Genomic DNA, 72089 nt, shown 5'->3' on the forward strand with positions numbered 1-72089 from the left:
CGCCCGCAGTGGGAAATTGAGGCAGCCAAGGCAGAGAGGCGGTGGTACGAGGCCAAGTACGCGCTGAAGGAGAAGCACGAGAGGCACCCCCAAGAAAATTTTGGGGGGGGGGCACACGGGTAGTTTGACTAGGCGTAAGAAGAGCCGGAAGCCAGCTACTCGTGGTTATATGGAGGAGCGTATGGGGTGGAGAGCGCTATGTTTCGCTGAGGAGCGCACTATCTCACCCATACGCACGCACAGTCCGGTGCGCGTTATTCCAGCCCCTCGCAGGTGCCGTGCTAGAGCGGGCATCCAGCCTGGTAGGAGGATGCCTGCGCAGCGCATCTGGTCGCCGGTACGCCTCCGAGGACCAGGCTACCCAACTCCCGCTCTACGCACGGCTACCATCAGGCCCCTGCACAGCCCAGTCTGCCCTGTACGAGCACCCCGCTCGTACAGGGCTACTAGTTCCATCCAGCCAAGGCGGGATGTGCAGGAGGTAAGATCTAGACCGGCTGTGCGCCTCCATAGCCCTGGGTTTCCAGCTCCTGTCTCTCGTGCGGACCCGGAAGTGCGTCAACCCAGTCCGACTCGTCCTGTTCCCGCTCCCCGCACTAGCCTGGAGGTGCGTGTACATAATCTGGTAAGCCCAGTACCAGCACCACGCACCAGGCTACAAGTGCGTCAACCCAGCCTCGCCAGTCAACAGTCATCATCAGAGCTGCCCGCCAGTCAACAGTCATCATCAGAGCTGCCCGCCAGTCAACAGTCATCATCAGAGCTGCCCGCCAGTCAACAGTCATCATCAGATCTGCCCGCCAGTCAACAGTCATCGTCAGAGCTGCCCGCCAGTCAACAGTCATCGTCAGAGCTGCCCGCCAGTCAACAGTCATCGTCAGAGCTGCCCGCCAGTCAACAGTCATCGTCAGAGCTGCCCGCCAGTCAACAGTCATCGTCAGAGCTGCCCGCCAGTCAACAGTCATCGTCAGAGCTGCCCGCCAGTCAACAGTCATCGTCAGAGCTGCCCGCCAGTCAACAGTTGTCAGAGCTGCCCGCCAGTCAACAGTCGTCAGAGCTGCCCGCCAGTCAACAGTCGCCAGACTGCGCTGAACTGCCGGAGTGGCCAGACTGCGCTGAACTGCCGGAGTGGCCAGACTGCGCTGAACTGCCGGAGTGGCCAGACTGCCCTGAACTGCCGGAGTGGCCAGACTGCCCTGAACTGCCGGAGTGGCCAGACTGCCCTGAACTGCCGGAGTGGCCAGACTGCCCTGAACTGCCGGAGTGGCCAGACTGCCCTGAACTGCCGGAGTGGCCAGACTGCCCTGAACTGCCGGAGTGGCCAGACTGCCCTGAACTGCCGGAGTGGCCAGACTGCCCTGAACTGCCGGAGTGGCCAGACTGGCCAGACTGCCCAGACTGTCCCGAATTGCCAGACTGCCCAGACTGTCCCGAATTGCCAGACTGCCCAGACTGTCCCGAATTGCCAGACTGCCCAGACTGTCCCGAATTGCCAGACTGCCCCGACTGCCCCCCGGCGATGCCAGACTGGTCCGACTGCCCCTCGGCGATGCCAGAGTGGCCCGACAGCCTGGAACGGCCGGAGCCAGAGCCACCTCCAGAAATAGGTGGGTTGGGGAGGGGGGGTGTAGCACAGTGCCGTCGTTGACGGCAGCCACCCTCCCTTCCCTCCCTTTAGAAAAGGGGATTTTTTTTTTTGGTGTTGCTTGGGGTTATTTTTTAAGGTGCTTCTGGGGTAGCACCTTTAAGGGGGGGGTACTGTCACGTCCTGGCCAGTATATAAGGTTAATTGTTTTGTAGTTTGGTCAGGGCGTGGCAGGGGGTATTTGTTTTATGTGGTTCGGGGTGGTGTGTTTGTGTAAAGGGTGTTTGATTTAGTAATTCCGGGTTTTGGTTTATGTTTAGTTTATTCTATGGTTAGTCTAGGTTGTGTGTTTCTATGTTTGGTTGATTGGGGTTGGGACTCTCAGTTGAAGGCAGGTGTTGTCTATCTGCCTTTGATTGAGAGTCCCATATATTAGGGTGTGTTTGTATGTGTGATTTGTGGGTGATTATTCTGTGTATAGCCTTGTGCCTTACCAGACTGTTTATTTGTCGAGTGTTCGTTTTTTGTGTTTTGCTATTTTGGATGTTCATTTTTGAGATTAATTAAAAATCAAGATGAGCATTCACGTACCTGCTGCGTTTTGGTCCACATTTTCTGATGACGATTTCGCATTATCGTCAGAAGACGAAGACAATTGTGACACCTACACTTTGACATTTAGGCTTTTTTATTTCTGACCATGAAAAACAGATTTGAATATTATTCCAATGTTGGCTTCTCTGATCCAATTCTGATTGGAGTAATTGTTTGATATTGTGATTTTTGTATGATTCTTTTACTTAAAACTATATTGTTCTTGTCCAACAATTTGTTTTACTTGTCCCGGACAAGACAAGTGTTAATGTCAAGGATTCAAACCTGCGACCTTTCAGTTACTGGACCAACGCTCTTAACCTCTAGGTCAGGGATCATCAACTAGATTCAGCCACCGGCCGATTTCTTCTTGAGGATGGTTGTTGGGCCGGAACATTTTAATTTGTAGATTTCTTACATTTGTATAAGATCACGTGTCTCTCTATTATGCATGGGAATACTTGGGAACAGATTTCTTAAATAAAAATAACTTGAAGCTGATTTCCTGGTGTTTTACAGTCTTGTGTCCAACAATGTACATTTTAAAAAGATTTAAAAAAACATCGTTTTTTTTTTGTCTCTGAAAACTTGGGGTGCCAAATAAAACCACCCATGGGCCGCCAGTTGGAGAACCCTGCTTTAGGCTACCTGCCACTGCCTCCCTCCCTGGCCTGCGTTCTTAGTTCCACTCATTTTCCACCCCTGGTATGTATAGGTAGAGAGAGACTGTAACACTGTACATTGACATATAACATTTGGAATGTAATGTGTCTATTCCTTTAAAACTTGTGAGTGTAATGTTTATTGTTCATTTTTTTATAGTTTATTTCACTTTTGTTTATTATCTACTTCACTCGCTTTGGCAATGTAAACACGTTTCCCATGCCAATAAAGCATGGGAAACGATAAAGCGAGAGAGCGAGAGAGAGCGAGAGAGAGCGAGAGAGAGAGAGAGCGAGAGAGCGAGCGAGAGAGAGAGAGAAACAGAGACACAGAGAGAAAGAAACAGAGACACAGAGAGAAAGAAACAGAGACACAGAGAGAAAGAAACAGAGACACAGAGAGAAAGAAACAGACACAGAGAGAAAGAAACAGAGACACACAGAGAGAAAGAAACAGAGACACACAGAGAGAAAGAAACAGAGACACACAGAGAGAAAGAAACAGAGACACACAGAGAGAAAGAAACAGAGACACACAGAGAGAGAAAGAAACAAAGACAGTGCGAGAAAGAAACAGACAGAGGGAGAGAGAAATAAAGAAAACGAGACACACAGAGAGAGAGAGAGAGAGAAGGGGCAGAGAGGATATTATTGTCTTGATCATAGTCTTCATACTCTTCTGATACTGTAAGTATGAGTCTCAAATCAAACATTTTATAGAACAAAAATAGCTTTAATGCATATTCAATTACTACAGTCATTTCAACGTTGTTTACTGTGCTCCTTTGCTCCCAGCGTTAATGTATAATAATAAATAATTTTATAAAAATAAATCATAATATATAATATTAATCAATCATATTAATATAAATATATAATAATCATAAATAATAATACTAGTAATAATAATAATCATGTAATTACATAAAGGCCTACTACCATCAATAAACAGTGCATCTGGCAGAGTTAAAAGGTTCATCCTTACACAATGGTATCATTTTCACTATTTGGAAAATATTGAATTCATTATGGTGGCAGATGAAACATTGAGTTTTGCTGAAGCTGTCCACAACATGAAGCAATCCTGTTGTATTTAATCAAACCACAACATTAAATCAGGATTCTCAATGCCTCACCAGACAAAAGCACACATCTGGCGTTTGTAAACAGCAACATTATTGACAACCATTATGTACAAAGCCAATCGACAGCTGATTCATACATTTCAGTTCTCTGGATATAAACCCTACAGGTTTTTGTGTGCATGATACACAACCGGCTATCATTATCTGCCTGATAAAACAGCAAGAATACAAAAACATTTTATTTGGCACTTTGAAAAATGCATAAAAACCTCACAGTAGCACACATTGTTTAAATCAGTCAAAGATTGAGACAAACACATTTTGTTGACAAACATTTCACATACAAAACAGAACAACCAACACCTCCTTTGCAAAAAAGCAACTGCAGCTAGGGGCTCATCATTGTCTGTAAAACAGCTTGGGCACATGATACCACTAATATCTTATTTTTGTCCAGCAATGGAATACTTCTGCATACTGGAGCAAAGTAGGCCTAAATTAGGAGGAGCAATGTAACTCTTTTGCATTTGTATTTATTATGGATCCCCATTAGTTCCTGCCAAGGCAGCAGCTACTCTTCCTGGGGTTTATTATGGATCCCCATTAGTTCCTGCCAAGGCAGCAGCTACTCTTCCTGGGGTTTATTATGGATCCCCATTAGTTCCTGCCAAGGCAGCAGCTACTCTTCCTGGGGTCCAGCAAAATTAAGGCAGTTTACATAATTTTAAAAACATTACAATACATTCACAGATTTCACAACACACTCTGTGTCCTCAGGCCCCTACTCCACCACCACCACCACCACCATATCTACAGTACTAAATCCATGTGTGTTTGTGTGTATGCATGTGTCTGTGCCTATGTGTGTGTTGCATCACAGTCCCCGCTGTTCCATAATATGTTTTTTTTATCTGTTTTTTAAATCAAATTTTACTGCTTGCATCAGTTACTTGATGTGGAATAGAGTTCCATGTAGTCATGGCTCTATGTAGAACTGTGCACCTCCCATAGTCTGTTCTGGACTTGGGGACTGTGAAGAGACCTCTTGTGGCATGTCATGGGTGTCCGAGCTGTGTGCCAGTAGTTTAGATAGGCAGCTTGGTGCATTCAACATGTCAATACCTCTCATAAATACAAGTAGTGATGAAGTCAATCTCTCCTCCACCTTGAGCCAGGAGAGATTGACATGCATATTATTAATATTAGCTCTCTGTGTACATCCAAGGGGCAGCCGTGCTGCCCTGTTCTGAGCCAATTGCAATTTTTTTGTGGCACCTGACCACACGACTGAACAGTAGTCAAGGTGCGACAAAACTAGGGCCTGTAGGACCTGCCTTGTTGATAGCGTTGTTAAGAAGGCAGAGCAGCGCTTTATTATGGACATACTTCTCCCCATCTTCGCTACTATTGTTTCAATATGTTTTGACCATGACAGTTTACAATCCAGGGTTATTCCAAGCAGTTCAACATGCTCAATTTCCACATTATTTATTACAAGATTTAGTTGAGGTTTATGGTTTAGTGAATGTTTTGTCCCAAATACAATGCTTTTAGTTTTAGAAATATTTAGGGCTAACTTATTCCTTGCCACCCACTCTGAAACTAACTGCAACTCTTTGTTAAGTGTCGCTTTCACGTCCTGACCATAGTAAGATGTTATTTTCTATGGTAGAGTAGGTCAGGGCGTAACAGGGTTTTTTTGTGTTTTTCTATGTTTTCTATGTTTAAGTTCAAGTTTTTCTATGTTGTTGTTTTTTTGGGTTGATCTCCAATTGGAGGCAGCTGGTCCTCGTTACCTCTGATTGGAGATCATATTTAAGTAGGGGTTTTTCTTCCTGGGTTTTGTGGGTGATTATCTTTTGAGTAGTGTTTGTTTCTCTCTGCGTCACGGTTTGTTGTTTTTGAAAATTCAGTTATTTATGTTTTGCAAAGTTTCACGGATTTAATAAAATGTGGAACTACAACCACGCTGCATAATGGTCCGATCCTTTCGACAGCCGTGACAGTCGCAGTCATTTCAGACGCTGTGGTAGTGTTGGTCATTACTGAGATGTGGCTAAGGAAGAGTGTTTTGAATACTGATGTTAACCTTTCTGGTTATAACCTTTTTCGGCAAGACAGATATTCCAAAGGTGGGGGAGTGACAATCTTTACCAAGGATCGATCGCCTTCAGTGCTCAGTTGTCTCCACCAAGTCTGTCCCCAAACAATTTGATTTGCTGGTTTAAGTATTAAACTTTCAAATAGTTCTTTGTTGACTGTTGGGTGCTATCGTCCTCCATCAGCACCGGCCTGACCCTACTCTCACTTGGCCCAAGCTCTCTCCTGGCCACTTACACCAAGTCTGAATTTGTCCTGCTAGGTGACCTAAACTGGGACATAGTTAAACCACCTGACCAAGTCCTAAAGCAATGGGACTCCCTAAATCGTTCTCAGATCATTACTAATCCCACAAGGTATGACTCCAAACACCCAGAAAAAGCTACTCTTCTTGATGTTATCCTCACAAATAATCCTAATAAGTATCAGTCTGGCGTTTTCTGTAATGACCTTAGTGATCACTGTTTTACAGCCTGTGTTTGTAATGGCTGCTCAGTGAAACGACCTGTCCTGATTTGGTTTAGAATCAGCTTGATCCCCTCTGTGGAAGACACTTGGACCTTCTTTTTTATATATTTTCAGTGGTATTGTTAACAAACACGCCCCCATAAAGAAAATGAGAGTTAAAAACAGGTTCAGCCCCTGGTTCGACGGTGATCTTGCAGAGTTACTCCACCTCAATAATTGCATTTGGCAAAAGGCTCGGCACACGCATACTCAGGCTGACTGGCTCTCGTTCAGGCAAATGATAAATAATTGCATTCAGGCTATCCGGAAGGCCAAAGTTAGTTACTTTAAGGAGCAGTTCTCTCTCTGTGGGTCTAACCCCAAGAAGTTCTGGAAAACGGTTAAAGACCTGGAGAATAAACCCTCTACCTCACAGCTGCCAATGTCCCTTAAAGTTGGTGATGTGGTTGTTACTGACAAGAAGCACATGGCTGAGCTCTATAATCACCACTTCATTAAGTCAGGATTCCTACTTGACTCAGCCATGCCTCCTTGCCCGTCCAACATTTCCTGATCTCCTACCCCTTTAAATGCGGCTATCCCCGATGCTTCTCCCTCTTTTTCCCCTGCCCTGCTACAAAGTTTCTCCCTGCAGGCAGTCACTGAGTCCGAGGTGCTAAAGAAGCTCCTGAAACCCGAACCCCAAAAAACTGGGTTAGATGGTTTAGACCCTTTCTTCTTTAAGGTTGCTGCCCCTATCATCGCCAAGCCAATCACCAAACTTTTTAACCTGTCTCTTCTTTATGGGGAGGTTCCCATTGCTTGGAAGGCAGCCACGGTTCATCAATTTTTTAAGGGGGAGATCAAGCTGATCCTAACTGTTATAGGCCTATTTCTATTTTGCCCTGTTTATCAAAAGTGTTGGAAAAACTTGTAAATTATCAACTGACTGGCTTTCTTGATGTCAATAGTATTCTCTCTGGTATGCAATTTGGTTTCCACTCAGGTTAAGAATGTGTCACTGCAACCTTAAAGGTCCTCAATGATGTCACCATTGCCCTTGATTCTAAGCAATGTTGTGCTGCTATTTTTGTTGACTTGGCCAAAGCTTTTGATACAGTAGACCATTCCATTCTTGTGGGCCGGCTAAGGAGTATTGGTGTCTCTGAGGGGTTGGCCTGGGGTCTTTGGCCTGGTTTGATAACTCAAGGAGTGCAGTGTATAAAGTCAGACAATCTGCTGTCTCAGCCACTGCCTGTCATCAAGGGAGCACCCCAAGGCTCAATCCTAGGCCCCATGCTCTTCTCAATTTACATCAACAACATAGCTCAGGCAGTAGGAAGCTCTCACATCCATTTATATGCAGATGATACAGTCTTATACTCAGCTGGCCCCTCCCCGGATTTTGTGTTAAATGCTGTACAACAAAGCTTTCTTAGTGTCCAACAAGCTTTCTCTACACTTAACCTTGTTCGGAACACCTCCAAAACAAAGGTAATGTGGTTTGGTAAGAAGAATGTCCCTCTCCTCACAGGTGTGATTACTACCTCTGAGGGTTTAGAGCTTGAGGTAGTCACCTCATACAAGTACTTGGGAGTGTGGATAGAGGGTACACTGTCCTTATCTCAGCACATGTCAAAGCTGCAGGCTAAAGTTAAATCTAGACTTGGTTTCCTCTATCGTAATCGCTCCTCTTTCACCCCAGCTGCCAGTCTAACCCTGATTCAGATTACCATCCTACCCATGCTAGATTATGGAGACATAATTTATCGATCGGCAGGTAAGGGTGCTCTCGAGCGGCTAGATGTTCTTTACCATTCGGCCATCAGATTTGCCACCAATGCTCCTTATAGGACACATCACTGCACTCTATACTCCTCTGTAAACTGGTCATCTCTGTATACCGTCGCAAGACCCACTGGTTGATGCTTATTTATAAAACCCTCTTAGGCTTCACTCCCCCTTATCTGACATATCTACTGCAGCCCTCATCCTCCACATACAACACCCGTTCTGCCAGTCACATTCTGTTAAAGGTCCCCAAAGCACGCACATCCCTGGGTCGCTCGTCTTTTCAGTTCGCTGCAGCTAGCGACTGGAACGAGCTGCAACAAACCCTCAAACTGAACAGTTTTATCTCAATCTCTTCATTCAAAGACTCAATCATGGACACTCTTAATGACAGTTATGGCTGCTTGTGTGATTTATTGTTGTCTCTACCTTCTTGCCCTTGGTGCTGTTTTCTGTGCCCAATAAGGTGTGTACCATGTTTTGTGCTGCTACCATGTTGTGTTGCTACCATGTTGTTGTCATGTTGTGTTGCTACCATGGTGTGTTGTCATGTGTTGCTGCCTTGCTATGTTGTTGTCTTAGGTCTCTCTTTATGTAGTGTTGTCTCTCTTGTCGTGATGTGTGTTTTGTCCTATATTTTTTAATTTTTAATTTTTAATCCCAGCTCCCGTCCTGACAGGAGGCCTTTTGCCTTTTGATAGGCCATCATTGTAAATAAGAATTTGTTCTTAACTGACTTGCCTAGTTAAATAAATGTTAAATAAAATAAAAATAAATAAAAAGTAGCTGACGTGTATAGTGTTGAGTCATCCGCATACATAGACACTCTGGCTTTACTCAGTGGCATGTCGTTAGTAAAAATTGAAAAAAGCAAGGGGCCCTAAACATCTACCCTGGGGAATTTCTGATTCTACCTGGATTATGTTTGAGAGGCTTCCATTAAATAACACCCTCTGTGTTCTGTTAGATAAGTAACTCTTTATCCACATTATAGCAGGGGGTGTAAAGCCATAACACATACGTTTTTCCAGCCGCAGACTATGAGTGTTCTGTTAGATAAGCAATTCTTCATCCACATTATAGCAGGGGGTGTAAAGCCATAACACAAACGTTTTTCTCGCAGCAGACTATGATCGATAATATCAAAAGCTGCATTGAAGTCTAACAAGACAGCTCCCACAATCATTTTATCATCAATTTTTCTCAGCCAATCATCAGTCATTTGTGAAAGTGCTGTGCTTGTTGAGTTTCCATCCTTATAAGCGTGCTGAAAGTCTGTTGTCAATTTGTTTACTGTGAAATAGCATTGTATCTGGTCAAACACCATTTTTTCCAGAAGTTTACTAAGGGTTGGTAAGACGCTGATTGGTCGGATATTTGAGCCAGTAAAGGGGGCTTTACTATTCTTGGGTAGCGGAATATCTTTAGCTTCCCTCCAGGCCTGAGGTCACACACTTTCTAGTAGGCTTAAATTGAAGATATGGCAAATAGGAGTGGCAATATCGTCTGCTATTATCCTCAGTCATTTTTCATCCAGATTGTCAGACCCCAGTGGCTTGTCATTGTTGATAGTCAACAATATTTTTTTTCACCTCTTCCACACTGACTTTACAGAATTCAAAAGTACAATTCTTGTCTTTCATAATTTGGTCCGATATACTTGGATATGTAGTGTCAGCATTTGTTGCTGGCATGTAATCTCTAAGTTTACTTATCTTGCCAATGAAAAAGTAATTTGCAATATCAGTGGGCTTTGTGATGCATGAGCCATCTGATTCAATAAATGATGGAGCCACGTTGGCTTTTTCCCCCAAAATTTAATTTAAGGTGCCCCAAAGCTTTTTACTATCATTCTTTATATAATTTATCTTTGTTTCATAGTATGGTATAGTATTTTTGGGCAGGGGGAATGATTTTTCAATGTGCTTTTCCCTGTGTTTTGTGGATTAAAAATGTTTTACAGGCATGATGTTATGACATTACCACAACGCAAAGTTAGTCATAGCATGTTTGAATTTCAATATGTTTGTGTCAACCCACACAGAGACATATAGGCCCATGAAACAATGATGACTCATATTGCATCATTTAGACAGAACAGTTCATACTCATGATATGCACCAGAAAGCTGTCAAATTAACCAATCTCATGGTCTATAATGAAGTGTCTTGGAGGTACAGTGCTGACTTCTTGGATTATACAAATACAGATTAGATTTTTTAGCTTCCAGGCAAATCAAGTTTCAAATGTCATCATGCGAGGAGATTTGTTTTGATCTAAATCTAATCTAACCTTCCTTTACCCCCCTCCCTTCCTTTATCCTCCCTCCCTTTCATTATCCCCCCCTTCCTTCCTTTACCATCCCCTCCCTTCCCTCCCAACTTTTGCCCTCCCCTCCCATCACCCTCCCCTCCCTTCTTTTACCCACCCCTCACTTCCTTAACCCTCCCCTCCCACCTTTACCCTCCCCTCCCCAACTTTAGCCTCCCTACTCACCTTCACCCTCCCTCCCCTACTCACCTTCACCCTCCCCTACTCACCTTCACCTACTCACCTTCACCCTCCCCTCTCTTCCTTTACCCTCCTCTCTCTTCCTTTACCCTCCCCTCTCTTCCTTTACCCTTCCCCTATAGCTTCACCAGAGCTGCAACAGAACGACAGTAGGACAGCCACAATTTATTACCGACAGAGAGTGGGAGGGAGAGAGTTAAAGGCCCAGTGCAGTCCCTTTTCCTGTATCTTATATATATTTCCACACTTTGAGATTGGAGTAATACTGTGAAATTGTGGAAATTATGATAATGCCCTTTAACTGTAAGAGCTGTTTGAAAAGACCGCCTGAAATGTTTTGGCCTGCCTGGTGACATCACCAGGCGGTAAATTAGTTAACAGCCAATAAGAAAGAGAGTTCCAAACCTCTCTGCCAATGACAGCTAATTTTCAGTGTTCCCCTCTCCACTCAGGCAACTCCTAGACAGTCCTAGCAAATTCTTGCTTGAGAAATTGCTCTTTGCTAAGAAGATATTTTAGCATATTTTGGGCCATTTTAATTGAAAACAGTCACAGTAAGATACTTAATTATTACCCATAAATAATTTGATATTGAGATATAAAAGGCTGCACTGGACCTTTAAAGAGGGGACAAAAAGAGAGAGAAAAAGAGAGAGAAAGAAAGTCCTGGTAGTAGATGCAGTGTCAGTCTGGTTTAATGTTTCTATCTTCTCCTCCTCTTACATAGCCATCCTCCTCTCCTCCCAGTCTATACTTGTTTGAGAGTCCTAGGCCTGTCTATGAGGACCCCTCCACATTGATGGTGGTGACGGTGGCCACGAAGCACTTCTGGAAGAGGCGGTCTGGATCTGGAGGCTGGTTGTCACAGTCCAGTTTACCACTCAGGAAGTGCTTCTTAAACCCTTGGGGACCCGTAGGGGCGCTACTGGGGTGACTCCGACTCGGCCCCTCTCGTGGACTGGGTTCAGCACCTGAAAATACAATGTTTTCACATTAGTTCAATTTTGTATTTTGTGTCTGATGAAGAATCATGCAATACATTACTATGAGATGGAGAGCTTTTCTCTCTATGGGTCCCCGCTCTAAAATGATATAAATATCTACTGACTGATATTGAGTGTTAGTTATTTTCCTTATACTCCAGAACCAGTAGCTTCTTATTCATAAAAAATATGGTTTCTGAGTAGCCATCTGGAAAGCATACAATTGGATAGCTAACTGAAATCCTTACATATATCAAGTGGAAAGGACAAGGAGGAATCCTAAATAGGGACTGTCTAAAAATATATTTGACATGTCATAGGAAAAAAATCTATCTTTCGCTATTCTTATTAGGGACATCTTGTAAAATGAATCCGTCTACTTTCACATTCACATGAACTGATTACACAGAGTGAAAATAATCAACTCCTACAGGCTTGTCCAACATCTAATTCAATTCTAATTCTATGGGCTTTCTTTTCACTATAAAAACCTCAAACTCCATGATCTCTGTAGCCAGTTAGCCAATGGATTCTGTTCACTTTACTAATCAGACAAAGGCAATCACAATGGGAGTTATTGGTTTACGTTGCGCGACTGGTCAAACTGTGCATATTGAGAGTGAGTGTTCGAGAGAGAGAGACTTTCATATGGAAATGACTACCCTGAGTCCTTACTTTGAGAATGCTACAGAATTTAATCTCAAATAACCCTTTTTGATTTTCAGAACTACATTTTCTTTTTGGTTAATGACGCTTTCATTTTGAGAGTAGAGTTGTGTAATTAACGAAAGGCACTCTGTCATGGTTGTCGTAGGAAGGAGCGGACCAAAGTGCAGCATGTGTGTCGTTCCACATTTTATTTTCATTGTGAAACTATGCAATACATACACAATAAACTGAACGAACAAAAACAACAAACTGTGACGCAGAGTAGAAACATACACTAACTCAAAACCAAAACCAATCTCCCACAAACCCAGGTGGAAAAAACACCTACTTAAGTATGATCTCCAATTAGAGACAACGAGGACCAGCTGCCTCTAATTGGAGAGCATCCCAAACAAACCCAACCCAAAATTGAAATACAAAACTAGAACATAACACAGAAAAACTAAACTAGAAAACCCCCCTGTCACGCCCTGACCTACCTACCATAGAAAATAACAGCTTTCTATGGTCAGGACGTGACAGTACCCCCCCCCCCCCTCCCCAAAGGTGCGGACTCCGAACGCACCAACACACAAAAAAAATAAACTAAAACAAAGGGAGAGTTTGGGAGGGTGACAAATGTCTATTTCGGCTCTGGTGCAGTATGCAGAACCTTCTCATCCCGCGGATCCTCCAGCAGAGGAGGCTGCTCCAGTTTGGGGCATAACCCCCGCTCAGCCCGCTGATCCCTCCGCTTTTGTGTCACCGGACCGTGGATCATCACCGGAGGTTCTGGACTGCGGACCGCCGCTGGGGACTCTGGACCGCCGGTGGGGACTCTGGACCGCGGGCCCTCTCAGGAGGTTCCGGACTGCAAAACATCGCCGGAAGCTCTGGACTGGGAACTGTCGCCGGTAGCTCTGGACTGGGAACTGTCGCCGGAAGCTCTGGACTGGGAACTGTCGCCGGAAGCTCTGGACTGGGAACTGTCGCCGGAAGCTCTGGACTGGGAATGTGCACTGGAGGCCTGATGCGTGGGGCTGGCACAGGTGGCGCCAGACTAGTAACACGCACCTCAGGGTGAGTGCGGGAAGCAGGAACAGGACACCCCGGACTGGGCAGGCGCTCTGGAGGCCTGATGCGTGGGGCTGGCACAGGTGGTGGAGACTGGTGACACGCACCTCAGGGCAAGTGCGAGGAGCAGGCACAGGGCGTACCAGGCTGAATAGACTCACTGGAGGCCGGGTAAGTGGGGCAGGCACAGGATATACTGGGCCGTGGAGGCGCACTGGAGGTCTCGAGCGTAGAGCTGGCACATCCCATCCTGGCTGGATGCTTACTTTCGCCCGGAAAACGCGGGGCGTTGGCACAAGACGAGCTGGGCTGTGAATACGCACTGGCGACACAGTGCGCAGCGCCGGCGCAGGATATCCTGGACCGAGAAGGCGAACTGGAGACCAGGAGCGCTGAGCTGGCACCACCCTTCCTGGCTGAATGCTCAACCTAGCTCGGCAAATGCGGGGTGCGGGCACAGATCGCACCGGGCTGTGAATGCGCACTGGCGACACAGTGCGCATCACCGCATAACACAGTGCTTGCTGTCACTCGCTCCCCACGGTAAGCACGGGGAGTTGGCTCAGGTCTCCACCCTGACTCTGCCAATCTCCCCGTGTGCCCCCCTGCCTCTCGTGCTTCCGTCGTTGCCATGCTAGTTCCTCATCTCGTTGCTGCTCTGCTCTTGCTGCCTCCACCTGTTCCCATGGGAGGCGATGCCATCTAGCCTCGGTTTCCTCCCACGTCCAGGATCCCTTGCCATCCAGAGTGTCCTCACAGGTCCATGTCTCCTGACCACGCTGCTTGGTCCTTTTGTGGTGGGAGATTCTGTCACGGTTGTCGTAGGAAGGAGCGGACCAACGTGCAGCGTGTGTGTCGTTCCACATTTTATTTTCACTGTGAAACTATGCAATACATACACAATAAACTGAACGAACAAAAACAACAAACCGTGACGCAGAGTAGAAACATACACTAACTCAAAACCAATCTCCCACAAACCCAGGTGGAAAAAACACCTACTTAAGTAAGATCTCCAATTAAAGACAACGAGGACCAGCTGCCAATAATTTGAGATCATCCCAAACCAACATAGAAATACAAAACTAGAACATAACAACATAGAAAAACTAAACTAGAAAACCACCGTCACGCCCTGATCTACTCTACCATAGAAAATAAAAGCTTTCTATGGTCAGGACGTGACACACTCTGAATGCTGCATGAATCTACATTACAATTACGAGCAGACAGCCGTCCCTTTCAACATCAGCTCAGTTTCATCCCCCACTTTGAAACTGATCGCAGAGGATTAACATCAGTAGTACACTCCACTGTGGATTGGCTGTGTTTTCTTCTGGTTCCCCATCAAATTTCAAGGGCTACGCAGCATTCATTGTTTTTCTCAGCTTGGCAGCAGTGGGTATATTTTGTTATTGCTCTGGCCTGGCTGGAACACAAACAGACACTCACAAATATACACACACACACACACAGTTTGAAAAAGTATTCACCCAGTTCAGTTTATGCATATAAAAAATCGGAGTTTATTTGTCACGTGCACAGGATACAGCAGGTGTAAACAGTACAGTGAAATGCTTACTAGCAAGGTCTTTCCCAACAATGCAGTATATCAAAGGTAAGAATATAAGATAAAATACAAACACGTGAGAAATAAAAACAAATTAGAATGTACGCTTCACACAGGGTCATGTTTCGAATGTGCTGCACAAATTGAAGGCTATAAAATGTCAAAAATGTGCATTTGAATTTTTCAAGGCATGTTCAGGACCAAATATTTTCGAATAAGAGAAGGATTAGAAGGAGCCTCCCCAGGTCTTGCCAGCGTAACATGGGCTTTAGACTCGTTAAGTAACTCAGGCAGAGTGTTGGGAGACCATGTACCTCCAGGGTGAAGGAAGGTACAGGCGTGGGTTGGAGGCAACCACGCACACACGCATGCGCAAGCGCACAGAAACGCACACACAAACAGACAATTATCGCAGCAGGTGTGAGAAGAAATTAACTGTGAACTTTTCTATTAACAGACGCTTTCTGGCTTCCTGCAGGCTTCCTCCATGGCTATCCAGTCAGGGAAATCGAGAGGGGAGGGGTTTACCTCTTCATCAACAACAAATGTTGTGCTTAATCGAGCGCAGTGGAAGTCTAGAACCATTGTTCAACTGATGGTCAAATGCCGACGCTTCTACCTCTCGAGGGAGTTTTCAGCTGTTATTGTGACTGTTGTACACATTCCACCTGGCACTTAAAAAAGTGTACGAGGCTATAAACAAGCAGGTAAATTTGCACCCAGAGGGTGATTTCCTTGTTGCCGGTGATGTTAATTCCACGCCATTAAGACACGTAATGCCCAACTTCCATCAACACGTCTCCTTCGCCAGTAGGGTCGATAAAGTCCTAAACCACTGTTACTCTACCCACAAGCAAGCATACAAGGCCCTCCCGTGTAGGGCTGTTAAGGTGACCGTATTACCGCCACACTGGTGGTTACGAGCAGTGGTGTAAAGTACTTAAGTAAAAATATTTTCAAGAACTACTTAAGTAGTTTTTGGGGGTCTCTCTGCTTTACAATTTATATTTTTGACAACTTTTACTTCTCTCCATTCCTAAAGAAAATAATGTACTTTTTACTCCATAGATTTTCCTTGACACCCAAAGTACTCGTTACATTTTGAATGCTTAGCAGGACAGGAAAATTGTCAAAATCACTCACTTATCAAGAGAAATTCCTGGTCATCCCTACTGCCTTTGATCTTGTGGACTCACTAAACACAAATGCTTAGTTTGTAAAGATGTCTGAGTGTTGGAGTGTGCCTCTGGCTATCCGTAAATAACAAAAACAAGAAAATGGTGCCGTCAGGTTTGCTTAATATAAGGAATTTGAATTTTTTTATACTTTTACTTTTGATACTTAAGTATATTTTAGCAATTACATTTACTTTTGATATGTATATTTAAAACCAAATACTTTTAGACTTTTACTCAAATAGTATTTTACTGGATGACTTTCCCTTTTACTTGAGCCATTTTCTATTTAGGTATCTTTACTTTTAGTCAAGTATGACAATTGGGTTATTTTTCCACCACTGGTTACGAGTCATGACAGCAGTCAAATTCCACATGACCGTTTAGTCATGATAATTAGGCTTCTCCAAGTTCTGATGCTGCTGATGGTCATTAGTAGCCTACCAAACTTGGTACTCAGCACTCTATTGTCCCTCTAATCACGCTGACATTTATATTTGTAATTATTATGGATCCCCATTAGCTGCTGCCAAGGCAGTAGCTACTCTTCCTGAGGTCCAGCAAAGTAAAGGCAGTTATACAATTTTAAAAACATTCACAACACACTAAGTCTGTGCCCTCAGGCCCCTACTCCACTACCACATATCAAATCAAATCACATTTTATTAGTCACATGCGCCAAATACAGTGAAATGCTTACTTACAAGCCCCTAACAAACAATGCAGTTTAAAAAATATGAATACGAATAAGAAATAAAAGGAACAAGTAATTAAAGAGCAGCAGTAAAATAACAAAAGCGAGACTATATACAAGGGGTACCGGTACAGAGTCAATGTGGGGGGGCACCGGTGTCGAGGTAATTGAGGTAATATGTACATTTAAGTAGAGTTATTAAAGTGACTAAGCACAGATAATAACAGAGAGTAGCAGCGGCGTAAAAGAGGGGGTAGGCAATGCAAATAGTCTGGGTAGCCATTTGATTAGATGTTCAGGAGTATTATGGCTTGGGGGTAGAAGCTGTTTAGAAGCCTCTTGGACCTAGACTTGGTGCTCCGGTACCGCTTGCCATGCGGTAGCAGAGAGAACAGTCTATGACTAGGGTGGCTGGAGTCTTTGACCATTTTTAGGGCCTTCCTCTGACACCGCCTGGTATAAAGGTCCTGGATGGCAGGAAGCTTGGCCCCAGTGATGTACTGGGCCGTACACGCTACCTCTGTAGTGCCTTGCGCCCGGAGGCCGAGCAGTTGCCATACCAAGCTGTGATGCAAGCAGTCAGGATGCTCTCGATGGTGCAGCTGTAGAACTCTTGTGGATCTGAGGACTCATGCCAAATCTTTTCAGTCTCCTGAGGGGGGATAGGTTTTGTAGTGCCCTCTTCACGACTGTCTTGGTGTGCTTGGACTAGAGGTTGACCGATTATGATTTTTCAACACCGATACCGTTTATTGGAGGACCAAAAAAAGCCGATACTGATTAATCGGACGATTTTTATATGACAATTACAACAATACTGAATTATAACTTTTATTTTAACTTAATATAATACATAAATAAAATCTATTAAGTCTCAAATAAATAATGAAACATGTTCAATTTGGTTTAAATAATGCAAAAACCCAGTGTTAGAGAAGAAAGTAAAAGTGCAATATGTGCCATGTAAAAAAGCTAACGTTTAAGTTCCTTGCTCAGAACATGAGAACATATGAAAGCTGGTGGTTCAATATTCTCAGTTCTTCGATATTCTCAGTTAAGAAGTTTTAGGTTGTAGTTATTATAGGAATTATGACACGTCGACTATTTCTCTCTATACCATTTGTATTTCATATACCTTTGACTATTGGATGTTCTTATAGGCACTTTAGTATTGCCAGCCTAATCTCGGGAGTTGATAGGCTTGAAGTCATAAACAGCGCTGTGCTTCAAGCATTGCTAAGAGCTGCTGGCAAAATGCAGTAAAGTGCTGTTTGAATGAATACTTACCAGCCGGCTGCTGCCTACCACCGCTAATCATAGACTTAATTATAATATAATAAACACAGAAATACGAGCCTTTGGTCATTAATATGGTCAAATCCGGAAACTATCATTTCGAAAACAAAATGTTTATTCTTTCAGTAAAATACAGAACCGCTCCGTATTTTATCGAACGGGTGGAAACCCTAAGTCTAAATATTGCTGTTACATTGCACAACCTTCAATGTTATGTCATAATTGTGTTCAATTCTGGCAAATTAATTATGGTCTTCACACAGTTCGCAACGAGCCAGACGGCCCAAACTGTTGCATATACCCTGACTCTGCTTGCACTGAACGCAAGCGAAGTGACACAATTTCCCTAGTTAATATTGCTTGCTAACATGAATTTCTTTTAACTAAATATGCAGGTTTAAAAAAATATACATCTGTGTATTGATTTTAAGAAAGGCATTGATGTTTATGGGTCGGTACATTTGTGAAACGATTGTGCTTTTTTCGTGAATGATCTTTTGTTAAATCATCACCCGTTTGGCGAAGTTGAAGTAGGCTGTGATTTGATGATAAATTAACAGGCACCGCATTGATTGTATGCAACGCAGGAAAAGCTAGTTAACCTGTTAGGGCTAGGGGGCAGTATTGACACGGCCGGATAAAAAACGTACCCGATTTAATCTGGTTACTACTCCTGCCCAGTAACTAGAATATGCATATAATTATTGGCTTTGGATAGAAAACACCCTAAAGTTTCTAAAACTGTTTGAATGGTGTCTGTGAGTATAACAGAACTCAAATGGCAGGCCAAAACCTGAGAAGATTCCATGCAGGAAGTGGCCTGTCTGACAAGTTGTGTTTCATCTTGGCTCTTTTTATTGAAGACTGAGGATCTTTGCTCTAACGTGACACTTCCTACGGCTCCCATAGGCTCTCAGAGCCTGGGAAAAAGCTGAACGATATCGAGGCAGCCTCTGGCTGAAACACATTATCGCTTTTGGCAAGTGGCCGATCAGAGTACTATGGGCTTAGGCGCGTGCACGAGTCGACCCCATGCTTTATTTTCTTTCGTCTGTTACCTAAACGCAGATTCCCGGTCAGAATATTATCGCTTTTTTATGAGAAAAATTGCATAAAAAAATGATTTTAAACAGCGGTTGACATGCTTCGAAGTACGGTAATGGAATATTTAGAAATTTTTGGTCACGAATTGCGCCATGCTCGTCACCCTTATTTACCCTTTCGGATAGTGTCTTGAACGCACGAACAAAACGCCGCTGTTTGGATATAACGATGGATTATTTTGAACCAAACCAACATTTGTTATTGAAGTAGAAGTCCTGGGAGTGCATTCTGACGAAGAACACCAAAGGTAATAACATTTTTCTTATAGTAAATCTGACTTTGGTGAGTGCTAAACTTGCTGGGTGTCTAAATAGCTAGCCCTGTGATGCCGGGCTATCTACTCAGAATATTGCAAAATGTGCTTTCACCGAAAAGCTATTTTAAAATCGGACATATCGAGTGCATAGAGGAGTTCTGTATCTATAATTCTTAAAATAATTGTTATGCTTTTTTTCTGTAAATACCTAGGTGTCTGGCTAGACTGTAAACTCTCCTTCCAGACTCACATTAAGCATCTCCAATCCAAAGTTAAATCTAGAATCGGCTTCCTATTTCACAACAAAGCCTCCTTCACTCATGCTGCCAAATTTACCCTCGTAAAACTGACTATCCTACCGACCCTTGACTTCGGCGATGTCATTTACAAATTAGCCTCCAACACTCTACCCAGCAAATTGGATGCAGTCTATCACAGTGCCATCCGTTTTGTCACCACAGCCCCATATATGTTGTAACTTTAATGGGTTACAGAGTTAATGTTTAAGGTAATTCATTGAGCTGTATCTAAAGATATTTTCTTTACAGTTATTTACATATGTAATTGTATTAGAATTTGTGTGTTGGCGATTGAGAGAACTACATACATACTTTGTTGTTTTGGTTAGTATTGAATTACGCTTTTGACTGCAAGTTCCAGAATGCCTTGCGACAGGAGGTAGAGAGAGAACGCGCCAGTTATGTACAAGTGACAAGTGATTATCATGACCTTTCGCTAGCAACTTCATTTTATTGTTTTATAGAATCTAAAGTTGTTAAATGTAACGTGAACAAGTATTATTACTAAAAGAAGCTTTCATCTCAAACCCGACGTCCCAAGTCATTACTTTAAAGATAGTTATTCTATATTTTGGTGCCGAAACCCGGGACAAGTATGAGCTACGACGAATATTGTAGGGATGAAGCGGCTGAAATGGCTGAGGAGGAACGTCGGCATGAAGCAGAAAGAATGAGACAAAAGCGGGGTACCATTCGAGGTGCCACAACACGGATTTTGAATCAGATTGACGTGGAAATAACCCAGTCAAAATCGGATACCGATCACTTGAGTACATTGTTGGAATTGCTATCAGCTAAGGAGGACAGCTTGTTTGAACTTGATCGTGGAATTGAACAGTTAACGCCATTGGACGGATTGGAGGTGGAGATTGCATGCACGGAGGATTACAAAGAGTGCGCTATCATGCTGAAGAGCCGTGCACAACGAGTGATAAAGAAAAAACAGGACCTCAATCCACTACCAGCACGGGTGAGTGACGCTAACTGAAACAGATCACAGAGACAATCAGTAAGGCTACCAAAGTTGATTATTGAGAAATTCTATGGAGATGTCACTATGTGGCAGGAGTTTTGGAGCCAGTATGAGACCGTTATTCACAACAATGATTCACTGTGTAATGAAGAGAAGTTTACCTATCTGAAAACATATCTCACTGGACCAGCTGCAAAGGCAGTAGCAGGACTGATGTTAACAGACAGTAACTATGATGATGCAATCACTCTGCTCAAGAGAAGATTTGGAAGGAAAGATATTGTGATTAGTGCTTACATGTCAAAGCTGCTGAATCTCACTCCTGTGAAAAAATCCTCTGACCTAAATGCATTGAGGCAGCTATATGATGAATGTGAAATTCAGATTAGAAGCTTGGAATCACTGGATGTAGTGTCAGAAACCTATGGAAGCCTACTATGCTCAATCTTACTGCAGATGATTCCAGGGGACATAGTTCTTGACTATAGTCGTCAGAGGGGAGTAGATGATGAATGGAAAGTGGCTGTGATCATCAGTTTCCTACAGACGGAGGTTCAGAACAGGGAGAGAGCGCTACAAATGACAAGATCATGCAACCAACAGAAAGAGAGCAAACCATGGAACAAGTCATGCTCCTCCAATGAAATGAAAACAAAAAGACCCAAAATGCCATCTGCTGCGGCACTGTATACAGCCAGCCAGAAGGAACAAAACTGTCTATTCTGTGACAGTGCAGACCAGAAATCAGAAAACTGCCCTGACCACAATATTGCTACACGCAAAGAGAAACTAAAGAAAATGGGAAGATGCTTTGTATGTTTAGGACAGAAACACATAGCAAAATTCTGTAAAGTCAAAGATGTGTCATGTGCAACATGTGGAAGCAGACATCACATTGCTGTGTGTACTGGTAAGAGGAGTGAGGTGCAACCCCCTGCTGTTTCTGCAGATGCTGTTGTTTCCTCAGTTATTCCCCATTCTGTGAAGATGAAACCAGATGGACAGAACACTGTGTTGCTACAAACGGCAAAGGCATGGGTAGAAGGCCCATCGGGCAGGAAGATAGCTCGTTGCTTACTAGATGGAGGCAGTCAGAGAAGCTTCATACATGAAAACCTTGTGAAGGGCTTGAAGCTACCAGTAATCAGACAAGAGGCACTCACTCTTCACACGTTTGGCTCCTCTGCTCCAGCAACGCCCCAACGCAACACAGTGAAAGTCATCTTGGAGAATGTCTGGGACAAACACCAGAGAATAGAGACAGAGGCAATTGAAACCCCACAAGTGTGCACAGCTGTGATGAAGGTTCCTGGTGAACAGATTCAACATGAGCTCAATAGAAAGGGACTGCAGCTCACAGACCTTCCAGGAGATGACAATGATCCTGAACTCTCTGTCCTGATAGGAGCAGACTACTACTGGCAGATAGTATCAGGCAGAGTGGAGCGACTGACGGAGATGCTGGTTGCTTTAGAGAGCACCTTTGGATGGTCGGTGCAGGGACCCGTGTCCATGTCAAGTGTCGCCGAGGCAACCTGCATGTTCATCCCACTTGATGAAGACACACTAGTCTCCAAACAACTGCATGCATTCTGTGAGCTTGAGTCTCTGGGTATTATAAGCGAGAAAACACAGAACCCAGAGAAAAATGAGGCTCTACAGGGGTTAGAGGAAACAACCACCTTCAAAGATGGGCGATACCACGTGGAGTTGCCATGGAAATGAGAAATGCCAGAACTCCAAGACAACTATAGAATTGCCAAGAAACGGTTTGAAGGTCTGAAGAAAAGACTGAAGAAGGATGTGGCGTTGTACAGCAGATACAATGAAGTAGAGGACTACTTACAACAGGATATGGCAGAGGACGTGCCCAAGGACAACGCATCAAGCGCAGACAACGTAAAATACTACTTACCTCACCGTGTCGTACTCCGAGAGATAAGGTAACGACAAAACTGAGAGTGGTGTTTGATGCCTCGTCCCATGAAGATGGCTGTCCATCCCTCAATGACTGTCTACTCAGGACCGAACCTGAATCCGGATCTGCTCAGCGTTCTGATAAAGTTCAGACTACATGAGATCGCATTCATGGCAGACATCAAGAAGGCTTTCCTGCAGATATCCCTAGCAGAGAGAGACAGAGACGCCATGAGATTTCTATGGCTCACAGGCCCACCAAGGGGAGAAAATGAAGAGGAGCTGCGTGTGCTGAGGATGAAAAGAGTGGTATTTGGAGCTTCCCCAAGTCCATTCTTGCTGGCAGCTACAATCAGGAAGCACCTGAAACAATATGAAACAGAACAACCAGAAGTTGTAGAGATACTGAGAGAGTCACTCTATGTAGATGACTTCATTGCAAGTTCACGCAATGTTGAAGAGGCTTACCTTGTGACAACAACTGCAAAGCGAATGCTGTCAATTGCAGGCATGGAGCTCTGCAAGTGAATGATCAACTCTCCTGAATTGAAAACAAAATGGGAGGAGAGTACGACAACTGACCACCCGTTGACACTAGAAACACAAGGAGTAGTGCTGAAGGTTTTAGGTTTAGTTTGGAGACCGGAAACAGATGACTTTGTGTTTGACCTCAGGCCGCTACTGAGCATTCTAAAGCAAAGGGAAAACACAAAGAGAAGTGTTCTGCAGTCGTCTGCATGCATCTTCGACCCTCTTGGTTTCCTGACCCCCTTCACCATCAGGATCAAGTGCATGTTCCAGGAAATGTGGGAGAGGGGACTCAGCTGGGACGAAGAATTACCACTTGATCTGACACGAGAATGGCAATAGTGGTGTTCAGAACTACCCCAGTTACACCAGCTCACCATACCAAGGTGGTACAGAACAGACATGCGGCCACAGAACAGCCACACCCTGAAACTACACGTGTTCTGTGATGCAAGTGAAAGGGCTTACAGTGCAGTAGCTTACTTGCAAGGTGAATCACAAGACCGGGAAACAACAGGTCTAGTCGCATCCAAGTCCAGGGTAGCCCCATTCAAGAAAATGACGCTGCCACGCCTGGAGCTCATCGGAGCTGTGATTGGAGCGAGACTAGCAAACAACCTGATGAACACACTGAAAATGGAAGAAAAACAGATCAAAATGTGGACAGACCCAATGAGCGTGCTGCATTGGATTTGCAGCTCAGCTCAGAAATGGAAACAGTTTGTCGCAAACAGAGTGACGGAGATCCAGTCCTTGACCAATCCAGGCATGGTCACATTTTGAAGGGAAAACTAATCCAGCCGACCTCCCTACAAGAGGATAAACTGTTCGAAACTTGACACAGAGCGAGCTATGGTGGAATGGACCCAGAATTCTGACATCACCCAATCAGTCCGAGGAGACTGATGATAACAAGGTTCCAGAAGAGGTAAATACAGAACTCAAGTCCAGTTACCAGGTTACTGTACAACTCGCAGCAAACAGCACAGACATCACTGAACCTGTGTTGGAGCTTGAAAGGTACAGCAAACTGAAAAGAGTGTTCAGAGTCACCGCCTGGATAAAGAGATTCATAGCCAATGCTCGTACAAACATAAAGATGCAAGGTGAACTGACTGCTGACGAACTGATCGATGCAGAAAAGTACTGGATTAAGGTAACACAACAACAGAGTTTTGCACAGGAGATCAAACTACTGAAGGCAGGAAAAAGCCTAAACAATGACTGTAAAATCAGAGAACTGAAACCGTTCTTGGACGAACACGAACTACTCAGTGTAGGAGGAAGACTGCAACAGTCCAACTTCACATTCAGAGAGCAGCACCCATGGGTTCTGCCCAACAAGTACAGATACTCAGAAATACTGATACTGTACCACCATGAGAAGGTGATGTACTCATTGGAGAAGATAACACACCCAGACAAACCTGGAAACTAGGAAAGATTGAGAAACAGGCCGAGATGGCCTAGTTTGGTCATGTTCAGTTCGTACTGCTTCAGGGACTTTGTTGAAGAGACCTATTCAGTTGATATACTGCCTAGAGATTTAGATGAACACAGTTGTTCATCGGGGGGAGGATGTTGTAACTTTAATGGGTTACAGAGTTAATGTTTAAGTTAATTCATTGAGCTGTATCTAAAGATATTTTCTTTTCAGTTATTTACATATGTAATTGTATTAGAATTTGTGTGTTAGAGATTGAGAGAACTACATACATACTTTGTTGTATTGGTTAGTATTGAATTACGCTTTTGACTGCAAGTTCCAGAATGCCTTGCGACAGGAGGTAGAGAGAGAACGGGCCAGTTATGTACAAGTGACAAGTGATTATCATGACCTTTCGCTAGCAACTTCATTTTATTGTTTTATAGAATCTAAAGTTGTTAAATGTAACGTGAACAAGTAATATTACTAGAAGAAGCTTTCATCTCAAACCTGACGTCCCGAGTCATTACTTTGAAGACAGTTATTCTATAATATACTACCCACCACTGCGACCTGTATGCTCCCGTTGGCTGGTCCTCGCTACATATTTGTCGCCAAACCCACTGGCTCCAGGTAATCTATAAGTCTTTGCTAGGTATAGCTCCGCCTTATCTCAGCTCACTGGTCACCATAGCAACACCCACCCATAGCACGTGCTCCAGCAGGTATAATTCACTGGTCATCCTCAAAGACAACACCTCTTTTGGCCGCCTTTACTTCCAGTTCTCTGCTGCCAATGACTGGAACGAATTGCAAAAATCCCTGAAGTTGGAGACTTATATCTCCCTCAATAACTTTAAGTGTCAGCTGTCAGAGCAGCTTACCGATCGCTGCAGCTGTACACAGCCCATCTATAAATAGCCCATCCAACCAACTACCTACCTCATCCCCATATTTGTTTTTCTGCTCTTTTGCACATCAGCATTTCTACTTGCACATCCTCATTTGCACATATATCACTCCAGTGTAAATTGCTAAATTGTAATTATTTCGCCACCATTGGCCTATTTATTGCCTTACCTCCTTACTTCATTTGCACACACTGTGTACAGATTATTATTATTTTTTCTATTGTGTTATTGACTGTACGTTTGTTTATCCCATGTGTAACTCTGTGTCATTGTTTTTGTTGCACAGCTTTGCTTTATCTTGGCCAGGTCACAGTTGTAAATGAGAACTTGTTCTCAACTGGCCTACCTGGTTAAATAAAAGGTGAAATAAATAAATACATTTAAAAAATAATAAGTTTAATGCTAGCTAGCAACTTACCTTGGCTCCTTGCAGCCACAAGGTCCTTTTGACACTGCACTCGCATAACAGGTGGTCAGCCTGCCATGCAGTTACCTCGTGGAACGCAATGTATTCGGCCATAATCGGCGTCCAAAAAGGCTGATTACCGATTGTTATGAAAACTTGAAATAGGCCCTAATTAACCATGCCGATTAATCGGCCGACCTGTAGCTTGGACCATGTTAGTTTGTTGGCAATGTGGACACCAAGGAACTTGAAGCTCTCAACCTGCTCCACTACAGCCCCGTCCACGAGAATGGGGGCGTGCTCGGTCTTCCTTTTCCTGTAGTCTACAACACAAAGCACCTGTCTATTGTGCAATTTATTGTGATGGTGTAGGCTATATATTAAATGGATTTATTAGACTTTTTAAAATGTAGATGTTCCAAAGGTCTGAATCAGTGGCTTGTAGGCTATGCATGGAAGCCAGGAGATGTTAAATGTGTTTAAGCTAATTAACGGTAAATTACAGTGAGTCTGGCAGTAATTTGCTTGACAATCACCGGGTGACAAAATTTCATGACCGCCATAGTCCTACTCCTGCGTCCCCCATTCGGCAAATCAGATCATGACTCTGTACTCCTGTTTCCTGTTTTAAAAGCAGAAGCTCAAACAGGAAGTACCAGTGACTTGCTCTGTTGAGAATTGGTCATCAGAATCAGAGATTATGCTGCAGGACTGCTTTGCTAGCGGTGACTGAAATATGTTCCGCGACTCCCCCAATAACATCAACGAGCTAACCACCTCTGTCACCGGCGAAGGTTCGCTGCTTCCCCAATCAAAAGCCCTGGAATAACATAGAGATTGTCGCTAAACTAAAGGACAGGGTTACCGCACACAGGGTATCGCAGACAAGTACAAAAATTCCTGCTACGACCTCCACAGAGTCATCAAACGAGCAAAAGGACAATATAGGAAAGGTGGAATCATATTACATAGGTGCCGACACCTGCCGCATGTGACAGGGGCTACAGTCCATTACAGATTACAGGGGAAGACCCAACCGTGAACTGCCCTATAATGCCTCTCTACCAGACAAAACTTGTTAAAGACTCCAGCCACCCACGCCATTCTCTCTGTTTCCGCAAGGCAAGCGGTACCGGTGCATCAAGTCTGACACCAACAGTCTCCTGAACAGTTTCAATCCCCAAGCCATAAAATTGCTAAATAGCTAACAAAATGGCTACACGGACTATCTGAGTTTACCCTTGTATTTTATATCTCTACGCACACTCACAGGACTCTACACACACACACACTCACTTAATTTGCTCACACACACATTTTATACGGACTCTCTCACTCTCTCTCTCACAATGCACTTTTATTGTAAGAAGGCTACTTATATTAAGTACAACCTTGGTATCTAGGATGATAATGGATTTTAAGGCTTGGAGGTTATTCTGCCTGTGTGGCCTCCAGATAAGTGGAAAGTCATTGAGCCACTGTAGGAGCCCTTTGCTAGAGCATTCATAATCAGCCCCCGTTTTCAATGTTATTTGTTGCTACTGTACTAAGGAATGGGCATCTTACTGCATCCTATACACCAGAAGTCATTCCGATCTGAATCTGAGTGCTACTGGAACCACAGAAGACAGATACCCCAAGCCCTTCTGGCATGTCAAATTAAAATGATTTCCATAGAGATGAGCTTTACTTCTGTTCATACCTTCTGTTTCCATTATATACTGTAGCATTAAAGCACCTTGAGGGTGGGATAAACACACTTCAAATAAAATCATATTTTATAGCGATCAAGTGAACATATGATACTATATTGGATTCTATAGGCTCTTTTGGCATGGGTCCTATTCATTGGGGCACAACGTAGCAAAGCGTTTTTTTATCAGAAAACGAAAACAGGTAGTCCCTCTCTGTTTTAGTTTTCTTCCGTTTGGTGCTTAGCCTCTCTAGGGTAGGGGGCAGTATTTTCACATCCGGATAAAAAACGTACCCGATTTAATTTGGTTATTACTACTGCCCAGAAACTAGAATATGCATATAATTGTTTGATTTGGATAGAAAACACCCTACAGTTTCTAAAACTGTTTGAATGGTGTCTGTGAGTATAGCAGAACTCATATGGCAGGCCAAAACCTGAGAAGATTCTGTACAGGAAGTTGAAAAACAGTAGCGCATTTGGATAGTGGTCAATCTGAGAACAATGAGACGGGTGTGCGCGTGCACGTGAAGAGTCCATTTTACATTTTCAGTCTTTGAACGATAAAGACGTCTCCCGGTCGGAATATTATCGTTATTTTACGAGAAAAATCGCATAAAAATTGATTTAAACAGCGTTTGACATGCTTCGAAGTACGGTAATGGAATATTTTGAATTTTTTTGTCACGACATGCGTCCGCGCGTCACCGTTCGTATAGTGTCTTGAACGCAAGAACAAAACAGAGGATATTTGAACATAACTATGGATTATTTTGAACCAAAACAACATTTGTGGATGAAGTAGAAGTCCTGGGAGTGCATTCTGACGAAGAACAGCAAAGGTAATCCAATTTTTCTTATAGTAATTCTGAGTTTAGTGAACGCCAAACTTGGTGGGTGTCAAATTAGCTAGCCCATGATGGCGAGCTATCTACTCAGAATATTGCAAAATTTGCTTTTGCCGAAAAGCTATTTTAAAATCTGACACCGCGATTGCATAAAGGAGTTCTGTATCTATAATTCTTAAAATAATTGTTATGTTTTTGTGAACGTTTATCGTGAGTAATTTAGTAAATTCACCGGAAGTTTTCGGTATGTTTGCTAGTTCTGAACGTCACATGCTAATGTAAAAAGCTGGTTTTTGATATAAATATGAACTTGATTGAACAAAACATGCATGTATTGTATAACATAATGTCCTAGGAGTGTCATCTGATGAAGATCATCAAAGGTTAGTGCTGCATTTAGCTGTGGTTTTGGTTTTTGTGACATTATATGCTAGCTTGAAAAATGGGTGTGTGATTATTTCTGGCTGGGTACTCTCCTGACATAATCTAATGTTTTGCTTTCGTTGTAAAGCCTTTTTGAAATCGGACAATGTGGTTAGATTAACGAGAGTCTTGTCTTTAAAATGGTGTAAAATAGTCATATGTTTGAGAAATTGAAGTAATAGCATTTTTAAGGTTTTTGAATATCGCGCCACTCGATTCCACTGGCTGTTGACTAGGTGGGACGATTTCGTCCCACATACCCTAGAGAGGTTAGTGAATACGACCCTTGCCTTGTAATATTGGGTCATACAGTTGGTGACATACCTGGTGCTATGAGGGGCAGTCCGTTGTCAAGGCCTCTGGGTTTGGTCGCGATGAACAGATAGCACAGGACACAGATAGTGATGATGAACGCTAGCAGGACCACAGCTGCTATGGAAAGGCCAACCAGCGCTCCCAGACTGTCAGACAGAGTGGGTGAGAAGAGGGGAGGAATACAGAGAGGGAGTGTGAGTGAGAGAGCAATAGTGAGAGAGAGAGAGAGAGCGATAGTGAGAGAGAGAGAGAGAGAGAGAGAGAGAGAAAGACAAGAGAGCGACAGAGCAACAGAGACAGAGGGAGGGAGCGAGACAGAGAGAGCGAGAGCGAGAGAGAGAATTTCATGGAACGAATGAAAGAGAAAAGGGAATATAAAGTACAGCAGACAAATGAAAGAGAGAATAGGAGAGGAAGAAAACAAGAGATATTTAAGTTCTTCTATGCACTTTCAAAGATATAAACATTTCTTTTGACGTTTGAAAATGTTATCATACGTTTTAGAAGTTGTGCAGCAGTAGCTGAGAGACTGTTGAGTGTTATCAAAGGCAAAACATAGTTTCCACTTTGACAACGTTCAACTTCAGGAAATGCACAGATCATCAAATTCAAATGAAATTCTTCCACTGTACGCATTGCTCACACATGCATTCCACTGAAATGAGAAGAAAAGTCCTTTGATGAAAAAACAACTTTTAGGATATCTACAATCACTGCCTCTAAGTATTTTCATTTGAAATTATACCAGACTATTTGCCATTACTTTTGATTTCTGCTTTGACTGACTGGTGTTTCATTCCCAATCAGAAACTAGAGCTTTCTTTGTTTTTTTTTTGCCAAAATGCAAAGCACCTAAGAAAACAACTTCAATCAAACTAATTGACTGTTAAATCAATCAAATCAATTAAGTCTCACCTAAAACTTAAAGCACAAAAGAGTGGAGGGAATAGTTATCCTGTATCAGTGCCTAGTCAGGTGGAATATTATCAATCAATTACAAGTGCATTTAATATGCATTCTGAAAGAGCCTATAGTGGTTTATGAAGACAGATCACTGTTGACACAAGATGCCAGTGCACAACTTAACAATAATGATGAATGAGTCTGAAAGCGACACAGAGCAGCTTTCTGAAAAGGCATTAGGATCACACACACACACACACACACACACACACACACACACACACACACACACACACACACACACACACACACACACACACAGTAAAGTCTAACCTAAGCCTGATGTATAATTTTCAACTTCCTGTTATTAACCAAGGCATCAAAGGAACACTTATGAACACCTGCATCACTCTCTGCCATGGGATTAAAATCATAAACTTTTCTGTTCAGTTCTGTAAGGACTTCTTTCACTTCTTTCACAGCAGCAACCCTTATTCATGTGATCTGTCTATGATCAGTCATTCACTGTGTGATCCTCAGGAAGCCCTTTCAAGATGACTTTCTTTCTCCACAGGTCAACAAGAAGCCCTGTCAAGATGACTTTCTTTCTCCACAGGTCAACAAGAAGCCCTTTCAAAAATGACTTTCTTTCTCCACAGGTTGCCCTTTTGATCTATTTATAGAAGTAGATCAGAAGGAGAGGGGATGCTGATGACAGGAACCTTTCCCCATTGGTGGTTGCCTTTAAGCAGCTCATAGGGAGCCTCACAGGGAGCCTAGTAAGTAGCCTTAAAGCAGCTCACAGGGAGCCTTAAAGCAGCTCATAGGGAGCCTCACAGGGAGCCTCGTAAGTAGCCTTAAAGCAGCTCACAGGGAGCCTCGCACGGTGCCTCACAGGGAACCTCGCAATGATTCTCGCAGGGAGCCTTAAAGCAGCTCACAGGGAGCCTTAAAGCAGCTCACTCATAGGGAGCCTCATAGGGAGCCTCACAAGGAGACTTTTTATTAAAAACATTGAACTACAACTATAAAATATCACAAACACTACAGGATAGCCAGGCTTTTAGTTACCATGCGAATGAAAGAGATTGTAAGACAGCTACTGCTCACACACAATATCGCTACAGGATACTACTGTATTTGCTGGAGAAAACGGAATCCCCTCTCATAATGTTGGGTGGTTTGAAGGACTGACTCAATAGAAATGTTAAAAAGCCTGTATAACTGAATAATGCATTAAAAGGGGCAATCCGCAGTTGCTACATTCATTTTTAGACTGTTAAATAAATGATATATGTATAGCCATTGATTTTTGTTTTACTCCAATGTTTGTAAACAAAGTCAATGATAACAAACACTTTTCTAGCTTCAAAACATGCTTAAAACTATAATTTTTATCTCATGGACGGTCAGTCCTTGCATCCATGGCTCTGTCTAGAGTTTCTCAACCTGCATCCCTCAACTGTTTATTGTTTGAACTGCAGATTGGTGCTTTAAGGTGGCTTTTATACATGTTGACTACCTGCCTGACAGACTCAACAGCTGGCTCAATCACCTTCACATCTTGAAGAAGACCTTTTAGTACAGTAGTACAATGTGCCTTCTGACAGCTTCTGAATGACTCATATAATAGCTTTTGTATCACTGGCTAAATTAGAACACTCATTTCATATGTCAATGCATTTTGCAGACCTATCTGTGACATCAAGTTGAAATTAAATTTAAAAAAAAGACCCAAACACAAAATTCCCTTCAAATTTAGCACTTTGGTAGGCTATTCTCTGACATTTCAATGCATTTTTGTAGAAACTCAGATCTAGATCCTCACAATATCAAGAGGATCTAATTTTCCACAGCTCCTACTAATTTGCTTATTGTAGTCTTCACCTCTCCTCCACTGCAATGCTGCAACGGTCGCTGTAAATGAGTGTGTTCTCATTCTTAAATCCACTGGCTGCGTCATCATTAGATTTGTTTTATATAAGTATGTCAATGTAGGGACTTGACAGCATTCATTTTCACTTATATATTTACATAATGCAACAAGCACCTTCCTGTGATGTGTTGATCATGATGGAGCCATTGATGCATGGCTTCTAGCATTGTAGTTGCTTTTTACCAATACACCACTACACCTATCACATTCGGGACTTGCCAGAGAGAAATTCACTGTATAAAAGAAAGAGTGCAGTGCAAAGTGTTATAGGCATTCCCTATACGTTAGCATAGTTACATTCTTATTCTTACCTCAACCACCACATGTATCCATACTCGTATGGGAAAAAACTGTTGGGGTCATCACAACAGTATTTCATGTCATTGAAGCCACAGCAGAAAAGAGCTCCGGCATCGTTGTCCGGTTTAGGGCACGTGAACTCGTTTACGAGCACTTTCTCTGCGTTGTAGTAGCTCGTGCAGTCCGCGCTCATGCTGACCCCAAACGCGCAGACACGCCAACTATACAATCTGTTAGATCAATTGAAGTTTCAATCCGTCCATATTATTGTCAATCCAAACAGCTGAGTGCTCTGTGTCTTGCTGGTTGACTTTCAAGGTATTTAAGTAAGTCCCCATTACTGAGCCCACCTCTCTCTCACTCCTCGCCCCACTGTAACGCAATCTCCAAAGAAAACACTATACCTCTCTCTGTGTGTGCGCGCACGCTCGTGTGCATCTGTTCAGAAGTGCCTTCATTTGGCCTTCCCTAAAGGAGTATAGATGTCCTTGGTGCTAATTTGTATCCACGTCCGGTGCACCAGGATGCATGAGTTTATTGTCAGTTTTGCCCACTGGTTGGCTTGTTAATGGTTACATTCTATTGGAAACAGAAATAGTTGAATTGCTGTTTGCAATGTAAAGCATATATTATCATGGATGTCTTTGGTGTGTGATTAGTGGGATGTTGATGGTGCTCCTGTGTTTCTCTGACAGTAAGATAGGCCTACAGTATCAAGCACAAAACCCCCTCTTAAGCCATAGCCCCACCCATCTCTTTAAGCATTCACATGTGGGGCTATGTGCTAAACAGAGTGAGTACAGTAGTGTACTAAACAACCAAAGATTTCAAGACTAAAGGCTGTGTACAGTTTTCACAGTGACATCATGAACATTCTATTGTCGTCCGACATCAAATTTGTCGTTGTAATTATGAAAAAGTATAAACACAAAAATGACAGGCTGCATGACATCAGCAGCCTGGTGGTCCAAAATAGCATAACTGGTGTATCTGTTTAAAAATGGATTTAGTATATATCAATCTAGCACACCAGGCAACTAAAAGTGTCAGAGTGTGCGCAACTGGTCGAAGGAAGTCAGGTGCAGGAGAGCAGAGATGAGTGAACAGGCACACTTTATTCAGGCAGAGGAAAACAGCCGGACGCAACTGCTTCACAACACTCCGGCCTAAGGAAAAAAGCGATAGCGCACAAATTACACAAATAGGTGCAAATAACAAAACCACGGGTTACAACAATACCCGGCACAAAACCAGCCTGTAGCGTTACACACATAACGAACGAACAATACCACACACGGACATGGGGCGAACAGAGGATAATATACACGTAGAGTAATGAGGGGATGTAAACCAGTTGTGTGGGAAAACAAGACAAAACAAATGGAAAATGAAAGGTGGAGCGGCGATGGCTAGAAGACCGGTGACTTCGACCGCCGAACGCCGCCCGAACAAGGAGAGGGACCGACTTCGGCGGGAGTCATGACAAAAAGCAACTTTCTAAACAATGTATTGGCTAGCTTGTTGGCTAGCTAACGTTACGTTTGCAGGCTAGCCAGATCAAATAATGACCATATCATAGCTGACGTCTTAACTTTAGCAAATTTGTGTTCATTATTAAAGGAAAATAAACTCACAACAAGATCATTATTTATAAGTTAATGGTAAACTAATTACAGAAAATAGCTTACGGTTGTGAGTGTGATGAAATAAAAGCTTGACATTCTACCGGTGAATTTTAGAACTTGGACACTGTCTCGTTGGCCTAACGTTATATTCTAATTTGACTTTGGTGCAGGTCATGTTGTTATTCACATTACCGTCTCTGGTAAACACACACTACATCAAATGAAATAAAAGTTCATTTGTCACATGCACAGGATACAGAAGGTGTAAACTGTACAGTAAAATGGTTACATGCTTAGTGGAGTCTTTTGTTTAGACATGTAGCTTGCTAGCTAAATAATGAACCATAATCCCATCTCAATACATTACTACCCTGCATGAATCTACAAGTAGCTAAAGCTAACCAACTAGGTTCAATGTTAGCTAGCTAACATTTGGCTATAACTAGCAATGCAAATTACTCTGAGATATGGATAATAATACTACACAGATCATACACATAGCATTAGCTAGCGAGCCAGACAGCCAGGTAACATTAGCTAGCTAGCTAACAGTACGCATTAACTTGCAAAATTAGAAACATACATGGATGTACGCTTCTCCCTCTCTGTCGCGGATGCAATGATTGCCCTTCGTTTGAAGATATAATCCAGAGACAGGTGTTTTATATAACAGCATTCTGTGTGTTCTCTTTTCAACTCCCTCCGCATATTTGCAATCAAACGCCTGGACTTTCTTCATCTCCTTGGGTATCATATTCTGCTTCCACTGGCATTGCACTGATTTCAAAACTCGGTTCTCCAGAAAGTGGAGAGCATTAGCAACACTTTTGCAGTTCTTCATGGTATCTTTAAAAAAAACACATTAGAAAGGCTTACCTAGAAAGGCTTACCTTAAAAAAATGTAGACCTGAATGCCATCGACCAGCACTAAAACATCCTGTGGCGGACTACACTAGCATCGAATAGTCCCCGTGATATGCAACTTTTCAGGGAAGTCAGGAACCAATACATGCAGTCAGTCAGGAAAGCAAAGGCTAGCTTTTTCAAACAGAAATTTGCATCCTGTAGCACTAACTCCAAAAAGATTTGGGACACTGTAAAGTCCATGGAGAATAAGAGCACCTCCTCCCAGCTGCCCACTGCACTGAGGCTAGGTAACACTGTCACCACCGATAAATCCACGATAATTGAGATTTTCAATAAGCATTTCTCTACGGCTGGCCATGCTTTCCTCCTGGCTACCCCAACCTCGGCCATCAGCTCCACACCCCCCGCAGCAACTTGCCCAAGCCTCCCCAGCTTCTCCTTCACCCAAATCCAGATATCAGATGTTCTGGAAGAGCTGCAAAACCTGGACCTGTACAAATCAGCTGGGCTAGACAATCTGGACTCTCTCTTTCTAAAATTATCCGCCGCCATTGTTGCAACCCCTATTACCAGTCTGTTCAACCTCTCTTTCGTATCGTCCGAGATCCCTAAAGGTTGGAAAACTGCCGCGGTCATCCCCCTCTTCAAAGGTGGTGACACACTAGTCCCAAACTGTTATAGACCTATATCCATCCTGCCCTGCCTTTCTAAAGTCATCGAAAGCCAAGTTAATAAACAGATCACCGGCCATTTCGAATCCCACCATACCTTCTCCGCTGTGCAATCTGGTTTTCGAGCTGGTCACAGGTGCACCTCAGCCACGCTAAAGGTTCTAAACAATATCATAACCGCCATCGATAAAAGACAGTACTGTGCAGCCATCTTCATCGACCTGGCCAAGGCTTTCGACTCTGTCAATCATCGCATTCTTATTGGCAGACTCAACAGCCACGGTTCAATTTTCGGGCCGACTCTTTTCTCTGTATATATCAACGATGTCGCTATTGCTGCAGGTGATTCCCTGATCCACCTCTACGCAGACGACACCATTCTGTATACATCTCGCCCTTCTTTGGACACTGTGTTAATAACTAACCTCCAAACGAGCTTCAATGCCATACAACTCTCCTTCCGTGGCCTCCAACTGCTCTTAAACGCTAGTAAAACCAAATGCATGCTTTTCAACCGTTTGCTGCCCACACCCGCCCGACTTGCATCACACTCTGGACGGTTCTGACTTAGAATATGTGGACAACTACAAATACCTAGGTGTCTGGCTAGACTGTAAACTCTCCTTCCAGACTCATATTAAACATCTCCAATCCAAAATTAAATCTAGAATTGGCTTCCTATTTCGCAACAAAGCCTCCTTCACTTATGCCGACAAACATACCCTCGTAAAACTGACTATCCTACCGATCCTCGACTTTGGCGATGTCATTTACAAAATAGCTTCCAATACTCTACTCAGCAAATTGGATGCAGTCTATCACAGTGCCATCTATTTTGTCACCAAAGCCCCTTATACCACCCACCACTGCGACCTGTATGCTCTAGTCAGCTGGCCCTCTCTACATATTTGTCGCCAGACCCACTGGCTCCAGGTCATCTATAAGTCTATGCTAGGTATAGCTCCGCCTTATCTCAGCTCACTGGTCACGATAACAACACCCATCCATAGCACGCGCTCCAGCAGGTATATCTCACTGGTCATCCCCAAAGCCAACACCTCGTTTGGCCGCCTTTCCTTCCAGTTCTCTGCTGCCAATGACTGGAACGAATTATAAAAATTGCTGAAGCTGGAGACTTATATTTACCTCACCATCTTTAAAATCAGCTATCTGAGCAGCTAACGGATCGCTGCAGCTGTACATATCCCATCTGTAAATAGCCCACCCAATCTACCTACCTCATCCCCATATTGTTTTTATTTACTTTTTTTGCACACCAGTATTTCTACTTGCACATCAACATTTGCTCATCTATCACTCCAGTGTTAATTTGCTAAATTGTAATTACTTCGCTACTATGGCCAATTTACCTATTTACCTATTTACCTCCTCACGCCATTTGCACACAATGTACATAGACTTTCTTCTTTTCTGTTGTGTTATTGACTGTACGCTTGTTTATTCCATGTGTAACTCTGTGTTGTTGTTTGTGTCGTACTGCTTTGCTTTATCTTTGTCACGTCCTGACCAGCAGAGGGAGTAGTTGTTTAGTATTTTGGTCAGGACGTGGCAGAGGGATGTTTGTTTTGTATGGTGGGGGTTTTGTGTGTGTGTTGTAGAGGGGTGTTTGATTTATGTGTTCCTGGGTTTTGGGTGTATGTTCTAGGTTGTATTTCTGCATTCTGTCTAGTTTAGGTTTTCTATTTTTAGGTTTGGGTGCTGGACTCTCAATTGGAGGCAGGTGTTTCTCGTTGCCTCTGATTGAGAGTCCTATATATGGGTAATTGTTTGGTGTAGTGTTTGTGGGAGATTGTTTCTTGTTTTGCCTGTGTGAGCATGACAAGACTGTTTTGTTGTTTGTGCGTTCTTCGTTTTGTTGTTTTTGGTGTACTCTTTATTTAAAATAAATGATAAGATGAGCATCCACATTCCTGCTGCGTTTTGGTCCTCCATTCCCGACGACAACCGTTACAATCTTGGCCAGGTCGCAGTTGTAAATGAGAACTTGTTCTCAACTAGCTTACCTGGTTAAATAAAGGTGAAATAAAAAAAATATAAAAAAGATATATATATGCTGAACAGCTCATGTTATAGACAGAAACACACTACATAGCAGACCAATCCAAACTCATCTCTCGACATGTCCAGCCCATCCATTACCTCAGACAATCATGGCTAGCGGGAAGGTTCCTGTCTTTTTACAATAATATGGTTCCAGTAGGCTACATCTGTCAAGAGTGAGGTAGTTAACAAAGACATCATTTGCTTTCCTAAACTAGTTTTGTCCAAAAGTTCCAACAGTCGTTGTTGAAAGGATTGTTTTGAATGTTGTTCACATTTCTAACACCTAACAATGAATCTGATTTTCACAACTGCTACTCTCTCAAATATAACAATACAACAGCTATAGCTGGAAAAAGACCTCTACAAGAATAGCTCAGTATAATTTCTGTACCAATAACTTGTTGGCAAAGTCTTGCTTGGAGTGGATTTACAGTGGTTTAAATGGACACACAAATCAGATTTTTTTTATTTGTCAACAGCTTTTGACCAATCCCTTAGTTTGTCTCAAACTAAGATAAAACATGTACCATTGGCCTACATGGTGTCATTTGGTCCTTCGGTTCATGAGATGAAGATTTTGTAAGTATTTTTTTGCCTATTTTAGCATTTTAGCGTATATGCTAATATCTACTGCTATAGTGTAGCCATCTTTGAATGCATCAACGTTATTTTCTCAAACTCTTTATGAACTATTGTGATGAATCCAAAGACCACATTTGGAGTGAATCTGACTTTTAGACCATGAGAAGAAGATTTTTTATGATTATTTTAAGCTTTAGCGTTACATAGTCAAAAGGTGAATTATTAATAATTTCCTTATTTGTTTTAAAAGATCAATGGCAAACATGGTTCATCATGGTTGGCTTTGATGATCCTAAAACGTTTGAAGTTGATAGGCCATTGTTGAGTCAATTTATGAAGGATTTAAATTGACAGGTAAAAGTTTAGATGTGTTCCATGGACCTGCATATGGAATTTAGTGTTATTTGGAAGTTTTTCAAATGTCTTCCAACATTTCCAAGATGGAGGAAAATCTATCCTGACGGGCTTTATGGGTCCTTGAGGCAAGTTTGTTCATCATGGTCACAGACGTCAGTTCAACATTAATTTAAAAAGTCGATATATATATATAACCTTTATTTACATGTGATTGTCGTTGTCAACTAACTTGAATTCAACATGAAATCAACAAAAACAAAAATGTAATTGGATTTAGGTTAAAAGTTGGGTGAAAAAAATACAAAATGCCCTTATGTTGATGACTTTTCCAAGTTGGTTAAGTGCCCTCACATACATTGTTTTGGTTGAAATGACGTGGAAACAACGCTGATTCAACCAGTTTTTGCCAAGTGGGTAGGTTAAACGGGGCGATGTATATGAGGTTTTAAGTGAAACTGCTTATACAGCACTACCTCTGCCATTCTTTTTTGACAAAGTTACTTATGACCTGTAGTTTCTGTGTGCCAAATTAGAAAAAAGTTACCAACCTAACCACACGTACACTGTAGTGAAGGAGGCACTCTTCAACTGAGGATGCTGAGGAAATTCGGCCTGTCCAATAGGGGTCTCACAGTGTTCTACAGGAGCACCATCGAGAGCATAGTGTCTTGCTGCATCGCAGCCTGGTACAGCAACTCCACCCCCGCGGACCGCAAGGCTCTTCAGAGGGTGATACGTGCAGCTGAACACACCATTGGCTGCACACTGCCTGCCCTGCAGGACACCTACAACACCAGGTGTTGCAGGAAGGCCAAAAAGATAATCAGGGACCCTGCCATCCAAGCAATGCCCTGTTCTCTCCGCTTCAATCATTCAGGCGCGGGCAGTTCAGGGGCATCATGGCAAATACTGAAAGACTGGCCAATAGTTTCTACCCTCAGACAGTCAGGCTGCTGAAACAAAAAAGATTAAAAGAATACAGAGAACCACAATAGGTTTCAGCTTCGCTGTGAACCCCTAATTAAGGACCACATTGACTGTATCGTATTGTTCAGAGGTGAGGTGGTATTCTGTGGGCCCTTACTGGTGCCCCCTCTGCAGAGGCCGGTCACTAACGACTGTGTAGACATCAGAGAGCCCACCCACTAGCTTTCATCTCTCTAACTCTCGCTCTACAGATCTCTCTCCCAATCTCCCAATCTCTCTCTCTTGACCTTTCTCACATGCTAGTTCTCCGTCTCTTTCTCTCTCTCTACTTATAGGCTATACTCTGTCTCTCCTCTCTCTCCTAACTTTCTCTCTTTTTCTCTTCCCATTTAGCTTTCTTATTATATCTCTCTTTTCATCTCTCATCTTCCTATCTCTCTCCTTCATTTGTATTCATCTAACTAGGATAGTCCACTCAGTAACATCTGCCACAGCTTTCCAGGGAGTCAAAATGTTTTCATTTTGTATTTCATTTCATTGCTAAATTGTAATGGTCAACATGGTCACACAAAAAGAAAGCATGTTTCTTTGCCTGACTAATGAATTCTTCCAATAATGTGCATTAAGTGTGTTTTTAAATCGGTCTGACCTTTTGTTCTGTTTGATAAATGAGCAATCCCTACAAATACATTTTAATTGGCCTAACAGTAATTGGCATGAACCTCTGCAGCAGCAACGGGCCCAATGTCAACCTCCCTAATCATAGACTGTGTGATCATAGGGAGTAAATGAACAAATAACAAAAAATGTATATATAGTCCATTAAGACAGAATGTTAGAGACCAGGGAATGCCAGAGTCATGTGTTTTTCTCTACAACTGGGTGCAAACAATTTAAATACTTTGAACTGCTCAAAAGGTTTCAGCGCACTCATACCTTTCCCAAGGCAAGATGATAGATTATGTTAAAAATATGTAACCACAAATAAAACCAATAAACACTGGAAATTGTATATGTCATTTTTGTAACAGTGCATTATATCATGTTGAGTGTTTTCAATGGTTGTGTAAGTCAGTGGAGGCTGCTGAGGGGAGGACGGCTCATAATAATAGTTGGAACTGAATGGCATCAAACACAAGGAAATAATATGTTTGATGTATTTGATACAATTACACTTATTCTGCTCCGGCCATTACCAAGAGCCCGTCCTCCCCAATTAAGGTGCCACCAACCTCCTGTGGTGTAAGTAAGCTACACCAATGCCATGTCTTGGTTGTACTATTCACTGTTGCTATTCACACAAACTTGTCTCTCATTTAGCAAGAGGGGGAAACAAAGCACATGGTTCAAAATGTAAAAGTTAACCTTGGCTAAGTTTGCTTTCACGGTTACCCTACCAGCCAAAGACAGTTAGAGAGTGAGAGTTTGAGTTATCAGAATAGCTTGCCACTTCCTGGTGCTGTAGCCGACTGAAGAAGACTGAGAGGCACTAGATGTATCTGACATCCACTTGACTCGTGACACCCGGCCCTGCAGGTGATGAAGTAATTGGCTCTGAGGCAGAGCTGGGAAATTATCATATTTACTCAGAGTGGACAGGAGCAGCCATTATGTGCATCCAAATGGCACCCTATTCCCTATTTAGTGCACTAACTTGACCAGACCCCTTACTTTGCAAATGATAACGTGAATAGGTGATTACCAAGTAATTTTTGTTGTTGTTGTTATCCACATTTTTTTTCACATTATACAATACACCTAACACAGGATCACATTACAAATAATAACTGACATTACATCACTAACAATCTTTTGTACAAACAAACATACAATAAAACTATTTACATATTGTCAGGAGTCAATTATTTAAATACACAAAATGAAATTTACAGGAAGGAAGTAGAATTTACAATAAAAAATATTCTATATTATTCTCAGAAAAGAAAATGTCCCACCCCCCACTACCGTGTAGGACCACTGCTTGGTCAAGAGTTTTTAATATCTGATAGAGTTTTACATAATACATCCCATGGCTCAACTGGCCACTGATTGTTCTATATGAACAATATGACAACCATGTTTGAGGTGAGAGGATTGTAGGTGTAATCAGCACTAAGGATAAACTTTTTGGCTGCTGTTAACCCTGCATAAATGATTATTTTCTGAACTAGTTGCATTACAAATTAAGAGTCATCGTTCAAAAAAAAGGTGGATCTTTGTTCACAGGGAAACCCATAATTGTTGTAAGGAAATCTGAAACATGTGACCAGAACATTCCCAAAACATGTGCATTAGTGTTCCAACAGCATCTATCACTTACGGTGCATTCTGAAAGTATTCAGACCCCTTGACTTTTTCCACATTTTGTTACATTAGAGTATTATTTTTATTTAACCTTTATTCCATTAAGAACAAACTCTTATTTACAATGACGGCCTACCCAGACCAGACCAGACCAGACCAGACCCTAACCTGGATAACACTGGACCAATTGTGTGCCACCCTATGGGACTCCCAATCATGGCCAGTTGTGATACAGCCTGGAATTGAACCAGGGTCTGTAGTGACACCTCTAGCACTGAGATGCAGTGCCTTGGACCGCTGCGCCACTCAGGAGCCCTATTCTAGAATCATATAATATGAATATGGAGGAAGACAATTCATTTCTCACCACAATTGATTGTAACTGGTGTTGATTAATCCTGTTATACATCAGGGATACCTGTTCATCCAAGGACAGTACACAGTACAATACCTCTAACTACAAGATCTCCTCCAACTAATCCTTCTCCACACTAGAGTATTGAGCTTAAGAGTATTTTCACTGCAGTTACAGCACACGTCCCTATATTAAGTATTTTATCCCTTTTGGCACATTTTCGCAATACTTTAAATGCTTTTTGTTCAAACTCTCTTCCCTTTCCACATACCTTTTATACCAGAGGAGAGAGAACTGATTACTCAGGGTGGCTATGTGGACAGATTGAGCTTAATAAGCACAGAGTGTTTTTAAGGAGATTTGAAGGATATTGTAATTGGTTGTCATCTCTTCCTTCAGAAAGTGTGTCTGTGTCTCCTGGAGATTGTAGCATTGTTGGCATTGATCTGGAAGCTGTCTCCATTTCTACCTCGTGTTGGATAGCCACTGGCACTTTAATACAATTATTCCTCTTCCTGCTACTGCGTAAATAATAAATGCCATTTCTCTTCTCATTGCCAATACTTCTTCATCTGCCATTTCTTATAAATATTCTGCACAAAATTAATTTCCCAGGGAAATGCAGAGGGTACCTTTGGATTGCCTTGAGTTTGATTAAATTTAAAGGGCTTGAGAGAGAGGGTACCACTATGTGGGAGCACACCCCGTTGGACTACCTTGACTTTGATTAATGAACTGAAATAGACCTACGAGATGACAACACATGATCTGGGGATGAACGCTCTCTGAGAATATCAAGTCTGATTATTTTCAGTACTTAGTTCGAGGAACTACCCTTATCTCCATGGCAACAGTGTGTCAGCTCACTCTCAGAAATCAAAGAAACTCCATGACGCTAGGTAATGGACATGACTTCTGTTTGAACTTCCTCTAGAGGCCTACCCATGGCCCAATCCTTATTTCAACACATTTTTTATCATCTATTTTTAAAAGTTCAGTGTCTTTGCTATTTAAAATCTATAGCAGGACTTCAGCAGAGTTACTGATCCATGGCAATGCAAATTGCAAACTAGAGTATTATGAAGTATTGTTACGTGAATTAAGTTATCAATGTTCTTAAACCGAACTTCAATTAAACGACTCAGTCTGCCCCCCCCCAGAATGTGTAAGATTTTGGTTGAATGAAGCAGACGGAGAACCAGCCTACAATGGTCAAAACGTTTATTTATGAGAGCTCTGAAATTCATACAATGCACACAGCCTTTTATATTACCACACACACACAAATAAACTTACATCAGTAGAGAACTCCACCCCGCTTTAGGCGGCTGTATTTTTCCACAGTACACATACATTCCTTATCAACCTTGCCACCTGTCTTCTAATCTCCTGCCAACTAAGCCGTTCACAGGCCGTTGTTTCTCTCCCTAACTTAGGGAGGCCTCTTCTCCTGTTCCTTTCCCAAGGTCGTCTTATCAACTCTGCCCTGTTCATTTTGAAGTGGTAACAGTGTCTTAGTCTTAAACCATCTACTCACACACAGTATTCGATTATAGTTTCTAACATAGTATTATAGCCTTATAATTACCAAATACATTTCAACAGGTTATATGGTTTCTGAGTGAAATCATTTAGTCAAACCTTTAATCATATAATTTCCATTACAAGTATTGGAGAATGTTCCGATGTAGAACCCTGTGGTATGTGCACAGTTTAATTCCACACCCATTGACTTTGTTCCTTCACAATTGGCTGGCTAGCATCAGAGAGAATCTTCAGATCCAGCGCTTTTTATAATCAATCCCCAAAGTTCACCCTTGCATGCATGCAGGTGACAAAAACCAAAAGGAAAAGCGCCTTGAGTTTAATTCTGGGACAGCTGGTGAGCATCAATCCGCATCAGATCAGAGCTAACCCTTTCTCTCAGAGAATGAAAGCGCAGCACCAATATCTCTGAGTGAAGGTGGCGGATTATCTTCCTATTGTTATTCTCTCCTGTTATTCTCTCCTTGACCTCCTCTCCATCCCTCCTATCCTATCCTCCCTTCCTCTCCTTCCTCTCCCCTCACCTCCCATGACCTCACCTCAATATTTACCTCTATGTCATTATTTCCTAACCTCCCACACCTTTTAAGCTAGATCCACCAAACCTCCCTTCTCCACTTACCTTCGCCCCCCTCTCCTCCTCTCTTCTCCTCTCCTCCCTTCCTCCCCTCTCTTCTCCTCTCTTGTCCTCTCTATCCTCACTTCCCCTTTCCTCCTCTCTCTTCTCTTTCTTCTCCTCTCCTCTCCTCCATTCCTCCCCTCTCCTCTCTTGTCCTCTCTATCCTCACTTCCCCTTTCCTCCTCTCTCTCCTCTCTCCTCTCCACTCCTCTACTCTTTCCTTCCCTCCTCTCACCCCTCCCTTCACCTGGTGGGTTCACTATGAAACTGGTGCCAGGCTCCTCACACCAAAGACATTCCCCCATATGCAGCTAACGAGGCGGCACAGCATAGTCAAGTCTAAGGCCAGAGAAGAAAGCTACATTCATTAAAAAAGTATTTTGAATGTAGTCCTTAGGTAGTGAATGGGTGCTTCTTCAGCTTGTCACTTATAGAGTGCCGTGAAAAAGTATTTGCCCCCTTTCTGATTTTCTCTATTTTTGCCTATTTTTGATACTGAATGTTTTCAGATCTTCAACTGAAACCTAATATTAGGTAAAGGGAACCTGAGTTTACAAAGAACCCCCAAAAATGTATATTTACTTAATTTATTTAATTAACAAAGTTATGCAGCACCCAATTCGCCTGTGTGAAAAGTCATTGCCCCCTTACGCTCAATAACTGGTTGTGCCAACTTTAGCTGCAATGACTGCAACCAAATGCTTCCTGTAGTTGTGGATCAGTCTCTCACAATTTTGGTCCACTCTTGCATGCAGAACTGCTTTAACTCAGTGACATTTTTTGGTTTTCAAGAATGAACTGCTCGATTCAAGTCCTGCCACAACATCTCAACCGGGATTAGGTCTGGAGTTTGACTAGGCCATTCCAAAACTTCAAATTTGTTGCTTTTTGACCATTTTCATGTAGACTTGATTGTATGTTTTGGATCATTGTCTTGCTGCATGACCCAGCTGCGCTTCAGCTTCAGCTCACAGACGGATGGCCTGACATTGTTCTGTAGAATTGTCTGATACAGAGCAGAATTCATGGTTCCTTCTATTAAGGAAAGTCGTCCAGGTCCTGAGGCAGCAAAGCATCCCCACACCATCACACTACCACCACCATGCTTGACCTTTGGTATCAGGTTCTTACTGTGGAATGCAGTGTTTGGTTTTCGCCAGACATAATGGGACCCATCTGGTCCAAAAAGTTTAGTCAAGTTTGCCGAAAATCACCTAGAAAAACCTGGGTTTCAAACACACTGTTAACGAGGTAGCTTGGTGCTATTGCTTTTGCATATTCGTTTTCTGACCTTGAAAGTAGTTCTTCAGTGCCGTTTACACATGACACACACGTCCTGCTTGGAAACATACTGTACAGTTGCCTAGCAATAATAGAACACTCAAGGGACCAAAAGCACCTCTAAATAATTTTGTATAAATTAATAAATTGCATGACAAGATGATGTAGTTTGGCTCTGAGTGCCAATCCTTTGGGGGTGGCAGCGTAGGCTAGTGGTTAGAGCGTTGGACTAATAACCAAAAGGTTGCAAGATCGAATCCCTGAGCTGACAAGGTACAAAATCTGTTGTTCTGCCCCTGAACAAGGCAGTTAACCCACTGTTCCTAGGCCATCATTGAAAAAAAGAATTTGTTCTTAACTGACTTGCCTAGTTAAATAAAGGTAAAATAAAATCCTCCTCTGGATATAATGAGTCCACTTTGAGCACTGTACCTTCCAAGCTCCAATGTATTCTCCTGGCTCCACTGTACAATCCAGGCTGCTGAAGATGTTCTCTATCATTTCTATGGATATGCAGATTTTAAATAGCTTAAACAGTGAAAATGGTACCTTTTGTAACAGGGGATTTCCTGAAAGTGATAAACAACATTGTCTCTAGCTCCGCATAAAGTTTATATGCTTCTTATTGTCATAGCTGAAGGTTATTCCTCCCTTTTCCCTCCCTATTCCTTTCTTTCTTTCTTTCTTTCTTTCTTTCTTTCTTTCTTTCTTTCTTTCTTTCTTTCTTTCTTTCTTCTTTCTTTCTTTCTTTCTTTCTTTCTTTCTTTCTTTCCTTCCTTCCTTCCTTCCTTCCTTTCTTCCTCCTTCCTTCCTTCCTTCCTCCTTCCCTCCCTCCCTCCCTCCCTCCTTCCCTGCTTAATTCATTGAACGGTCTGTTGACCATTAGTGTGATAGTTAGATAAATCAGAAAACTAAATTATCAGATCAGAAATTCATTTGTATCTTTACAGGCTCACAACAACACAGAATGACCAGGTATCCCTTGTTGACAATATGTTTCAGACAAGCCAACAGAATCCTGATCCACGGGATTGTCTGCTCCATGGATCACATAAATGATTCCAACCAAGGTGAAGGTCAGGGTAAGGTCACTAAGCTTAAACCTCCCAACCTTTTACATCCCGATGACACCAAGCATCCACTCCACTAAATCTCACCACCACTCTGAATCACATAATCCATAATCAAATAACACAAATTAATCAGACTTCTCATATGGGACAAACACATGTTCGTTGGAAGGTCGTGGTGTATTAGATCCATTGTGAATGAAATATGGCTTGAGCAGATAGAACCGTTTTTAATGAATGAATGCTGGTCTATGTTCTGGAAGGCTGTCTAATCCCCTATAATCTCAGCCTGAGGAAACCAGATAGATGGGAAATATTGGCAAAAGAGAGAGATTAGCAACCATGGAGTCCGGGGGATCCCATGTGATCTCAGCACGGCCACACGGCCACACAGCCACACACACACAAACACACGCTAGTGCACTCACACATACACACAACGTCATACACACAACGTCATACACACACATACACACAACTACACACACACACACACACACACACACACACACACACACACACACACACACACACACACACACACACACACACACACACACACACACACACACACACACACACACACACACACACACACACACACACAACCTCATACACACACATACACACATGCAGAGACTCTCTCACCTACACACTTTCCCTGCCCAAACATGGAACATGCAGACGCTCTTTTGTTCATTCTTGTTCTTTTTGCATAAAACACAAAAGATTACCAGGCAGATGCCCTGGTTGACCAGTCAGGGATGTGAGTGACCAAGGTTGTGAGTTCTCTCCCATGATGTTGGATTGGCACAGTAAACCCATACATGCATTGCAGTTGCATGCTCATTGGATTATTTGCCCTAAAGCACATGACTTCCAGTGCAATCCAACATGTTATAATCATTATGTTTTTCTCTCTTTTCACTGAAACAACTTCTATCCCAGATTCTAATCTGTCCCTCTACTCTCTATCCCAAATCAAATGTTACCACTTTCATCAATCTCTGCTCTGACGTCAAAAAAGAGACCAGAGTGTTATCTAAAAAAGAGATTTTAAGAGATTACTGGAGTTATTGAGATGAAGTTTGATCATCTAGGTCCTTCTCTCCTTATCTCTCGTTCTCTCCCCTCACACTCTCAAAAACGTTTTATCCAAAGTCCCATAAATCTGGTTTGAACAGTCTTGTTGAAAACATGTTGTACAGTTTACAACACTAATCTCTATTTGGAGCGTCTCCAAATCTTCATGATGCTATAAATGGAGCGAAGAAAAAAATGTAAGGGACAAAAAGAAAGCAAAAGAAAGTGATGTCAATTAGTGTCACCTCTCTCCCCCAGCCGGGGACAGGAGAAATGTTGTCTCACCACGACAGTAATGACAGACTTGGGAGGACAAACCGTTCTGAATAAATAGCACAAGTTTTGGGTCAGAGAAAGATTAAAATCTCTGGTAAAAATTGAAAACATGCACACAGACACAACAGTTACGAAGCTTAACTTGTATTAATACACTACTCCGTGTGTATGTCTTTGAGCTGATGGACGGATAGATACGGTAGGTATGTAGGTAGGTAGGTAGGTAGGTCGGTCGATCGATCGATAGATAAACCCTGACCCGGAAAATGCACAAAACTATCGGCGTATATCGAATCTCCCATTCCTCAACAACAACAAAAAAATCTAGCTGTTGTGCAGCAATTTACTGCCTTCCTGAAGACAAATAATGTATATGAAACGCTCCAGTTTGGTTTTAGACCCCATCATAGTAATGAGACCGCACTCGTGAAGGTGGCAAATTACCTTTTAATTGCGTTTTACCCAGGCTCTGCATCTGTTCTTGTGCTCCTAGACTTTAGTGCCACTTTTGACACCATCGATCACCACATTCTTTTGGAGAGATTGGAAACCCTAATTGGTCTACACGGGGAAGTTCTTTCCTGGTTTAGATCTTATCTGTTGGAAATATATTAGTTAATCTCTGTGGATGGTTTGTCCTCTGACAAATCAATGGTAAGTTTCAGTGTTCCTCAAGATTCCATTTTAGGACCACTATTGTTTTCACGATATATTCTACCTCTGGTGATGTCATTCGGAAACACAATGTCAATTTTCACCGCTATGTGGACGACACAGAGCTGTACATTTTGATTAAGCATGGTGAAACGCCAAAACTACCTACCCTGGAAGCCTGTGTTTCAGACATAAGGAAGTGGATAGTGGCAAATGTTCTACTTTTAAACTCAAACAAAACAGAGATGTTAGTTCTAGGTCCCAAGAAACAAATAGATCTGCTGTTTGATCTGACAATTAATACTGATGGTTGTACAGTCGTCTCTAATAAAACAGTGAAGGACCTCTGTGTTACATTGGAGCCTGAGCTCTCGTTTGACGAACATATCAAGAATATTTCTGTCACGTCCTGACCCTAGTAAGATGTCATTTTCTATAGTAGAGTAGGTCAGGGCGTGACAGGGGGTGTTTTGGGTTGTTCTATGTTTTCTATTTCTATGTTTAAGTTCTAGTTTTTCTATTTCTATGTTGGGATTGTTTGGGTTGATCTCTAATTGGAGGCAGCTGATCCTCGTTGCCTCTGATTAGAGATCATATTTAAGTAGGGGTTTTTCTTCTTGGGTTTTGTGGGTAGTTGTTTTCCGTTTTGTCTGTAGTACCTGACGGAACTGTTTGGTCGTTTTGTTGTTTTCTATTTGAAGTGTATTCATTAAAGGAAATATGAGCACTTCACACGGTGTGCCTTGGTCCCTTTTATATGACCCACGTAACAACTTCAAGGGAAGCTGTCACCTAGTGGCTTGTTTTTTTAAATTATATGAGCAAAAAATATTCCATTTTATTTGGAAAGGCAAGCCAGACAAAATTAAAACGGGCCTATTTATATAATGAATATGAATTTGGAGGGCAGAAATTATTACATTTTAAAGCATGAGACCTCTCACTAAAGACTTCAGTCATACGAAAGTTATACTTAAATCCAAACTGGTTATTTAGCAGATTAGTAAGAATGTCTCACCCCATGTTTAAGATTGGCCATTTTCCCTTTATTCAGATTAAAACCTCTCACTTTCAGTTATTTGAAAATGAAATGATCTCCAAAATATTGCTATTTTTAAAAGAAGCATTAAAAAGCTGGTTGCAATGTAAAAAACGGTATAATCTTTATAAATTATATCATAAATAGGATTGGTGGAGTTATGTCGCACATGCAGCTAACAAAAATATATGGAAATGTCTGCTCTACTCCAAACTAATACAGACTAATTGCAGCATTACCGCAAAAATGGAAGAGGCAAGCGGAAGGGGTAGAAAGTAAGGAACTTGTCTGCCGGCCTAGCATTAAAGACCAAAATTGGCTAAAGAGAATTGTGATAAATAAAAAAGTGTACCAGTTTCAAAAATGGAAAGCTGTGCCATAAAGATTACAAAATAATTGGGAAGAGATTTTAGATGTACCGATTTCATGGCACATGGTTCATGAACTGATACACAAAATGACACTGGATTCAAAACTTATAGTTTTTCAAATACAATTATCATACAAAATTCTGGCAACCAAGAATGTTAAATATGGGGAATACAACCATCCCAGCTCTGCAGATTTTGCTGCAAAGAGAAAGAATCATTAGATAATTTGTTTTGGTGCTGCCCATATGTAACTTGTTTTGGGGTGCAAGTTCAGGAATGGGTGAAGAATTGCAACACTTACCTGAAGCTAACTGTAAATAGTACTGCTGGGTGATTTAAAAAGTAATAGTCAATTGATCAATAATATAATACTCTTAGCAAAAAATGTTATCTTTAATTTACAATATGTAGAATCTATGAGAATAGAAAGGTTCAGAACTTTTGTGAAACATTACAGCACAGTTGAAAAATATATGGCAAATGTAATAATAGTGAAGACATCAAAACTATGAAATTACACATATGGAATAGTGTAGTAACCAAAACAGTGTTAAACAAATCAAAATATATTTTATATTTGAGATTCTTCAAAGTAGCCACCCTTTACCTTGATGACAGCTTTGCACACACTTGGCATTCTCTCAAAAAGCTTCATGAGGTAGTCACCAGGAATGCATTTCAATTAACAGGTGTCCCTTGTTAAAAATAGTGGAATTTATTTCCTTCTTAATGCATTTGAGCCAATCAGTTGTGTTGTGACATGGTAGGGGTGGAATACAGAAGATAGCCCTATTTGGTAAAAGATCAAGTCCATATCATGGCAAGAACAGCTCAAGTAAGCAAAAATAAATGACAGTCCATCATTACTTTAAGACATGAAGGTCAGTCAATGCTGAACATTTCAAGAACTTTCAAGTTTCTTCAAGTACAGTCACAAAAAACATCAAGAGCTATGATTTAAACTGTCTCTTGTGAGGACTACCACAGGATAGGAAAACCCAGAGTTACCTCTGCTGCAGAGGATAAGTTCATTAGAGTTACCAGCCTGTCATGTCCTGACCAGTATAAGGGTTATTTGTTATTGTAGTTTGGTCAGGACGTGGCAGAGGGTATTTTGTTTGTGGTTCGGGGTGGTGATTTATTTAGTAGGGTGTTGGTTTAGTTAGTTCCGGGGTTTTGGGGTTATGTTCTAGGTTTGTATTTCTATGTGGTCTCTAGTCTTTTGTATTTCTATGTCTAGTTTATTGGGGTTGGACTCTCAATTGGAGGCAGGTGTTTTCTAGTTGCCTCTGATTGAGAGTCCTATATATGGGTATGTGTTTGGTTAAGTGTTTGTGGGAGATTGTTTCTTGTTTTGCCTGTGTGAGCATGACAAGACTGTTTTGTTGTTCGTGCGTTCTTCATTTTGTTATTTTGGTGTTCTCTTTATTTTAAAATAAATACAAGATGAGCATCCACATTCTGCTGCATTTTGGTCCTCTATTCCCGACGACAACCGTTACACAGCCACAGAAATTGCAGCCCAAATAAATGAGTTCAAGAAACAGACTCATTTCAACATCAACTGTTCAGAGGAGACTGCATGAATCAGGCCTTCATGGTTGAATTGCTGCAAAGAAACCATTACTAAATGACACCAATAAGAAGAGTCTTTCTTGGGCCAAGAAACATGAGCAATGGACATTAGACCGGTGGAAATCTGTCCTTTGGTCTGATGAGTCAAAATGTGAGATTTTTGGTTCCAACCGCCATGTCCCCGAGACGCAGAGTAGGTGAATGGATGATCTCAGCATGTGTGGTTCCTACCGTGAAGCATGGAGGAGGAGAAGTGATGGTGTGAGGGTGCTTTGCTGGTGACACCCTCTGTGATTTATCTAGAATTCAGGGCACACTTAACCAGCATGGCTACCACAGCATTCTGCAGTGATACGCTATCCCATCTGGTTTGCACTTAGTGGGACCATCATTTGTTTTTCAACAGGACAATGACCCAACACACCTCCAGGCTGTGTAAGAGTTATTTGTCCAAGAAGGAGAGTGATGGAGTGCTGCATCAGATGACCAGGTCTCCACAATCACCAGACCTCAACCCAAATGAGATGGTTGGGATGAGTTGGACCGCAGGGTGAAGGAAAAGCAGCCAACAAGTGGTCAGCATATGTCGAAACTCTTTCAAGACTGTTAGGAAAGAATTCCAGGTGACTACCTCATGAAGCTGGTTGACAGAATCCCAAGAGTGTGCAAAACTGTCATCAAGGCAAAGGGTGGCTACTTTGAAGAATCTAAAATCTAAAATAGATTTTGATTTGTTTAACCTGTTTGGGAAAGGGGGCAGTATTTTCACGGCCGGATAAAAAACGTACCGGATTTAATCTGGTTACTACTCCTGCCCAGAAACTAGAATATGCATATAATTAGTAGATTTGGATAGAACACACTCTAACGTTTCTAAAACTGTTTGAATGGTGTCTGTGAGTATAACAGAACTCATATGGCAGGCCAAAACCTGAGAAGATTCTATACAGGAAGTGCCCTGTCTGACAATTTCTTGTCCTTCTAGGGCATCTCTATCAAAAATACAGCATCTCTGCTGTAACGTGACATTTTCTAAGGCTTTCATTGGCTCTAGGAAGGCTCCAGAAAGTGGAATGAGAGCTCTGCAGTCTCTGGGCGAAAAACAGCAGGGGTTTTTGTGAGTGGTCCTTCTGGGAACAATGACACTGAGGCGCGCGTGCACGAGACGACTCAATTTTTTTCTTTCAGTGTTTGAACGAATACAACGTTGCGAGGTTGGAATATTATCGCTATTTTACGAGAAAAATCGCATAAAAATTTATTCTAAACAGCGTTTGACATGCTTCGAAGTACGGTAATGGAATATTTTGAATTTTTTTGTCACGAAATGCGCCGGCGCGTCACCCTTCGGATAGTGTCTTGAACGCACGAACAAAACGGAGCTATTTGGATATAACTATGGATTATTTCGAACCAAAACAACATTTGTTGTTGAAGTAGAAGTCCTGGGAGTACATTCTGACAAAGAACAGCAAAGGTAATCCAATTTTTCTTATAGTAAATCTGAGTTTGGTGAGGGCCAACTTGGTGGGTGTCAAATTAGCTAGCCGTGATGGCCGGGCTATCTACTCAGAATATTGCAAAATGTGCTTTCACCGAAAAGCTATTTTAAAATCTGACACCGCGATTGCATAAAGGAGTTCTGTATCTATAATTCTTAAAATAATTGTTATGTATTTTGTGAACATTAATTGTGAGTAATTTAGTAAATTCACCGGAAGTTTTCGGTGGGTATGCTAGTTCTGAACAAAACATGCTAATGTAAAAAGCAGTTTTTTGATATAAATATGAACTTGATTGAAAAAAACATGCATGTATTGTATAACATAATGTCCTAGGAGTGTCATCTGATGAAGATCATCAAAGGTTAGTTCTGCATTTAGCTGTGGTTTTGGTTTTTGTGACATATATGCTAGCTTGAAAAATGGGTGTGTGATTATTTCTGGCTAGGTACTCTCCTGACAATCTAATGTTTTGCTTTCGCTGTAAAGCCTTTTTGAAATCGGACAATGTGGTTAGATAAAGGAGAGTCTTATCTTTCAAATGGTGTAAAATAGTCATATGTTTGAGAAATTGAAATTAAAGCATTTTTAAGGTTTTTCGTATTTCGCGCCAGGCGCTACCATTGGTAATTGGTGAGGCGTTCCGCTAGCGGAACATCTGTCCATAAGAGGTTTGTTGGTTACTACATGATTCCATATGTGTTATTGCATAGTTTTGATGTCTTCTACAATGTAGAAAATAGTAAAAATATAGAAAAACTCTTGAGTGAGTAGTTCAAATCAAATGAAATTGTATCTGTCACATGCGCCAAATACAACAGGTTTAGACCTTACAGTGAAATGCTTACTTACAAGCCCTTAACCAACAATACAGTTTAAAAAAATAAAAAATAAAATACCCCCCCCCCCCCCCAAAATAAAAGAAATACAAGTACCAAATAATTAAAGAGCAGCAGTAAAATAACAAGAGCGAGGTACCGGTACAGAGTCAATGTGCAGGGGCACCGGTTAGTCGAGGTAACTGAGGTAATATGTACATGTCAGTAGAGTTATTAAAGTGACTATGCATTGACTATCCATTGGGGGTAGAAGCTGTTTAGAAGCCTCTTGGACCTAAACTTCACGCTCCGGTACCGCTTGCCATGCGGTAGCAGAGAGAACAGTCTATGACTAGGGTGGCTGGAGTCTTTGACAATTTTTAGGGCCTTCCTCTGACACCACCTGGCGTAGAGGTCCTGGATGGCAGGAAGCTTGGCCCCAGTGATGTACTGGGCCATACGCACCACCCTCTGTAGTGCCTTGCGGTCAGAGGCTGAGCAGTTGCCTTACCAGGCAGTGATGCAACCAGCCAGCTGTAGAACCTTTTGAAAAAATAAAATAAAATCTGATCTGAGGACCCATACCAAATCTTTTCAGTCTCATGAGGGGGAATACGTTTTGTCATGCCCTCTTCACGATTGTCTCGGTGTGCTTAGACCATGTTAGTTTGTTGGTGATGTGGACACCAAGGAACTTGAAGCTCTCAACCTGCTCCATTGCAGCCCCATCGATGAGAATCGGGGCGTGATCGGTCCTCCTTTTCCTGTAGTCCACAATCATCTCCTTTGTCTTGATCACGTTGAGGGAGAGTTTTTTTTCCTTGCACCACACAGCTAGGTCTCTGACCTCCTCCCTGAAGGCTGTCTCGTCGTTGTTGGTGATCAGGCCTACCACTGTTGTGTCATCGGCGAACTTAATGACGGTGTTGGAGTCGTGCCTGGCAGTGCAGTCATAAGTGAACAGGGAGTACAGGAAGGGACTGAGGGGCCCCCGTGTTGAGGATCAGCGTTGCGGATGTGTTGCTACCTACCCTTACCAAATTGGGGGGGGGGGGGGGGGGGGGGGGGTCAGGAAGTCCAGGATCCAGTTGCAGAGGGTGGTGTTTAGTCCCAGGGTCCTTAGCTTAGTGATGACCTTTGAGGGCACTATGGTGTTGAAAGCTGAGCTGTAGTCAATGAATAGCATTCTCACATAGGTGTTCCTTTTGTCCAGGTGTGAAAGGGCAGTGTGGAGTGCAATAGAGATAGCATCATCTGTGGATCTGTTAGGGCTGTATGCAAATTGAAGTGGGTCTAGGGCTTCTGGAATAATGGTGTTGATGTGAGCCATGACCAGCCTTTCAAATCACTTCATGGCTACAGACGTCAGTAGTCATTTAGGCAGGTTACTTTAGTGTTCTAGGGATCAGGGACTATGGTGGTCTGCTTGAAACATGTTGGTATTATAGACTCAGACAGGGAGAGGTTGAAAATGTCAGTGAAGACACTTGCCAGTTGGTCAGCACATGCTCAGAGTACACGTCTTGGTAATCCGTCTGGCCCAACGGCCTTGTGAATGCTGATCTGTGTAAAGGTCTTACTCAAATCACCTGCGGAGGGCGTGATCACACAGTCGTCCGGAACAGCTGATGCTCTCATGCATGCCTCAGTGTTACTTGCCTCGAAGCGAGCATAGAAGTTATTTAGCTCATCTGGTAGGCTCGTGTCACTGGGCAGCTCTCGGCTGTGCTTCCCTTTGTAGTCTGTAATAGTTTGCAAGCCCTGCCAGATCCGACGAGCATCGGAGCCGGTGTAGTACGATTCGATCTTCGTCTTGTATCGATGCTTTGCCTGTTCGGAGGGCATATTTTTTTTATAATCCTCTGGGTTAGAGTCCCACTCCTTGAAAGCGGCAGCTCTACCCTTTATCTCAGTGCGGATGTTGCCTGAAATCCATGGCTTCTGGTTCGGGTATGTACGTATGGTCACTGTGGGGATGACGTCCTCAATGCACTTATTGATAAAGCCAGTGACTGATGTGGTATACTCCTCAATGCCATCGGAAGAATCTCGGAACATATTCCAGTCTGTGCTAGAAAAACCATCTTGTAGTTTAGCGTCTGCTTCATCTGACCACTTTTTTATAGACCGAGTTACTGGTGCTTCCTGCTTTAATTTTTACTTGTAAGCAAGAATCAGAAGGATAGAATTATGGTCAGATTTGCCAAATGGAGGGCGAGGGAGACCTTTGTATGAGTCTCTGTGTGTGGAGTAAAAGTGGTCTATTGTTTTCTTCCCCTCTTATTGCACATTTAACATGCTGGTAGAAATATGGTTAAACAGATTTAAGTTTCCCTGAGAGAATCAGTTGTGTCCAAACTTTTAGTTGTGTCCAAACTTTTGACTGGTACTGTATATTATTACCCAAATATATATGGGGGATTGGAAATGATGCAGACAGTTACATTGATGGAAGCCACAATATATTTGCAATTATAAAGCTGATCTACCCCCACTTTCTTAAATTATATATATTTATTTATTTGAAAGGCAGCGTTTTTCCATCTTCGTAACATAGCAAAAATCAGAAACTTTTTGTCAAGAATTATGCAGAAAAGCTAATCCATGCTTTTGTCACTTCTAGATTAGACTCCCTGGACAAAGCACTAAATAAACTTCAGTTTGTGCTAAATACGGCTGCTAGGATCTTGACTTTAACCAAATAATTGTATCATATTACTCCAGTGCTAGACTTTCTTCACTGGCTTGATGTCAAGGTTTTACTGCTAACCTACAAAGCATTACATGGACTTGCTACCTATCTCTCAGATTTTTATGGAATGGTCAACCAATATCTGTGAGAGCTGCGGACTCAGTTTCAACCTTTAAGTCTTTACAGAAGACTTATCTCTTCAGTGGGTCCTATGATTGAGTGTAGTCTGGCCCAGGGCTGTGAAGGAGAATGGCAAGGCACTGGAATGACGAACCGCCCTTGATGTCACTGCATGGCCAGCTCCCCTCTCCCCACTGAGATGCTCTGCCTCTGACCCTATTGCAGGGGTTGAGTCACTGGCTTACTATCAATCAATCAATCAATCAATCAATCAAACAAATATATTTATAAAGCCCTTTCTACATCAGCCGATGTCACAAAGTGCAATACAGAAACCCAGCCTAAAACCTCAAACAAGCAATGCAGATGTAGAAGCATGGTGGCTTGGAAAAACTCCCTTGACAGGCAGGAACCTAGGAAGGAACCTAGAGAGGAACCCAGCTCTGAGGGGTGGCCAGTCCTCTTCTGGCTGTGCCGGGTGGAGATTATAACAGTACATGGCCAAGATGTTCAAACGTTCATAGATGACCAGCAGGGTCAAATAAAAGTAATCACAGTGGTTGTAGAGGGTGCAACAGGTCAGCACCTCAGGAGTAAATGCCAGTTGGCTTTTCATAGCCGATCATTCAGAGTTAGAGACAGCAGGTGCAGTAGAGAGAGAGAGTCGAAAACAGCAGATCCTGGACAGGGTAGCACGTCCAGTAAACAGGTCAGGGTTCCATAGCCACAGGCAGAACAGTCGAAGCTGGAGTAGCAGCACGGCCAGGTGGAATGGAGACAACAAGGAGTATCAGGCCAGGTATTCCTGAGGCATGGTCCTAGGGCTCAGGTCCTCCGAGAAAGAAAGAAAGAAAGAAAGAAAGAAAGAAAAAAAGAAAGAAAGAAAGAAGAGAAAGAGAAAGAAAGAAAGAAAGAAAGAAAGAAAGAAAGAAAGAAAGAGAAAGAAAGAAAGAGAAAGAAAGAAAGAAAGAAAGAAAGAAAGAAAGAAAGAGACGTGAAATATCAGGGCGGCAAATTCAAAAACAACAAAATGTCATAATTCAACTTTCTCAAACATACAACTATTTTACACCCTTTTAAAGATACACTTCTCCTTGATGTAACCACATTGTCCGATTTCAAAAAGGCTTTACAGCGAAAGCAAAACATTAGATTATGTTAGGAGAGTACATAGACAAAAATAATCACACAGCCATTTTCCAAGCAAGGACATGTGTCAATAAAACCCAAAACACAGCTAAATGAAGCACTAACCTTTGACGATCTTCATCAGATGACACTCCTAGGACATTATGTTACACAATACATGTATGTTTTGTTCGATAAAGTTCAGATTTATATCCAAAAACAGCATTTTACATTGGTGCGTGAATGTCTGGTGAATGTGCACATCAATTTACAAAAATACTCATCATAAACGTTGACAAAATATATAACAATTATTTAAAGAATTATAGATGGACCACTCCTGGATGCAACCGCTGTGTCAGATTTTAAAATAGCTTTACGGAGAAAGCACATTTTTCAATATTCTGAGTACATAGCTCAGCCATCACGGTGAGCTATTCAGACACCCGCCAAGTTCGGGGCAACCTAAACTCAGAATTAGTATTAGAAATATTCTCTTACCTTTGCTGATCTTCGTCAGAATGCACTCCCAGGACTGCTACTTCCACAAGAAATGTTGTTTTTGTTCCAAATAATCCATATTTATGTACAAATACCTCCGTTTTGTTTGTGCATACAGATCACTTATCCAAAGGCATAACCGCGAGCGCGGAACGAGAGACGAAAAGTCAAAATGTTCCATTACCGTACTTAGAAGCATGTCAAACGCTGTTTACAATCAATATTTATGGTATTTTTAACTTAAAATTGCGATAATATTCCAACTGGACAATAGCATATTCATTCAAGAAGAAAAAGAAGGAGGGATGTGCTAGCGGGACTGTGCATATCCAATCCCTTTGTTGCCAGGCAGACCACTCAGTAACTGAGCTCCTATACTCTGCCCAGTGACAGGAGAAGGCTCAAACCTCTTTCTGAAGGCTTTGGACAGCCAATGGAAGCCTTAGGAAGTGTAACGTCACCCCACAGACACTGTAGCTTCGATAGAGAATCAAAAGAAGAACTACAATTCTCAGACTTTCCACTTCCTGCTTGAATTTTTCTCAGGTTTTTGCCTGCCATATGAGTTCTGTTATAGTCACAGACACCATTCAAACAGTTTTAGAAACGTCAGAGTGTTTTCTATCCAGATCTACTAATTATATGCATATTCCAGGTTCTGGGCCAGAGTAGTAACCTGTTTAAATTGGGTACATTTTTCATCCGGCCGTGAAAATACTGCCCCCTAGCCCAGACAGGTTAAATTCACACAGGACACCGGATAAGACAGGATAAATACTCCAGATATAACAGTCTGACCCTAGCCCCCTCGACACAAACTATTGCAGCATAAATACTGTAGGCTGAGACAGGAGGGGTCGGGAGATAGTGTGGCCCCGTCCGACAATTCCCCCGGACAGGGCCAACCAGACAGGATATAACCCCACCCACTTTGCCAAAGTGCAGCCCCCACACCACTATAGGGATATATTATATTCAAACCACCAACTTCTACCCTGAGACAAGGCCGGGTATAGCCCACGAAGATCTCCCCCACAGCACGAACCTGAGGGGGGTGCCAACCCGGACAGGAAGATCACGTCTGTGACTCAACCCACTCAAGTGACGCACCCTTCCTAGGGACAGCATGGAAGAGCACCAGTAAGCCAGTGACTCAGCCCCCGTAATAGGGTTAGAGGCAGAGAATCCCAGTGGAGAGAGGGCAACCGGCCAGGCAGAGACAGCAAGGGAAGTTCATCTCTCCAGTGCCTTTCCGTTCACCTTCACACTCGTAGGCCAGACTACACTCAATCATAGCACCTACTGAAGAAATGAGTCTTCAATAAAGACTTACAGGTTGAGACCGAGTCTGGAGTCTTTCAGTCTCACAAAAGGTCACACAAAAATAATATGTCTAGGATTGTCGTCAGAAAGAGCTGCTGAATAGGTGAGAGCTGCAGGGAGAGAAATATCCTGTCACAGAGGTGTTAAATCAATTGTTGCCCGGGAGATCGAGTTTTGTATAAAGTAAAACATTTTGTGTGAAGAACAATCTACCATATGATATTCTGGAACTAGCTGGCTTGTTTAAATCTTGTTACCGGTCACCCAAAGCTCACACTTACCACACACACACACACACGCACACACACACACACACACGCGCACACACACACACACACACACACACACACACACACACACACACACACACACACACACACACACACACACACACACACCACACACACACACACACACACACACACACACACACACACACACACACACACACACACACACACACACACACGCTCACGCTCACATACACATACACACACCAGCCTGGTGACACAGGCATGCACACACACATAGACACATCCACAGACACACAACCCCACCACCAGGAAACTAGCTCTTGCTTGTTTAGACTGTGTCAGTGTATGTATGACGGTTGTTGGTTATGATTGTCCAACCAACTGCTTCTCTCTCTCTCTCTCATAGTCATAATCCCCATTCCCAGGCTGCTCTCAGGAGCTTTCAACGTCATGGTAGGCATACATTACAGGAAACCATTATGAGTTACAAAGCCCTGCCACACGCTATGTCCCCACATATAATCATATCAGCTGGAGTAGGATGATGGACATGCTCGCATGCAGAGGCTACAAAGGTTTTGACTGTCAAAAACTACTGTAGTTCTACTGCATTAGGAGATGTTGTTGTTGTCTACATGCAGTGCCTTCATGCACTGCACATGTACTGCACTGACACATATATGACTGACGATTGGTTGAAAGAAATTGATAATAAGAAGACTGTGGGAGCTGTACTGTTAGATTTCAGTGCAGCCTTTGATATTATTGACCGTGACCTGATGTTGAGAAAACATATGTGTTCTGGCTTTTCGACCTCTGCCATATCGTGGATTCAGAGCTATTTATCTAATAGAACTCAGAGGGTTTTCTTTAATGGAAACTTCTCTGTCAAACATGTAAAGTGTGGTATTCCGCAGGACAGCTCTCTAGGCCCTCTACTCTTTTCTATTTTTACCAATGACCTGCCACTGGCATTAAACAGAGCATGTGTGTCCATGTATGCTGATGATTCAACCATATACGCATCAGCAACCACAGCTAATGAAGTCACTGAAACCCTTAACAAAGAGTTGCAGTCCGTTTTGGAATGGGTGGCCAGTAATAAACTGGTCCTGAACATCTCTAAAACTAAGAGGATTGTATGTGGTACAAATCATTCCTTAAGTTCTAGACCTCAGCTGAATCTGGTAATGAATGGTGTGGCTGTTGAACAAGTTGAGGAGACTAAATTACTTGGTGTTACTTTAAATTGTAAACTCAAAACATACAGATTCAATGGTTGTAATGATGGGGAGAGGTCTGTCCATAATAAAAAGATCCTCTGAGTTTTTGACACCACGCTCCACAAAGCAAGTCCTGCAGGTTCTAGTTATATCTTACTTTGATTATTATCCAATCATATGGTCAATTTCTGCAAATAAAAACTTAGTTAAGCTGCAGCTGCCCAGAACAGAGTGTCAGGTCTTGCTTTTCATTGTAATCAGACGGCTAATATCAATCCTATGCATGCCGGTCTCTCTTTGCTAAGAGTTGAGGAGAGACTGACTGTGTCACTTCTTGTTTTTATAAGAAACATTAATGTGTTGGAAATTCCAAATTGTTTACATAGTCAACTTATACACAGCACTGACAAACAGACTTGCCCCACCAGGCATGCCACACGGGGTCTTTTCACAGTTCACTGGTCCATTATAAATTCAAGGAAACATGCAGTATTATACAAAGCCATAAGTTTATGGAACTCCCTTTCATCTTATATAGCGCAAGTGAACAGCAAACCTGGTTTCAAAAAACAAATAAAGCAACACCTCACAGCACAACGCCTCTCCCCCATGTGACCTACTTGTTGTGTGTGTACTGACATGTTCATGTTTTTAACCCTTGTGTGGTGTTCATGTCTGTGGGACCCATTTTCAAAGTTTACTAAAAGAAAAATGATACAATTAATAATTTTTTTCAACTTGAGACTCATTGGCCTTGGCTCATTTTCTGTGAAGAGCATGTAAAACAATACATTTTCATTGAGTGCAACCCCCTACACATTTATATTACATATGTGGTGTTCGGGGCCACTGAACCCGAGGGAAATAAAAGTGTGGAAAGGTGTGTGTGTAGTAAAAATGAAACAAAAAACTTTGCTGTGTGCCTTCCCTGTTTCTTCCTCCTCCTTGGGCCTGCTGTTTCAACATAGCACTAAGAACCTGTCTGTCTCCCTGCCTGTCTGCCTGTCTGCCACTTTTCTCCCACTCTTTACCCTTCCGGATGCTGGAGTGAGTAGTCGTGCTGTTCTTCGCTCCGCGGGTAATATTACATTTCCTAACATTCCTTACATTACAACGGAACGATTTGATTAGTGTAATGTTAGCTAGTTAGCTACATAGTTGTCTTTGCATCAAGGATAAAGGTGTAGCTAAAGCTGTAGGCGTAGCTTTGAGAAACTAACTTTGAGAAACTAACAAGGTTAGCTAGCCAGCTAGCCAGCTGTATTCGTTTGTTCACGCCGTTTTCCAAATGGCGTCAACATCACAACACCACAGCCACTGCTAGCTAGCCAACTTTACCAACTAGCGGTACTGTAGAAACGAAATACATTACAATGGAACGATTTGATTAGTGTAATGTTAGCTAGCTACATAGTTGTCTTTGTATCAAAGATAAAGGTAAACGCAGCCACTGCTAGCTAGCCAACTCTACCAGCTAGCAGTACTGTATAATTTTTGTCAATAAGATTTTTGCAACGTAAGCTTTCGAGTTGTGTAGTCCACTTGTGTAGCTAGCAGGACTGACTTTGTGTTAGCTAGCCAACGTTTAATTACTTCTGTGTTATGAAAGGAACTAGACACGGACACGAATGATCCATTGATAGTTTGTTGTAACCAAGTATTGGTGCTAACCGTGTGTTATTGGATGCTAGCATGCTAGTTAGCTACGGCGTCATAAGACACGGTGCACTGGGTGGGTTTCACGGAAGAATACTGTACCAAGTTATCTAGCTGAATAAACTAAGTTTGAGCCTATTCCTGGAAACATTGAACCACTGTAGTTTACATCAATTATAATTTCTAAGTGGAAATTGGAATAGTTATATTTGAGTGTTTCAGCGAATGGTTAGTGAGGGAGGCCCTGCTCTCTCGGCTTCCCCAGTTGTTTAGTTAATTTTCTTTACAATCTCCTTTGCATTAGCGTAGCCTCTCCTGTAGCCTGTCAACTATGTGTCTGTCTATCCCTGTTCTCTCCTCTCTGCACAGGCCACACAAACGCTTCACACCGCATGGCCGCTGCCACTCTAACCTGGTGGTCCCAGCGTGCACGACCCACGTGGAGTTCCAGGTCTCCGGCAGCCTCTGGAACTGCCGGTCTGCGGCCAACAAGGCAGAGTTAATTTCAGCCTATGTTACCCTCCAGTCCCTCGACTTCTTGGCGCTGACGGAAACATGGATTACCACAGAAAACACTGCTACTCCTACTGCTCTCTCCTCGTCTGACCACGTGTTCTCGCATACCCCGAGAGCATCTGGTCAGCGGGGTGGCGGGACTGGAATCCTCATCTCTCCCAAGTGGACATTCTCTCTTTCTCCCCTGACCCATCTGCCTATCTCCTCCTTTGAATTCCATGCTGTCACAATCACTAGCCCATTCAAGCTTAACATCCTTATCATTTATTGCCCTCCAGGTTCCCTTGGAGAGTTCATCAATGAGCTTGACGCCTTGATAAATTCCTTTCCTGAGGATGGCTCACCCCTCACAATTCTGGGTGACTTTAACCTCCCTAGGTCTACCTTTGACTCATTTCTCTCTGCCTCCTTCTTTCCACTCCTCTCCTCTTTTGGCCTCACCCTCTCACCGTCCCCCCTACTCACAAGGCAGGCAATACGCTTGACCTCATCTTTACTAGATGCTGTTCTTCTACCAATCTCATTGCAACTCCCCTCTAAGTCTCCGACCACTACCCTGTATCCTATTCCCTCTCGCTCTCCTCCAACACTACTCACTCTGCCCCTACTCAGATGGTATTGCGCCGTCGCAACCTTCGCTCTCTCTCTCCTGCTACTCTCTCCTCTTCCATCCTATCATCTCTTCCCTCTGCTCAATCCTTCTCCAACCAATCTCCTGATTCTGCCTCCTCAACCCTCCTCTCCTCCCTTTCTGCATCCTTTGACTCTCTATGTCCCCTATCCTCCCAGCCGGCTCGGTCCTCCCCTCCTGCTCCGTGGCTTGACGACTCATTGCGAGCTCACAGAACAGGGCTCCGGGCCGCCAAGCGGAAATGGAGGAAAACTAGCCTCCCTGCGGACCTGGCATCTTTTCACTCCCTCCTCTCCACATTTTCTTCCTCTGTTTCTGCTGCTAAAGCCACTTTCTACCACTCTAAATTCCAAGCATCTGCCTCTAACCCTAGGAAGCTCTTTGCCACCTTCTCCTCCCTCCTGAATCCTCCTCCCCCTCCCCCCCTCCTCCCTCTCTGCGGACGACTTTGTCAACCATTTTGAAAAGAAGGTTGACGACATCCGATCCTTGTTTGTTAAGTCAAACGACACCGCTGGTCCTGCTCACATTGCCCTACCCTATGCTTTGAGCTCTTTCTCCCCTCTCTCTCCAGATGAAATCTTGCGACTTGTGACAGCCGGCCGCCCAACAACCTGCCCGCTTGACCCTATCCCCTCCTCTCTTCTCCAGACCATTTCCGGAGACCTTCTCCCTTACCTCACTTCGCTCATCAACTCATCCTTGACCGCTGGCTACGTCCCTTCCGTCTTCAAGAGAGCGAGAGTTGCACCCCTTCTCAAAAAACCTACACTCGATCCCTCCGATGTCAACAACTACAGACCAGTATCCCTTCTTTCTTTCCTTTCCAAAACTCTTGAGCGTGCTGTCCTTGGCCAGCTCTCTTGCTATCTCTCTCAGAATGACCTTCTTGATCCAAATCAGTCAGGTTTCAAGACTGGTCATTCAACTGAGACTGCTCTTCTCTGTGTCACGGAGGCTCTCCGCACTGCTAAAGCTAACTCTCTCTCCTCTGCTCTCATCCTTCTAGACCTATCTGCTGCCTTTGATACTGTGAACCATCAGATCCTCCTCTCCACCCTCTCCGAGTTGGGCATCTCCGGCGCGGCTCACTCTTGGATTGCGTCCTACCTGACAGGTCGCTCCTACCAGGTGGCATGGAGAGAATCCATCTCCGCACCATGTGCTCTCACCACTGGTGTCCCCCAGGGCTCAGTTCTAGGTCCTCTCCTATTCTCGCTATACACCAAGTCACTTGGCTCTGTCATATCCTCACATGGTCTCTCCTATCATTGCTACGCAGACGACACACAATTAATCTTCTCCTTTCCCCCTTCTGATAACCAGGTGGCGAATCGCATCTCTGCATGTCTGGCAGACATATCAGTGTGGATGACGGATCAACAACCTGAACCTCGGCAAGACGGAGCTGCTCTTCCTCCCGGGGAAGGACTGCCCGTTCCATGATCTCGCCATCGCGGTTGACAACTCCATTGTGTCCTCCTCCCAGAGTGCTAAGAGCCTTGGCGTGACCCTGGACAACACCCTGTCGTTCTCCGCTAACATCAAGGCGGTGACCCGATCCTGTAGGTTCATGCCCTACAACATTCGCAGAGTACGACCCTGCCTCACACAGGAAGCGGCGCAGGTCCTAATCCAGGCACTTGTCATCTCCCGTCTGGATTACTGAAACTCGCTGTTGGCGGGGCTCCCTGCCTGTGCCATCAAACCCCTACAACTTATCCAGAACGCCGCAGCCCGTCTGGTGTTCAACCTTCCCAAGTTCTCTCACGTCACCCCGCTCCTCCGCACACTCCACTGGCTTCCAGTTGAAGCTCGCATCTGCTACAAGACCATGGTGCTTGCCTACGGAGCTGTGAGGGGAACGGCACCTCCGTACCTTCAGGCTCTGATCAGTCCCTACACCCAAAGAAGGGCACTGCGTTCATCCACCTCTGGCCTGCTCGCCTCCCTACCTCTGCGGAAGCACAGTTCCCGCTCAGCCCAGTCAAAACTGTTCGCTGCTCTGGCACCCCAATGGTGGAACAAGCTCCCTCACGATGCCATGACAGCGGAGTCAATCACCACCTTCCGGAGACACCTGAAACCCCACCTCTTTAAGGAATACCTCTTTAAGTAATCCTTCTAACCCCCCTCCCCCCAAAAATATATAGATGTACTATTGTAAAGTGGTTGTTCCACTGGATATCATAAGGTGAATGCACCAATTTGTAAGTCGCTCTGGATAAGAGCGTCTGCTAAATGACGTAAATGTAAATGTAAATGTAGTGTGTGAAGCTACACAATGTCTTGCGGGAACCTGCACAATGTTATTACAATACATTATTTCGATACATTGTAAAAAAATAAAAGAAAAAATCAGTAGGAGTGACACAACAAATAAATAGCTTCGCGTGTGTGGCTCCTTACCACGATCATTCAGTATGGCAAAAATGATCTCTGCTCAGAGGGCCTTAGACATTTTTTTTGCAGAGAGAGAAGCTAGTGTAGAAGGAGCGTCTTTTACTTTGAGATTAATAATTTTCCGAATATGAGGATCATGTCTCTGTCAATTCGAATTCTGACAGTGAGTTGGAAGAAGAGGATGAGATTGACCTTCAGACAGCCCCAGGACCAGCCCATCAGCAACCAGCTCATCAGCAGGCTGCAGGAGGAGAAATATGGACGTCAAACAAATTTGAAATTTGTTTGCCCAAGGAATGAGCCAACCCACATGGCTGCCAATGTGATAAGGATGCAACCAGGGCCGATGCGGATATGCAGGACATAAAGTATTTTTTTGAACTGTTCATCCCAGACACCATCCAGAAAATTGTTGTGTGCTCTTAATGACTGTCTGGGTGTGTTTGGACCATTCTAGTTTGTTGGTGATGTGGACACCAAGGAACTTGAAGCTCTCAACCTGCCGCACTACAGCCCCATCGATGAGAATGGGGGCGTGCTCGGTCCTCCTTTTCCTGTAGTTCACAATCATCTCTTTTGTCTTGATTACATTGAGGGATAGGTTGTTAATCTGGCACCACCCGCCCAGGTCTCTGACCTCCTCCCTATAGGCTGTCAAGTCATTGTCGGTGATCAGGCCTACCGCTGTTGTGTCGTCTGCAAACTTAATGATGGTGTTGGAATCGTGCCTGGCCATCCAATTGTGGGTGAACAGGGAGTACAGGGGGGGACTCACCACGCACCCCTGAGGGGCTCCGGTGTTGAGGATTAGCGTGGCAGACGTGTTGCTACCTACCCTCACCACTTGGGGCGGCGGCCCATCAGGAAGTCCAGGATCCAGTTGCAGAGGGAGGTGTTTAGTTCCAGGATCCTTAGCTTAGTGATGAGCTTTGAGGGTACTATGCTGTTGAACGCTTAGCTGTAGTCAATTAATTGCATTCTCACGTAGGTGTTCCTTTTGTCCAGGTGGGAAATGGCAGTGTGGAGTGCGATAGAGATTGCATCATCTGTGGATCTGTTTGAGCAGTATACAAATTTGAGTGGGTCTAGGGTTTCTGGGATAATGGTGTTAATGTGAGCCATTACCAGCCTTTCAAAGCACTTCATTGCTACGGACGTGAGTGCTACAGGTCTGTAGTCATTTAGGCAAGTTACCTTAGTGCTCTTGGGCACAGGGACTATGATGGTCTGCTTGAAGAATGTTGGTATTACAGACTCAATCAGGGACATGTTAAAAATGTCAGTGAAGACACCTGCCAATTGGTCAGCACATGCCCGGAGCACACATCCTGGTAAACCGTCTGGCCCACAGGCGCTTTGCCTGTTTAATGGTTCGTCTGAGGGCATAGCAGGATTTCTTATAAGCTTCCGGGTTAGAGTCCCGCTACTTGAAAGCGGCAGCTCTACCCTTTAGCTCAGTGTGGATGTTGCCTGTAATCCATGGCTTCTGGTTCGGGTATGTACGTATGGTCACTGTGGGGACGACGTCATCGATGCACTTATTGTTGAAGCCAGGCCAGAGACCAATGTGGTGTACTCCTCAATGCCATCGGAAGAATCCCGGACATATTCTAGTCTGTGCTAGCAAAACAGTCTTGTAGTTTAGCATCTGCTTCATCTGACCACTTTTTGTAGACCGAGTCACTGGTGCTTCCTGCTTTAATTTTAGCTTGTAAGCAGGAATCGGGAGGATATAATTATATATGTGAGTGAGTGAGTGAGATGTGAGGAAAATTCCTGAACTAAGTGTTTTCATCATCTAGATCTAGATTGCAGCCAGTAGCCACAAGAAGAAGCGCTGCGATGTGTGTGAACCCAAGAAGGACAGGAAGACACACTACACATGCATCAAGTGCAAGAAATACATTTGCTACACACACACAGTAAATTTCTGTCCCTCATGGTGTGTGTAGACTGGCCTTAATTTGTGTTCAATGGGGCCATTTCTCATTTCCATAAAATACTGTATATAAAATGTGTCCTTCCGATTTTCTCAGTTCAAAGCAATAAACATCAATAGTGATGAAAACCTTGTTTTATTTATATTTGTTAAAGATAAACATGATTCATTCCACCCATGTCTTGATTATAATTGATTTTTGTTTACTAAAACGAATAGCGCTTTTATTGATAAATGTGATCTAGCAGAGGTAAATGGCAAATATTAATGGTCTATGCTGTCTGTATTGCTTGTAATTGATATAAGTAAACATCTAAGTATTAAGTATTTTTACTTAAACTGTTATGGCTGTATTGTTTTAAAAACCCAATAATGTTGTGGGTCCATCAGACCTGCGAACATTGGGTGAATAACAAAAACATGAACACCACACATGGGTTCAATGTATGTAAATTGTAAGGTCTTTTGTCTGTAACGTCTTTTTTGTTGTGTCAGACCACAGTAATACTAGCTGTCGTCATTGGCGTCGACTGGCATCGGCTAATGGGGATCCTAATAAATCAAATCAAAACTTTCAGAAAGTATTCATACCCCTTGACTTTTTTCCTTATTTTGTTGTTACAGCCTGAATTCAAAATGGATTAAATATACTTTTTTTCTCAACCATCTACACACAATACCCCATAATGACAAAGTGAAAACATGTTTTTAGAAATGTTTGCTAATTTATTGAAAATGAAATACAGGAATATCTCATTTACATAAGTATTCACAACCCTGAGTCAATACATGCTAGAATCACCTTTGGCAGCAATTACAGCTGTGAGTCTTTCTGGGTCTCTAAGAGCTTTGCAAAATTTGATTTATTTTCTCTTCAAGCTCTGTCAAGTTGGTTGTTGATCATTGCTATACAGACATTTTTTAAGTATTGCCATAGATTTCCAAATGGATTTTCAGAACTAACTAGGCCACTCAGGAACATTCAATTTCGTCTTGGTAAGCAACTGTATATTTCACCTGCTGAAAGGGGAATTTGTCTCCCATTGTCTGTTGGAAAGCAGTCTGAAACAGGTTATCCTCTAGGATTTTGCCTGTGCTTAGATCTATTCCATTTATTTTTATCCCCCAAAAAACTCCCTAGTCCTTGCGGATGACAACCATACCCATAACAAGGTGCAGCCATCCCCATGCTTGAAAATATGACTAGTGGTACTCAATGATGTGTTGTGTTGGATTTTCCCAAACATAACACTTTGTATTCAGGACATAAAGTTAATTTCTATGCCACATTTTTTACAGTTTTACCTTAGTTCCTTATTGCAAACAGGATGCATGTTTGGGAATATTTTTATTCTGTGCAGACTTCTTTTCACTCTGTCATTTAGGTTATTATTGGGGAGTAACTACTGTGTTGGTGATCCATCCTCAGTTTTCTCCTATCACAGCCATCAATTAAGCTTTGTAACTGTTTTAAAATCACTATTGGCGTCATGGTGAAATCCCTGTTTCTTTGTAGTGACTGGGTGTATTGATACACCATCAAAAGTGTAATTAATAACTTCACCATGCTCAAAGGGATATTCAATGTCTGCTTTTTGTATTTTTAACCATCTACCAATCGGTGCCCTTCTTCGCGAGGAATTAGAAAACCTCCCTTGTCTTTGTGCTTGAATCTGTATTTGAAATTCACTGCAGGACTGAATTACCTTACAGATAATTGTATGTGTGGGGTACACAGATGAGGTAGTCATTCAAAATCATGTTAAACACTATTATTGCACACAGAGTGAGTCCATGCAACTCATTATGTTACTTGTTAAGCAAATGTTTACTCCTGAACTTATTTAGGCTTGCCATAACAAAGAGGTTGAATATTTATTCATTCATTTATTTATTCATTTGTAAACATGTGAATACTTTCTGAAGGCGGTGTATGTTACCTTTCATTACTTTTATTTCCATCTACTACTTGCATATTTTACTGCAGTAGTTAGCTTGCCAAAGGTTACATCATCATATAATATCTCCCATCAAAGTGATTTTTTAAATGTATTTTTATTTAACTAGGCAAGTCAGTTAAGAACAAATTGTTATTTACAATGAGGGGTTACCCCGGCCAAACCCTAACCCGGACGACACTGGGCCAATTGTGGGCCTATGGGACTTTCAATCACGGCCGGTTGTGATACAGAAAATCCACTCCAAATCTATATTTTGGTACTTTTTTCATTAGTGCACTGTTAATACTGCCCTAAAATGTTTTGCATCGCAGCAGTCAAGTTTTCAAGATATTGGACGTTCATAAAGCAAAGTGTCACCGGCCACATCATCATGATGATACAAAGTTCTGAATGTGGTTTCATTTGGAAATGACTAACTTTCTGGGCGGTGTGCTCAGATTGACTTTCTCTTGGAATCGCCCAGATACTGTTAGGATTAGTGTAGTCAGTGGACTTTTTTTCCTTTCCCTCCATTAGCTTAATTCAACAGGCTGAAAGGACGCCATCTATGATCTCTCTGTGATAAACTTGCAGGTAACCTTCCTTGTCCAATTGTTGCTGGATCTTTAATCCAGCCTTCAGCTCCCTTTAAATACGGTGTCTCTGTAAGAGGATTTCTGATGTTAACCCTCAGGACAATACTGCCAGCTGTCACACTCTCACAGACCCCTGGCGGCGTCACAGGCTGGGCTGAGGAGGGGCTAGATGGGCTGGTCACAGTGTGGGGATGGAAGGATAGAGGGGAGGGCTGGAACTCTGATGATTGGAGGGGAAAAGAGGGAGTGGTTGCAGGCATGGGAGGCAGAGAGAGAGGGATGGGAGGGCTGGGAATAGAAGGCTGGAGGGGAGGGCTGGGTCTCTTGATGGATGGGTGGGGCAGAGCAGAGCAGGGGATGGATGGAAGGGAGGGTTGGATATGATGGGATGGGTGGAAGAGAAAGGGAGGGGATGCCTGGAAAGTGTGTTGATCTCCTTAGTCCAGCACAGATCACCAGGCAGAAAGGAGAGAGGGACGCCCATTCGGACGGTCCAAAAGTATCTTTAAACCTGGAGCGTGAAAGGAGATCAAGAATTGCCCATCTCATCCGTTCCCATTCTGCTTTTCTGTCCTCTTCTCTCTCTTTCGTTCTCGTTCCCTCTCTTTTCACCCTCTTCCATCCTTGGTTGGGTCAGTGCTTTTCTATGGGTTGCTGCTGATACATCGTGGACTGGGAAAGACTAGGGATTTGTGATGGTTGTGGCTCTGGATGCAGTGTGGGTGAGGGTGAAGGGGGTGTGCAAACAGAATGGACTCCTCATTCTGTCTGTGTTGGCTGTGGTCATAGGATGCCTGCTGGGCTTCTTCCTACGGACTAAAAGGCTCACAGAGCAGGTCAGTAAGCAGCCTCCTTCCTACACACTCCCAACTCCCCTATGTGATTCCTTGGTTGTATTCCATCAGCCACACCCCTCCCTCTGTCATCCCCTGGTTCAACGATGATCTATCTATAAATCCTTTCCTATACCCTACCCAATAAACCCTTTCCTATACCCTACCCAATAAACCCTTTCCTATACCCTACCTATGAACGCCTTCCTATACCATACCTATAAACGCTTTGCTATACCCTTCCTATGAACCGTGGAAGTAATACTAAACCCGGCGACTCCACATTCCCCCCCGTG

The 72089-nt window shown here is 42.9% G+C and overlaps 1 protein-coding gene across 1 annotated transcript; it reads right to left on the minus strand.

The window, feature by feature from the left end:
• Window positions 1-10811: 10811 nt before the first annotated feature.
• shisal2a (shisa like 2A) lies at window positions 10812-33009 on the minus strand. Its single transcript, XM_014123429.3, has 3 exons — window positions 32465-33009; window positions 29324-29460; window positions 10812-11746 (listed from the first exon to the last, which is right to left on the minus strand). The coding sequence occupies exons 1-3, from the start codon at window positions 32644-32646 to the stop codon at window positions 11553-11555; spliced, it is 513 nt and encodes a 170-aa protein (XP_013978904.1). The 5' UTR covers window positions 32647-33009; the 3' UTR covers window positions 10812-11552.
• Between the last annotated feature and the right edge of the window lie 39080 nt (window positions 33010-72089).

Source organism: Salmo salar, chromosome 10 (assembly GCF_965601325.2).
Source record: "Salmo salar chromosome 10, fSalSal1, whole genome shotgun sequence".
Classification (NCBI taxonomy): Eukaryota; Metazoa; Chordata; class Actinopteri; order Salmoniformes; family Salmonidae; genus Salmo; species Salmo salar.

Bases quoted from the DNA above. Each gene is read 5' to 3' on its own strand.
- shisal2a (XM_014123429.3), bottom strand. From the start codon at position 32,646: ATGAGCGCGGACTGCACGAGCTACTACAACGCAGAGAAAGTGCTCGTA. The intron at 29,461-32,464 runs GTAAGAATAAGA...TCTGTCTGACAG, and splicing joins GGATACATGTGGTGGTTGAG to TCTGGGAGCGCTGGTTGGCC. The intron at 11,747-29,323 runs GTATGTCACCAA...TTGTATTTTCAG, and splicing joins ACTGCCCCTCATAGCACCAG to GTGCTGAACCCAGTCCACGA.